The following is a 72,089-nucleotide window of genomic DNA, read 5'->3' on the forward strand; positions in this document are numbered from 1 at the left end:
AAACTTTTATAAGATGGTCGATTTTGAAACCTCCACAAGAGTAGGACTTTCTTACCTAGAAAGTTGAAAGACAGAAAGAGGAAGAGAATGGTGCAAAAATTAAAGGAAACGGTCGAGAAACGAGGAGGAAATCTCAGTTTATAGGTCGTTTAAGAATGGAGTTGTTCATGGCCACTGTTTGTTTTGTTGTTTGCTGGGTAATGTTTCGAAAAGAAAGAAAGGAAAAGGGAGGGGAAGGCTTGGATTGGCCGGTCCTATTTGTGAGTGTGAGAGTGTGTGTGACAAAAATTATTATTTTACTTAGGTGCAAAAAGTGAGTGATGTGTTGTCGGTAGGGGATAAGTCGGGATTAAACTAGTCTCACATGTGAAAATGTGATGGTCTATTGCTAGACGGAAATACGTCTTAAATCTACTATAATTTAAGACGGAATTTTATTATTATTATTATTATTATCATTATTATTCCTATCCGACTAAAACGTATATCTTTATATAAAATAAGCTTTAAAATATTACTTTTATGAGAATTATGTTTAAAAACAAAATTAACAAAATTAAATAATTTAAAAAATATTTTTGAAACTATTATACGAAAAGAACGGGTGTTATGAATTACACTTAATGAATGAATCCTTAGAAATTATATATATCCTCAAAAGATGAACACCATGATTCCTTATAATCATCTTCAACATGTTGTTTTCCTAAGTCAACGCTAGAACGCCACGACTATCCTTGTCTCTTAAATCAATCCTTTAAAAGGCACGATTAGTAAGTTGTTAGGTTTATATATCTATTATTAGACTCTTCTAATAGTGAACAAATTAACATTTTAATTTCTAATTCTTTAGATCTAGTGCATGCATAACAAAATAAGAGATTTATAAGAAAACAGCGTCCCTTACATTGTTAATTTCGGTTTTGTGGGCACAAGTAAGGTCTCCTACCTTCACTTGTTCTTGAGCTATGATGAGTATTAGGATGACCCTCCAAAGACTTCAAGTATAGAAGCCACTCCTTTTGATTGCACCCAAGATTATCCATTATCTCTACTAAATAATATGTGCTAGATATTTGTATAGTAGTTTACCTTAAAATTGATTACTAATACTCATAAATTACACTAATAATATTAGTAATATTTATGAACAATTTAGATTGAATCTTCTCATATTTTTAGAGGAAGATTAAAGAGTAGAGAGAATAATGCATAAACTTTTGCATGTGATAAATGAATGAGTATGTAAGAGGAATAATTAAAGAAAAAAAGCCTCCAAAAGAAGGAGTGTCACACGGTTGGAGCAAGCAAAAAATGTCAAGGATGGCATCTTACTTTATGCTTTTGTTCTTATCAAAACCTTAGGCATGTAAGGCTAGGTAAGTAGTGTTATGATGATGTTTGTTTTAGCTTATTAAAATAAATCACCACCATCCACTAAACCCTCTATATTTCGGTCCACTTCTATAAAATGGACTACCATTTTATTTTGTCAATTTGTCACTTGTCACACAATATGTCACATGTAGTATGTTACATGTTATTAATTAACTTAATGCATATTTATCGCATAAATATCATTTTATAAATTAATTAAATTACATACAACAAATTGACTAGTGATACTTAATCACATAAATAAAATGGGTCATATAATTATAATTCACAACATCTTGTAATTATAATTAACCATTCATTCTCATCTCTATTGTTTCACAAACAATAAACAATTTTAGTAATAAAGTATTCAATTACTAAAATAAATTTTAATAACCTAAATTTTATATACCCGTTTTAATGTTTTAGCTTTATTAAGACTTTTAAGAAATAATTTTATGCATAAAAAATATTTATGTTGGTTGTTTGTGGTTAAGTCAGTTCCCTTTATTTCCTAGTTACCTATAACTCTAATCACATTGAAATCCTAATATATATATATATATATATATATATATATATATATATATATATATATATATATATATATAGATATATATAGTCAAAATGTCAAACTATTGTTTCGGTGAATCTGTACGAACTTAATGGGAGCCATTAGATTGAGTCAAATAAAAGGCCCACAACTGCACAATAAATTCCCAATCCCAACCCCTTGTTTCCTAAATCTACCCTGTATTATATCCTCCCTCCACCCACCTCACTCACACACCTACCTTAACTGCTGCCGACACCGGCGATCGTTGCCGACCACACACCGACGACTGAAATTCTAATATCGTCAACCACATAACCGGCATAATCGACCCATTTATGGAGATAAAGGTGAAGAATGACGGCAAGGAGAAATATTTTGGGGCGAGATATAAGAGAAAAAGTGAGATGAGGAGCCGGAAAAGTCAACGGCGTTGTCCACGGTTGTCGGCGTTGTCATCAGCGAGGGTGGTGTTAGGGTGTGGTCCTTATTTAGCTGGATTGGTATCATGATGGTGGTGTTGCTTCTGTCGGCGCTGTGGTCTTGTCGAGTTACTCGGGTCAATTACGCCTACGGATTATATAGTGGTTTGCTCTGGTAGTGGGTGATCATGGTAGCGAGGCAGGCATGTCTTGAGCTGCTGGATTGTGGTGTGGTGGATTTAGAGTTTGTTGTGCTGCTAGTGCTCGTCTTTCAGTTGAGTGACATTGCTCTTGTGGCTGGTCAACAGAGTTGGTCGAATTGCGCATCGAAATCGAGTGGTCGGGTGTGATGGAGGAGAAGCAGTAGTGAATGTAAGATGGTCACTTATTTGATGCGTTGACTTGCTCATTCAAATTTTGGAATTAGAGTATAATTCATCATCGTCGACGGCGCAATATTGATTTTAACATAAAGAAAGAGGTAATCTATGAATTCAGTTGTTTAGTATTGAAGAAATGGGCTTAACAACTAATTTCTAGAGTGATGAAGAAATTTGTTTCTAAGCCTTTGAATTCAGTACTTTTTTTTTGTTTTATCGGGCACAAAAGGCTGCCACAATGCAGTAGCTCTTTTGTAAATGATCGGGCACATCCGCACAGGCAGCATATTAAGCAGGAATTGAAAATGGGTTAAACAGTAGGAATTGTTGGGAAAGAAGTGCGAAACATGATAGCATAGGGATGGAGCAAGCAGTATGATACAAATGTTACAGTTGAATGTTGTGAGTAAATTAATCACACATTTTACACGCCAAATTCAATAATTTAGGGAGCAATATGAGACAAATGAAACAATATCTGACCTTGGGTATACTATTTTCCGATCAATGACATACTTCCCAATTTGGACGTTGTTGTTTAATGGATTTTTGCTTTCTTGTGGAAATATGGCTCCTTTTGTGAGAGCATTTTTTTTTGGCATAATATCATGTTTTAGTTTTTCCGATGTCTATGTACTCTCTTATTTCAAATTATTTCTTTACCTTTAGATGATCCGCTAATTAAAAAGTGTATCTAGCTATCTAAATGCATGTATAAAGTAATTTAAAGATGTGTATCTAGCTAGCTAAGGGTATGTATCTATTTACGTAAAGAAGTGTATCTGTCCAACTAAAGGTATGTATCTAATAACTTAAATAAGTGTATCTAAGTGCGAGAGATATGTATCTAGCAATTTAAAGAGTGTATTTAGCACCTTAACGAAGTGTATCTAGCAGCTTAACGAAGTGTATCTAGCAGCTTAACGGAGTGTATCTGGGGTGCTAGAGACGTGTATCTAACAACTTACAGAAGTGTATCTAGCAGTTTAACGGAGTGCATCTAATAGCTTAACGGGGTGTATCTTGGGTGTCAAAGATGTGTATCTAACATCTTAAATAGTGTATCTAGTAAGCATTGGAAATTAGTGTCGTGTTCGTCAAAAGAACAATTTATAAATTTTAAAACTAGAAGTAAATAGAATAAGATATGTTACAACTAGTATACAAACTAGCATCCACCAAGAATTCCTACTTTCCTCGCCTTAACACCCTTGCATATAACGAGAATAACATGAATCAAAGTAGTAACTATACATTCTCGAAGCAGCTATATGTACATTGGTACATTCAAGGATTGCTTTCTCCACTTCCCGTCTTCTCCCTACCAAGGAGCTTGTGTAAGCGCTAAAACCCGAGATGACTAGTCTTTATCCACACATGGTATTACTGCTGGATACACTGATACACATGGTATTACTAGTGGATAAATGTGTATCCAGTAGTAATACCAAATGTATCTAGTATTAATACAAAGTGTATCTAGGGTGGTATTTTGATTATCCACCATCACCGTTGTCTCCACCACCTCCACCACTGCCGCCACCACCACCACCACTAGCCCCACCGCCGCCACCGTCACCGGACCCAAAATCCACCACACACAAGCAGAACTCGACCTATTACAGGGGAGAACAACCACAGTATGGCAAAAATTGACCCCACATAAACTATCCAAAACACAATCAGATAGAACCGGAAATTGAAACAAACTGTTAACCTGCACTTCTAAATAGAAAAATAGGCCAAGCAAGTAAAATTTATTGCAAAGAATGTTGCGGTGAAAATATGGTTACATATTGCTATGTTTCGTACCTCCATAGATCAATTTCTATCATTCAAACCACCGCACAAGCACAAACAGCCACATTCACCCTCAATTTCACACCATCGAGCCACCATGACCAGATTGACGCACCTCAACGAGCACAGTGACCACCGAGATTTACACATTTTTCATATTTTTTTTAAATCTAAATCATAGATTTAAATAAATGAAGAATAATTTCAAAAATATTGTTTGAAATAAGTAACTCGCCAGAGAAGGAGACGCGCAGGAAAGACGGAATTAGACGGCGGGAGTAGAATGATGTGAGTCGCCTAAGAAAGGAAGTGGTGGTCGGAGGAATGGTGTTTGGGGAAGTGGAAAGACAAGGTATTCAGTCAAAGGAATGATCGACGTCGGAGAAATAACGACGTAAGGTGGTTGCGTCGTGCATTGGCGGCGACGCCAGTGTCGGAGCAGCGGCATCGTGGCCAATGAGGGTGAAGTGGAAGTAGATGTGACGATGGTGCTTGAATGTGAGGGGTAGAGAAAAGGTTGAGTGGAAAGGGATTAGATCTCAAAAAATGACGGGAGTGTATTATTAGTTTTAGTTTTTTGGTCAGTTCGTAAGTTCGCACCGAAAGATAGGTTCGTACGAGATCCTATTTCTATATATATATATATATATATATATATATACATATATACATCACTGTCGCTTTATTTTACGTACAATACCTTTCCCATATCAAACCCTAATAATATATAAAGAGCTTAAAAATCTACCCTATGACATGCATTCACAGCTTCTCGGTGCATTATAATTTCTTTCAAGTTCATCTACCAAACTCGAAAAGCTACACTTAATCACAACCATCTTATCTTGTTATTAATGAATCAAAACCATCTTCGTCTTTTACTAAGATCAAATACTGGTGGTGTTATTGAGTTCTACTTTGTCATGTCGTCTTATGCGCCTCTATTGCTACCACTCATGAATTAATTATTCACGGATTAATTTCTTTGTAAAGGTAACACGATTCTACCGATCCTAATAATTTTATTATTGTTTGGGGTTATATGTTATATTTTCCATGAATTTGTTGGAGTTTATCTGCTGAAATTTTATTGAGATACATCGTTTATGTTTTCTGTATTCTATATTACAAGTATTATTCTATATTTAATTTTTGCTTAGTTTGTTGTTGGTGAGATGGGATTGTTAAAGTTTGTATGGGGGCTAAAGTGGAGTTGATTAATTGTAAGATAAGACTAAGAGCTTGGTTGAGGAGCATAATTATGCGGGTGATAAATTTCATTGGAAAAGTAGAAGGCGTGTCCAGAGTATAAGGCAAGTAATGGTTTGGTTTGAGACTTTGCAAATATATGGGGATGTAGTGCGATTATTATTTAGCCTTGGATATGTGATTTTGAAGAATTAGACTTTATTATTGACGATGATACATGAAATTGTTGTCGAGTTTGTATATGTTACTATCAGTGAGATTAGTTTCTTCGTATTGCATTTTAATTGTCGTATTCTTTGATCTTGACTCGTGGGTGAATAGCTTAGAGGTATACTCTAAGTGTTGAGCAGTTCCTTTAATGGAATATTTGACGATATTGATATTGAAATTGAGATGGATATTGGTTACTGGTATTGAGTTATAAGGCCGTTGTGCCGAGTTATGTTTACGGTCCAGTGTGGCCATGGTTGGTTATTGAGTTAGTTATATTGTTGAAATCGATATTGAGATGGAAATATTGTTTAGCGGCTTTTATCCGCCAGTTCACTCACCCCTTGTCCTTGGCTCAGGTTCGACGATGAGAATACGATACATGGTTAGGAGTATTTGAGTGAGACATAGTAATTAGACGAAACTTGGTTAATTATTTGGAGAAGAGAGTGTATTATATTATGGAGTAGGTTTGAGTATGAGATGAGTTAACGGGGAGTGTTTTTATTATTCTCTCTGTTTATTTTTATTTTTACATGTCTCTATTTCCACGCCATGACCAAAAACTATTCTGCTTATATTGAGGTATTATCTGTTACTCAGCTTTTCGGCTGACGTGTTTTTTCCCTTCTGGGCTACTCGTCTTGGGGGTAGTTCTTTTTTGTCTTCTGGTTTTTTTATTTCAGGTTACTTCCGCTGCAGTTCAAAAGGATTTTTATTTCAAGAGAAGATTTTTATTAAAGCTTTGTAAAATTTTGATTTCATTTGTATTATTTTATATTTAAAAGAGTTTTGTATTAAGAGACTTTGTATATTAATTATAATATCCTTGTATTTCGGCCAGTTTTGTATGTAAAAGTAAGTTTTAATTTAGCAGAAAATCAGGGGTGTAACAAATCTTATTTAATCCCATTACATTAAGATATCAATACTCTCTCTCAAATTGAATTGTTCAATTTTAAGGAATTGATTAACTTGTATCGTCATACAACTAATCAATTTTACAAATAAGGGCATCATCCTTTAGGTGTGACCTTAAGGGATCATCTGACCACCACCGTCCCACGATAGTAACGTCAAACTCTAGCAAGCCAATCGTTACCGATTAATGTTGGTCAGTTGACTATATAAATGAATCATCCCTTACGTCTTCTTTATATGAGATTTAATTATGATATTAAATCATGTGATCGCACTATTGTTGAGGACACATTTTCCAACAATCTCCCACTTGTCCGAGACAAGTGTGCGTCACCAATTATCTTGTCTTATTACAATCTCCCACTCAATGCAAGGTGTCTTGCAGGTCGTACTTACACTTGATCATATCTCGAGTGGTTTTCTCGATCTGGAGAGTAAACTGTCTGACCGGAATTATCTACCATAGATACCTTCCGAGCGTGGCCACGCATTTCCAGTTAACTACTCCTTGAGTGGCCTTGAGATTTCTAACAAACCTGACAAGGGGTGGACAATTCATATCGCACTATTCCCTTTGTTCAGCCACAGTTCATCATAACCCAAAATATACCTAGTTTGACCTCATTTACGAGATCGTAGAGTATAAATCAAAGCTAATCAGAAATTTGTGCCAACTTGGGCGAATAGTCTTTAGTCAAAAGAATTGACTCATAAGAATACTACAGTAGCTCTTGCCACGACCAGGCTTTATGAATTACCAGAACTCTATAAGCGATCACTGCCCGACGGCGTGTCCCATACAGTCTGCCTATGTGATCGACTAGTCATCCCATATGACTCTATGGCACTTGAACTTGCCAGCAATCGCATCACACTCTAGTCAGTACGAGACGTCACCTCATATAAGTAACTAGGGGCGAATACCATGTCAATCCAGTTCACTTTAATGGGGTTCAATTTATCTCTACAACCCATTCGGATACGACAAGGTAACGGGTGAGTTTGATGAAACTCAAACGATAAATGCGATTATCACATATGAATAGTCAATACACTATTACTACATCATATCTTATAATCTTTAGTGTATTATTAACACTAGTTAAAATGCAATAAAAGCTTGGCAAGTGGATACACCCTATATCCATATATTCCAACTTTTTCAATTGCTATTTCCTTCTATTCAATGTTATTTCTAATAACTTGAATTTATTTCTAAGTATTTGTCTAGTCTTCTTGCTAGACTTGGGTTCTTTAACTTGAAAGATGCAACCACTGTTATCGCATAACTTGTGATAAAGTCATTTATAGAGGGATTCACCCTTAATCCCTACGTTGACCATTATATCACAATTTACTTAGATTCCTTTTGTAGTATTTGCAATTTGCGAAACTAAAACACTTTTCTTAGTCTCTTACTCCTAAGTCAATAAGATATCCTAGGATTTCAACAAATCCCTTTTAGTTTGGAAACTAAAGTTTGTTTAACCCTTCAACACCTAACTTAGTTTATCATCCCAACATATGAACAAGTCTTCAATTGTTCTTTAAGGCTTTCTCAAGCCATATCATGGGAATTATCTTGTTATTGACTCATCATGCCCTAGGCATATATCACATCATGACATGTGTGTCTGTTGGCATACATGATCATTCTAATGGCGGAAACATTAGCAAACGATTTCATGTAGTCAACAACTTAATAGGTTCAGTGAACGACTATGGCTCCATCATAGTAATTCCACTTTCAACATCATGAATAACCCATTCAACCTTGTTGATGTACAACATATACGAGAGATCTTATCATCATAAGACTCTTAACCCCATGCCAATATTCTCTCTCATAGATTCAAAAATCTAGAATATTTTGCATCCATTTCCAAGTCTCCCAATCACTCTTGACAGAAGAGAGCATTGGTACATTATTCTCAATAATTAATATGTTATCAACATATAAGACATGGAAAAACAATTCTAACTCCCACTTAACTTCATGTATAATCATGATTCTTCAATCATGTGAATGAAACCATTCACTATTATCACATGAACGAGAAGTATAATCCTTTAATGCTAGCTTAATACCATCTTGTGATCACTTAAGATAGCTACGCATAATATGTTAGGATTCTTAGATCTTCATCTAAGGTTTTGTGTTTCAAACACTTCATTTGAATTTTTATTTGCCATTCTTCATCAAATGAAATGCGGCAATTCCTAACATAATTAATCTTGATCAACATCTTCATGTTAATCTATGCTTTTAAGCACTCTAAAGCTCTATTTACTTTAAGGAGACCCACGCCTTTATGTAAATATACTCTTGAGTGACTATTTTTGGATTGTAATGCTATGGCTCGTATGTAACAAAGTCGATTTAGGACAATACCATTACTTTCGCAAAGCAATATTTTAACAATAAGACATGTGTGCTAAACTCCCACTGAGCTATACTCCCACTCTATCTTTATAGATTATAGTTCCATTACTTTCACAAAGTAACACATTTACTATAAGACATGTTTGTGACGATCTCATCTACTCCCACTCTATCTCTTAAAAATAACTCTATCTTCTAAAGAGATAGCTTTGTGAGACACAAACATATATATAGTGGAGTACTAGGAGTTCCTCTAGACGGACGAATTAGCTCATAAAAGACCAGCTCTTTTACGGCAGACATTATATACGAGTCTTATCCATGTCAACTGTTAAATAGACTCTCTATTCTAGGTATCTCTAGGTTGACCTTCCAGATTTATATAAAAGCCCCTGATAAGTGCATTTTCTATACATTTTAACCCCTTATATTAGTTTGATTTTACATATCATTTTAGCACTTATCAAAGTGTTTTTAAGCTAATATTGTGTTTCTAGTGCAATTGTGTGTTCAAGTGTGTTTTGTAGAAAAATGAGCTAAATGAGCTAAATTACTATAAAATATGCTAACACTAGAAGCAAGGCTAAGTATGAGAGCAAGATTGGACTAAGTGTTGGAAGTGCATGGATTTTACATGAAGAAAGTGTTGGATCAAAATGAAAATGCAAGCAAAGTAAATGTGCAAGTCAAAGCCCAAGAATTCAAGTCCAAAATGTGGTGGAAAATTTGGATGCTAAAGAAGAGCTTAGGATGCCAAAATACTTAAGTTGCCCTCCTTAATGCTCTTAACCACACTCATAGACAAGGCATTAAAGCACCAACTTTGGATACCTTGAGCATTAAACCAAGAATTGAAGAGAAAATTAAGAGTGTGCTTAGGATGCCACTTTGGATTCCTCTACAAACTTTGCTCTCTTATTTCCTATATAAGGGGTGCTAATCACACACCTTTACACACCCACCATTCACATATATTTTTATTCCAAAATTCTCTCTAAATATTAGTAGTTTAGTTTAGTTTAGTTTACCTTGTATTAGTTTGTTACAACATTTATATTATCAAGTTCAAGATTTATTCCAAGTTATTTCCATTTGCAATTGTTCTTCTATTTCCATTCAAGGTAATTTTATCTTTATTTTAATTATGTTATTTATCATTTCATTTAACATTAGTTTAGTTTATATTTTCACAATGTTAGAGTAATTTACCTTTGTCTAGGGAATAAAGGAAGCCATGCATGATTAAGTAATTTGTAAATGTCAAAATAAGGATAAGTTAATATTGCATAATTGTTTCTATCACATGTTTGCACCATAATGTTTAATCTATGTTTAAAGGCTTTATTCATCGATTAAGTTTGTTCATTCGTTCTAAAGTCGAGAGACACGGAATTGAATTAGACTAAGCATGTGTAGTAGGACGACCTAGTCATGGACGAGAGTTTCTCTAGGACCCGGTCTATGGTTGATACTAATGCCGTAAGGTGGGTATCTCTAAGCCTAAACATTTACCGCAAAATCAACTTCTTAACTTGACATAAACATTTACGTAATTAGCATGTGTGACCCGACCTCCCTAGACAATTTCTTTTTATTGTTGTTTTCATTTTATTTGCATAATCAACCAATCAATCAATCAACCGCATCGACTCAAGATAAACTTCGCTCCATAACAATTAATTAATAACTCCCGTCTCCTTTGGGTTCGACCCCTAAGTACTACATTAATTTGTTACCTAGGGTATAAATATTGATTTTGCATAGGTGTGCGATAGCCTATCATCCCCAAAAGTGAGTTCAACAACTCCATCTGACTCATATTAGAATGATCTTATGGGTAGTGACACAAGGTCATAATCCATCTTTAATAAATCAAATTTATTACTTAGATCTTTGCAATTACGATCGGATCGTAATGCATTAGTACTTTTTTCAATTGGTTCTCTACATCATTTAGAAATTTCTCAAATCTCTCAAATGCTTCACTTTATATTTGATTAAGTAAATATACCCTTATCTACTTAAATCATCGGGAAAAGTGATGAAGTAGTCATAACCTCTCCTTGCGGTGATGTTCGTATGACCACATACATCGGCATGTGTTAGTCCCAACAAATCACTTGGTCATGTCCCTTTACCACTAAAGGAAGTACAAATCATATTGCAAAGGATACGAGATTCGCATATTCCATATGATTGAAAATCAAATGGTTCATTAAATCTAGTCAACACTAGCCTTTAATGCGTTTCTTATTTATGTAACCTAATTGAAAAATCAAATGTACAAATCATTTATATTATGAGTCTTTTGGATCGTATTATGTAGATATCTTTGCTTGAGTTGGAAGTGTCTAAAAGATGAATATCATTAAGATAAGTGACATGGCTCACAGCCATGTCTATTTTCAACAAAATACAATTGTCTTTGATGGCAAAATACAAATCCTTTCATGTCTCACATAGAAATGGAAATAATGTTTTAGACTAAGTGGGTACATAATAACAATTATGTAAATTACAACACAATGTTATTAGCTAAAACAAGTATAACTCCCTCTTGAAGTGGCGGCTACCCTAGCTCCATTTCCTTGTCGGAGATTCATATCACTCTTGTTTAGCTTTTCCACATTTCCAAGTCCCACTTGGAGTGATAAGTCCAACTTTGATATCTTCCAAATACTTGGGGCAATTTCGCTTCCAATGGCCCATGACATTACAATAATGACATTTTTCATTAGATTGGGCACCCTTCTTGGTCTTGGTTGTGGTAGTCTCACTATCAACTTCCAATTCACAATCGGATTTAGGTTTCTCACCCATCTTTGCCTTCTCTTTAATAATACAAATACTCCTTTCATTTGCAAGGACACTCTTGCTAGAACTCCCACTTAATATGATATTTCTCCTTGTTTCATCAAACAAGGATATCTTGGAATTTGTGAGATTCCCCTCATATGATCCTCTTACCTAAGAGGTGGGCATGAGTATGGGAGTGGGAGGTGTAGAAGTAGTAAAAAGACAAAGATTCCCATCTTTACCAATGCTAAAGCGTAGTACTCTAATCGGGTCGTCGATATACGAGAAGCATTTTTCATTGAATAATTGGAGCCATGAATGAATGGTGATCGGTGTATGATTATTAGATGAATTTGGAGTTGCCATTGCAATTGTAAAAACGATTTTAACTACAAAAATAGGAAGTGAAGGAATTAATAAACATATATCGTTTTAATAATACTTGTAAACAAGTATTGCATTTATATAGTGACCTCCACCCAACTAATATAAATGATTCCGAGATCCAAATTCATATTAATACGGGTACGATAAGCCGAGTCATCCCTTATTAATATAACTCGGTGTATTAACCTCTTAATCGATTCTACTTTTAGAACTCTCGGTCGATAAAAATTACTCTGACTTTCATCTTTAGCTCGGAACACATGCGACTACGGTCACGAATACTTCCGTTGAGCTCAATCCAAATTTCGATGTAATAACATTTTACTACCCCACTTCGCCAATGTAACAAGGTTTGTATTACGGTAAAGCCGGCTCAACTCCCTTATGAAATTGGTACTTCATGGGTTCTACTATTTGGTAAGGCCATATCTCAATTATTATATGTGAGAGGTCTTGTCAATTTATTATCTATCACATTTTAAGTGAACTAAAGCAGTGAACTACGATAATTATAATTGACACGGTCGATGACTCGATATGATATGCATGTTGTTGTTATGGCGATTTGGGAATGCATGTAAATATTAAGAGAAATGCAAAGCAATAAATAAAATTCCTAGTATGGCCTTCCTAAAAATAGAAAATCAAATAATCTATTACATATTGGGAAACCAACTCCTTTGGTCCCTTGAATCTTCAAGTGGCATGCCTCCCTAGAACTCTGACTTCGTCGGATCACCTTTCCGTATGGCACGGTCTTGAAGATGCTCCATAATTACAAATAATAATAAAAATACAAAGTTATTCCTATTATACATTTGTAAAATGGAAAAATTAATAAAATAAAATAAAAGTGATACGAGATCACATTAAATTACAACGAATCAATATTCCCTTTCATTACGGGTAATATTTATTAAAACTAAGGCCATACTAAGATAAAATTACATAATTCAAAATTATATAACTAAAAACATTCAAAAATTGAAATATGCAGCATTATAATATGTACCTATCATGCCAAATCATGTGCCAAATCGCCCTATTTAACTTATGTCGTATATACAAGGCTTGGATTGGCCGGTCCTATTTGTGAGTGAGAGAGTGTGAGTGACAAAAATTATTATTTTACTTAGGTGCAAAAAGTGAGTGATGTGTTGTCGGTAGGGGATAGGTCGGGATTAAACTAGTCTTGTTATAAATTATTAATCTCATATTTCGACATATTCATATATGTGACAATTAATTTAGTCATAAAATTAAATTTAGATCTTATGCATGCAAACATGAATAAGAATAAAGAAGAAATCGTTTTCCTTACTTTGAGTTTTCGGATATATGGGCACAAATGAGTTCTCCTACTCACTTGTTCTTGAGCTTTCATTTCAAATGGAAGAACAAGGATTCAAAGGTAGAATCCCTCCCAAAGATATATACCCAAGATAACCTCTTAAAGACTAATATTATTTGAACTAGAAGAATATTAATCTTACTAAAATTGACCCCAAAATTATTTTGGTCTCTTGCTTTTTCGGTCAAGAGAGGAGGAAAGAAGTAGTAATTTTTTCTCTCTAAAATTTCTTTAAGTTTTAGATGTTATGAATGAATGAATAACCACACACATTTGTTGTAGTGTATATTAGGAAAAATATAGAGCAAAAACCCTTGGCCTTGCTCTAGGAAAACCGGGTATCGGGGTGGTAATGGCCAATGCATGACCAAGATGCTCTTCACAAAAGCAACTAGGTGTGCATGGCTAGAATGTGTAGTAATCATTTTGTTTCCACTTAAATAATTAACACAAATTAAACATTAAACTCCCTCCATTTTATTTTCGGCACTTATATATAATGGGAAGTCCATTTTATATTTTGTCATTTGTCAATTGTCACATGTCACAAGTTCCATGACATTATGTGTATAAAATATATTTTTAACAATTAAAAATCAACATATTAATAAAATATGTCACTTATAAAATTAACCTAGTAATTCATAATTACTTGTACCAAAAAGTGTTTCCGAATTATAAACTACAATATTCTGTATTTATAATAATTTATTCATTCCGTTTTAATCGTTTCCCTAAACAATAATTTCATCCAAGTAATAATACAATTCGATTACTTAGACCGTATCTTATCTAATCAAATTACAATGAGACACGTAAATATTACTTCCAAAATCGTCCGTCAATTTTAAGTAATTTAATTATCCCGTATCGTCATACGATCAATTAAATAATCAATTAAGAGTGTTACCCTTTAGGTATGACCTAAGGGGATCAACTGATCACCACCGTCGCACGACAGTAATGTCAAACTCTAGTCAGCCAATCATTACCGATATGTGTGAACCAGTTGACTGTAAAATATTACTTCCCACATGTATTCTTAAAATGAGACTTAAACATGTGATCATCATGATCGACAGTTGTGATCGCATTATTGTCGGAGGACACATATTCCAACAATATCCCACTTGTCCTCGACATGTGTGCGTCACCAATTCTCTTGTCCTATTACTATCTCCCACTCAATGGAAGGTGTCTTTCAGGTCGTACTTGCAAGTGATCATATCGAGAGTGGTTTTCTCGATCTGGAGAATAACTGATTGACCGGAATTATCTACCATAGATACCTTCCGAGCGTGGCCACGCATTTCTAGTTCATTACTCCTCGAGTGGCCCTGAGATTTTCTTATAACCCTGACAAGGGGTGGACAATTCCTATCGCACTTATTCCCTTCGAATAGCCACATAACCCAAAATATGCCCATTTGACCCCATTTACAAAGGTCGCAGTAACATAAATCAAAGTTAATCTGTAATTGTACCACCTTAGGCGAATAGTCTTTAGTCAAAAGAATAGACTCATTAGAATACTATAGTAGCTCTCGCCACGACCAGGCTATATAAATTTGCCAGAACTCTATAAGCGGTCATTAGCCCGACAAAGTGATCCTAACAGTCTGCCTATGTGATTGACTAGTCATCTCACATGACTCCATGGCACTTGAACTTGCCATCAATCGCATCATACTCTAGTCACTTCGAGACGTCACCTCATGTAAGTGACTATGGGCGAATACAATGCAAATCCGTGTTCACTTTAACGGGGTTCAATGTCTCTACAACCCGTTTGGATGTAACAAAGTATAAGGTGAGTTAATAATAACTCAAACGACGAATGTCGACATCACATTCGGGTTGTCAATACCATATTACCACCTTGTGATGTATATCGTAAGTATGTAAACACTAGTCGATTGCAATAGAAGTTTAACATACCATGTGTACATGTGTTCATACTTCTTGTATTGCACTATCCTTTATATTCATGTTATCTCTCATAGCATGAACCTTACCAAGTACATATCTAGGTTCCCAACCTAGATATAGATTCTTTATCTTGAAAGAACTTACTTGTTGTTTATCACAGAACCAACGAATTGTGGTGGATGATATAACTTGCACCGGTCAAGTGTTCTACCAACTCGCAATGCACTAGGTATACGTTTTGTAGGGTCTTGCAACAATTTTCAAGATGATTAGCCTAGCACTTCTCATAAGTCCTAGCATATTAGAAAATATTAGTTTTGAGTAACTTCTTACTAAAACAAGTATCTTTTCAAATTTCTTATTTCTCTTTTTAGCTTTAATGGCTTAGGGTTTTCATAAATCCTTACGTGTTTCTCGAATTTCAATATGTGCAACTTCTTGTCACATAACAGAGTGTTCTGTCAAACACTAGAATAGCTCATTAGTTCTCCTCGAGAGTTCATGACGATTCTTCTATGGCTTGCCAATGACTCATCATGCTCTTAAGCATATGATTCATTATTGGACATGTGCATGATTATTCTAATGGCAGAAACATTAGTAATTTTAATCATGTAATCAACCGTTTTTTTAGGTTCAATGAATGACCATGATTGCTTATGGTAATTCCATTTTCATCGATATGAATAACCTACATTTCTCGTTGATTTGATGTGTATATCTCAATACCTATCCAACATCCCATGATGTAATTGGATTCATCATAGTCCATTTTCATCCAGAATTGAAAACTCAAACATATCTTTGTGAAAGATAGTACTAGCTCGTCATTCTCAATGAGTAATGAGTTATAAATTTTACAAGATGATTGCTCCCACTAAATTTCATGTCTTCACATGATAATTTCAAACTCCCACTCAATTCCACATGTTTCGCAATAGACTACTCAATCGAAACATTTCAAGAATTGAAATACATTTTGCTTTGCCAAGTTATTAAGATTAAAACCATATATGTTCCTAGCATATCCTTTCAAAATACCTATTTTTAAAAGGTTTCAGTCTTAAACTTATGGAAAGAGATTTTGATCTCTAACTCATTCATTTTATAATGATGCGTAGCAATGTCATTATTTAAATGTGAATTTCATTTAATACACGTCCTTCTCAAAATACCCTTTTCCGGAAGGAGGTTTAACCATTTCATTTTCATAATGAGGTTAAGTAATGACACCAGCGTGGTTAACAATTAACTTAGCTCTTTTAGATATCGGCATATCTTTCTCTGCAACTTTTAGTCATAAATCTCATTTATTTTCAAGGATGCAACTTTGTTTCATTTAGGCTCTTAAGTAAATATCAATATTGAAACTCTTGGTCAAATGTTGTTCATAAACTAGCCAAATCTCTTGTTAAGACTTTTCATTAGTCATTTTCTTCCAAACTTTCTTTTGGTCTCCTCGTGTAGTTATCTTAACAACATATTCTTTTGATTACTTCACTTGGTCTCTTTTGTCATGTAGATTTCATCTATTCGAGACCATATATCTCATCTATCCGTGTACACTATATATATAGGTATACAAATCATTCTTTCTTTCGTAGATCTCATTTACTCAAGTATACAAATTTGCTTTGTGTTCTTTGTGTTCATTTTTATCCCACTCTATCTTTAGAATAAATACACTAGAGATTCAAAGATAGCTTATGAGACACAAATAATGATTTTGAAGTATAAGGAGGACTATCTCATAGATTGACTAATAGTTTTAGATTTGATGAGTGTACTCGGTAATTTACATTCCTTTAGGAGAGTTCATCAACTCAACATCACTTTATAATTGATCATACACAAGCCTTAAGCTTGTGGACATATAATGAATCCCATCATTATAGTTGTTTATTGGATCACTTTAAGTGGATGATCATATGTTTCTATGTGCAAGCATATAAAGACGAATTTTTAGAACAAGGAGATGCGATAAAAGGGGGTGACTTGGGTTGCAAACCAAGCCACCAAAATCCAAAATACAACCATTGTTTAGAAAGGATCAACCATTTCCATGTCGAATACGGAAATCAAAATAGTTCTAAAATTCATAACATTAAAATAAAGACAATAATAAAAGCGAAACTTCATCGGTAGCTACTCCTAGCTCCTTCATGATTTCTCAAGCTTGCTTTTCTTTTCCCTTGTCTTTGCTTGGAGGAGGCCCTATTTACAATAAAAAGGGGATACATTATCACAACTTTGTATCAAAATACCATAGTTGAATTAGAAACATAAAAGAAAGGATAGTCATTTACCTACTGGAGTGATCTTTCCAGCTTTTATGTCACCAAGGTACTTGGAACAATTCCTCTTCCAATGTCCAACACCATTACAATAATGGCATTTGTCAAGAGGACCTTTCTTGGTCTTGGAAGTGCTAGCTTCAAAAGTCTTAGCCTTGGTGGACATGGGAGCTTGCCTCTTACCCTTTTTCCTATTCTTCTTGAACTTCCCCTTGCTCTTGGTGCTTATGTTAAGCACATCCTTAAGTGGGTTAACATTTAACCCCATGTCTCTTTCGTCTTGTATAAGTAACTTGTGCAATTCTTCAAGTGACACGTCCTTGTCTTGCATTTTAAAATTCACCCGGAATTGAACATACGCTTTGACTTTGGATAAGGAGTGTAGAATCCTATCTACAATGAGTTCTTTGGGGATTTCAACTTTTTGAATCTTCAAAGTCCCGACAAGCTCTATGATCGGTCCGTTTCGTGTTCACAATTTAAGGTGTGGTCGTTGGGTCACGTCCGAATCAAAACACAATTTATAGCTTCACAAACAACTCTACAATTAGTAAAGAGGCAAGTAAAGGTCGGATCCCAAGGGACGGGTATTGAAATGAGATTTCTATTGAAACTAGTGGTGTCTTAGGGGTGTCACAAATTGGGTTGATGTAGAAGGTCACTAAACTAAAATATCAATGGAAATAAACAAGCAAGATGAATTAAAGGGTTGTAAACAATTGATTAAAAAGCACTAGGGTGTCATGGGGTCATAGGGGAATCATGGGAATTGATCATACAAACATGTTCTCAAATTATAAGCAAGCAATTATTGTTGTGATGGATTGAGTTGGGTTATATCTTACAATCCTAGGAAAGTTTGGGTCCCAGAGCCGAATCGATTAGATTGTACAACACCTACAAGTCGACTTAGTCTTCCCTACTCAACAACATGCATGGTTTAATGAGACTCGAGTTGGGTTATGTCTTACAAGTCTCATTGAAAAGATAGGAGATGGTGGTAAATGCAAGGATTCATAGGCTTAGCATTTCATCAAATAAAACATGTGCATGAGTGGAGATCAAAACAAGGAAGCAAATAAAACATGAAAGCATATTAATTTAAGCATGAATCATTCCCCATGTTGGTTTCCCCTAATCACCCATTAACCCTTGCTAAGAGACTACTCACTCATTATCATGTTGATCATGCTAGCAAGGTTGTCAATCATACCAACAAAAGGAAACGTGATGAATAAATGAAAGTAATTAACAATAATTAAAGAGGGATTAAGAGAATTATACCTACTAATGATTCCAATAATAAAGCAAAGATAAAAGAAGTACTTGATGCTTGATTGAGAGGTTGTCAATCTCCCAATAATAACCCAAATAATCTTCAATTACCCAAAATAAAGGATGAACAAAAGAGAGATTAAGGAAATAAAACTTGTATTAGAACTTGATTAATTGTTGATTACAAAATTAAAGAGAGATTTGATTTGTATTAACTACTCTAATTATTGATAAGAAGAACATCTTTGTTCTAATTAGACTAATGGGGTATTTATAGTGGAAATTAGGGGATGCATTAGGGTTAACTAAGGGCTAAACTAGTAATTACACTTTTTAGATTGAGCGGGGAGGAGCCGGTATTTTTCGAAGGAAGGGCTTCTTTCTTTGTAGCTTGGAGAAGACGAAATTGCAGTAGAGAGGAATCCGAGCGGATTAGTGTCGAGACGGGCGGATTACGGCGGTGGAACTCGAGCGGATTGGGAGGAATCCGGGCGGATTGTGGCAGTGCTAATCCGAGCGTCTTGGGATGAATCCGCACGGATTGTGCAGGTGGAGGACGGCCGGATTGGGGTTAATCCGCACGGATTGTTCTTCAGCAAGATTTCTTCTTCTTTTCTTCCCTTTTCTTCATAAATTCCTTGGGGATTTCCTTGGGGACTCAAGGATCCTTTCTCAACATTACTCATCTACTATAATATGTACAAAGGCCTTCTAATATTGTCTCTCCTTGATGCTTGGTCATTGGATTCGATCAATTTAGTCTCGGTTTGCCATGAAAATGCAAGATTCTTACTCCTTTCCTACCAAGGGATCAAAATCTCAAAGAATATGCAAAACAAAGAACTAAAGATAAGAAATGACCCAAATATGCACTAAAAAGCATGGGAACAAGGCTAATTCGGGGGCTAAATATGCGCTAATTATGGTCACATCAAATATCCCCAAACCGAACCTTTGCTCGTCCCGAGTAAAGAGGTGACAAAGACTAGGACCATTATTTAAACTAACCTAATAACATAGCCGATATGAGACAATTAGCGGGTCTCACTCCGCCCCTTCAACTCACAACAAGACAACCATGAGCTAGGATGCCTTCTTGCAAGGCAAGGTGGGTCTTGCCAAAATGGCGACACATCCAAACATTAAGCACACAAAATCACATAATGGATGCATCTACAAAAGAATAGCCACTTCCTCATCAAGCGGCGGAGGCACTAAAGAGGAATAAATTTAAGAGCATGTAATCCTTCACAAATACTAGTTCAACAAATTACTAAGGCTAAGAGGATGGCACTAAATCACCTCCAAATGGTGTTAAACTAGACTACTTTCGTCCTCAATTTCCAAATGCTTTCGTCAAGAGCGATCGGTTGGTGGTGGAATGATGATCCCTATGATGCTAGTAGCATATGACATGACAAGTCTCGAATTCTCTACAAAAGTAAAGGTCATGGATCGTCCCAAGCTCGACAAAGTGGCTTGACAAAAAGGCTTTTTGGGAATGAAATGCTCAAATCTTTATGCACAACGAGTGGATATGACTAGTATTCAAAATTGTCCTCATTTCACTTTCACATTTCAAAGATTTAAGATGGGGTTTATCCCTTCCGGGCTAGTGTCCTTTGTTTTCGCCAATCGCTTATTAGGCAACCGGTTAACCTCTAGACAATAGCTTTTCGGGGTGATAGTCACTCTGTCTCTGGGCGGCCGAATTCACAACCGTGTGGGGGCCCAATTCAATGGATCCCGCACCAAAGCACATCGAAGTGGTACGCCTCCATCAAAACAAATTAAATTTCTTAACTTTCAACAATTCATAACATTTGAGGTTTCCTTGGCATTAAATTACTTCCACATGACAAAATTCTTTAAAATGAGCACTTCAAGCTTATTGATAGAAAAGTATTTTTGGGTTGCCTTACCACAAGGTCAATCAAGGTCACCTAGACAAGTTAACCAAGTCCACATCGCATCACGGGGTTGGATAGGTGACTCACATGCAAACCCTTGACTAGGCTTTGGGTCATGGGTCAAAAGACACTAGTATGACACTATCTAGGGTGTTTTACAACCATTCTAGTAGGCAAAGTCTTAAGTTGAAAAAGTATTTGTAATGGCTTAGTTGCTCTTGTCAAAATTCCTAATTAGGCATTTTTCAAAACTTTTATCTAAATGCGACTATATGCTATGATGCAACTAATATAAACATCCTAATGCAAGTGATTCTATCAACTAATATGACATATAAACTAAATGCAAGTCCTAAGTTCACATTGTTATACCGCATCAAACAAAATAAAGCCACATAGTCATTAACATAAAGAGGAAAAAGGAGATTGGAAAGATCATACCATGCGGTCTTCATGATCCTCATGTCTCGGATGTGGCGTAGTCAATCAATGTGAACAAGGATAGAACAAACACAATATATACAATAATATATATAAGACTACACTACAAAAGGAAATAAACATGTTTTTGGCATTTTAATTTTCAAATTTTTATGATTTTCAAAATTTTTCAATTTTTATCATTTTGGAATATAAAGTTAAGTTAGAATTCCCCATCCCCACACTAATATGGGCATTGTCCTCAATGGCCAAAATGATGGGAAATTATGCAAAGATGATGCATGGTTTCTATACTAAATGCAATCTACACTAGTCTACACTACATGATGCATGGTTTTTGTTATGACGGAGAGGATAATTTAGATTACCTCCCATTGTGTATGCATTAACTTCCCCAAACCGAGTTAGACACTATTGCTAATGTCCAAGGATGGGTGTAGTTCATGCACACACTATGCAATGCATGAAACTAATTTGTCATTTTGGATTTTGAAAGTGGGAACAATAAAATGAGAACACCTCAATGGTACCGAGGTGTGAGTCCTCTATGGTGCTAGGACTACTCCAACAATGATCAAGAAAATAATTAAAACAAAGAGATAAATAGACAAACCATGAGAGGGTAGGAGCCTCCAAGGCTTGCTAATCTTCCATCATATCATCACCATTATCACTTTCCTCATTAGAAGTGGTCTCATTGCCACTTCTCTCTTCATTTGCTTCTTCACTTTCTTCTTCACCTTGCTCATCATCTTGCTCACCATCCTCTTCTCCTTCTTCACTTGCTTCCTCATCAATGTTATCATCAACCTCTTCATTACCGACAACCTCATTGTCACCCGAAACGACCCTAGATGCACCCGGAAATAGGACTTCTCTATCCGCCCAACTAGGAAAAGGACATGATGGATCAAGTAATCCTTGCCTAGGTAAGTGTAGGAGGGGTGGATATTGAGCCAAGTAAGCATTTTTCCGATCCTCAAAGGCTTGCTTGTGCATTGCTTGCATGAGAAGAGTCAAATAATCATTTCTTGCTTCAACACCTTCCGGCTTGAACTCTTGGTACTCAAAAGGGTAAGGTTGTGTGACAATGAAAGAGGAGGGCATTTCAAGTTCACCCTTTTGTTGTCGGATAATATACTCGGCCTCTTTTGAAAGGGGAAGTAGATAATTGGTCCGGTGGACGCTTAGACGACAAATCTTTGAAGGCAAAGTAAACGATCTAGCCTCACTAGTGAGCCATCTATACTCGGTGTCAAGAGGATTATGGGCAACCCACTTGTACTTGTGTATCATAGTATGCATATCAACAAGATGACCACCCTCCTTTGCTTTATACTTGTTATTCTTGTTGAAGTTAGGATCAAAGTATTTAGCTAGGATAGTGACTAGGCCGCCATTGACAATAACGGTAGTGCCATTCTTCCCACAATCAATGTTGAGCCATCTATCTACCAAAAGCCTTAAAGAGTTGAAAGGCTTGGTGTGTACTCTTCCAATGTTCAAAGCCGATTCAAGAAGAATAAAATCAAGTTTGGTGAAATGGTTGGTATCTTTCCTTGCAATAATGGTGTTTCCTATGACCTTGTGCCATACCCTTATGCCTGGATGGTGGACTAAAAGAGCACGACTCGCATGAAAATCCTCAAATTTCCTTCCGGAAATTGCCTTCCAAAGAGGGTCGGGGTCATACTTTCCATAATTCTTAAAATAACTCGGTTCATCACTAAGACCCAAAATATCACCCAATTCCCTAAAGGAAATGCGTCTACTAACATTAGCTAGACGAAACTCGAGGTTCTCCCTAGTCTCAACTTTGGTGACTTTCAAAGAACTCAAAAACTTCAAGGTAAGGGAGGGGTATGTCAATTCTTTTGATTCAAACAATTTCTCCAACCCCATTGCTTTGAAAAAGGCTCTAGTTTGCTCAAGAACACTCAATTTTTCTAAGGTATCTTCACAAATAAACTTGGTGGATTGAAATGATTTCCTAGCAAACTTGGCAAAAGTATCTCTATGGGTTTCGGAAATAAAAGTTACCTCCGGATAATGCAAAAGTTGATCAATTTCCGGAGTTGTAGATGTTGTTGCTCCCATAGAAGGTTGTTGTTGTTGTTGCACTTCCAAGTTTGGGGTTGCTACCACCATAGCCAATGCTTTCTTTGCTTGAAGAGCCTTTTACCTTTGTGAAAGTGTCTTAGCCTTTGGTGCCTTTGTTGCCTTTGTTGCTCCCTTAGTCCTTGCCATTGATGAATTAACCAAGAAAAGAATGAAAAATCTTCAATTTGTAGTGTACCCAAATCGATTTAAAGGTGAAAGGCTTTGCCTTTATGAATTAAAAAATCGACTCAAAGGTTGAAGATTTTGTGCTTGGTTTTGATTTTTATTGAAAAAGGAGTGATTGATTTGTTGTTAAAAGGATGATTTGATTTGATTTTGGTGAATGTAGTTGAGGAATTTTGTTTTTGTGATGGAGAGGATGAGGGTTTTGATGTTTTGAAGTAGTGTTATGAGTGAATGAATGAATGAATGAAGGTGGGACGGGTTTTATAAAGCCCGAAAAAATTCGAACTGCAGGGGCAATCCCTGCGGTTTCTGCTCAAGACGGGCGGATTCTGCACTTTCTGGGTTGGGAAAAACTCGCCTAAAGACGGGCGTCTTTAAGAGAAGACGCTCGGATTCGCTGACACGGGATGGGCGAATTCTTCAGAAGACGGACGGATTTCAGTCCAGGAATTTTTCTTGTTTTCCTCAGTAGAGACGACGGGCGTCTTCCTCACAAGACGGGCGGATTTTCAAGGACGAGTGGATTGCTATTCAGGACGCCCGGATTCTCTTACAGTAAAAAATCTTTCAAAAATTCTGCTCATAGGGACGTGCGTCTTCTACCCAATACGCTCGGATTGTCTATAGACGGGCGGATTCTCCTGAATCCGCTCGGGTTCGGCCCCTTTGTACCCGGATTCAGTTCCATCCGTGTACAATGCATATCCCTTGTCATTCTTCGATTCTTCTTCATATCTTGTGTTCTTCATTGTGGGGGCACTACTAAGGCATGGATAGCCTAGGCAATTGCCATCCCCACACTAAGCTAAAGCACTACACATCAATTGAAATTATTAGTCCCTCCCTAACTTCTCTCAAGCATGACAATTATCTTGATCAAAGTAAATAAAAATCTAAAGATGACAAAAAATGCAATACAAGAATTGAAATGCGAGTTAGGGGGTTAGAAATATTTACAAACGGTGGTTTAGGGAGGACTCCACCAAACTCTCATTCTTGATGAGATGTCAAGGGGGCATGTCCAAGGTGTTGTTGATGTTGCTCAACACCTTGAAAAAGTAATCAAAAGCTTGTTCATTATCATGGTAGAGGTCTTCAATAGACCTTGGCCCTTGTTATCGGTCTTGATCGATGGCATTACCAATGTAGGGATTAAAAATCCCTTCAAATTCGTCGTCCCAAAGACCACAAACTTCATTAAGTTGATCATTGAAAATCTCTTGATTTGATGGAGACAACTCTCCCAAATTCTTCTCTTGGCCAATGAGGCCATCTTCTTCTTCTTTGATTGATTTTGATGATCTTTGCAAGCTCTCCTTGTCACAATTCACTTGCTCTTTGAATGGAGCATCTTCAATTTTCTTCTTCCATTGGAGTTCCGATTTCTTCCTCTCATCCTTTCGGCTATAATGATCAATCATGAAACACGGTTCATGCAAACGAGGAGCTCTCATAGTCTTGTCAAGATTAAAGGTTATGCTTTCATCTCCCACTTCTAGAGTGAGCTCACCATGTTTCACATCAATCACCGCACCCGCGGTGTGTAGGAAAGGTCTTCCTAGAATGATTGGAATGTTGGAATCTTCCTCCATATCAACAATGACAAAGTCCACCGGGATGAAAAACTTCCCAATTCGCACGGGGACATCATCCCATATCCCTAATGGTGTCTTCGTCGATCTATTGGCCATTTGGAGTGTGATGTTTGTGCATTTAAGCTCTCCCATCCCCAACCTCTTACTCACCGAGTACGGCATAACACTCACACTAGCCCCTAGATCACATAGGGCTTTGTTGATCATTGTGTCGCCAATGGTACACGGTATTGAGAAGCTTCCCGGATCCTTTAGTTTTGGAGGTTAACTCCCTTGAAGTATTGCACTACTCACCTTAGTGAAGGCGATAGTCTCAAGTTTCCGGATTGACTTCTTCTTTGTGAGGATATCTTTCATGTATTTCGCATAGGCCGGCACGTGATTTATTAATTCCGTGAAAGGAATTGAGACTTCCAAATTCTTCACAATTTCCATGAACTTTCCAAGTTGGTCATCAAATTTGGGCTTGGCTTGACGACTTGGAAAAGGAAGTCTAATCACAATGGGCTCCTTCTCCTTGACCTTGTCTTCATTTTTCTTTACTTTCTTCTTTTGATGATTCTCCATCTTTGGAGTTTTGCACAATTTCTTCCTTATCACTAGCTTCCACAACTTCATCCTCAACTTGCTTCTTCGGTGCTTCATACCTTGTACCACTTCTCAAGTGAATGGCACTAACCGTTTTATGTCTTGGGGGATTACTTTGAGGTGGTAATTGCCCCTTTTGTCTTTGTGAGATTGAAGATGCTAGTTGAGTCAATTGTGTTTCCAACATCTTGGTGTGAGCTAGAATGTTGTTGATGGTGGTTTCCTTTGCTTGACTATCTTTTTGCATTTGAGTGAAAAATTCTTGTTGATTCTTTTGCATTTGGAGGACCGCTTTTTGGACATCAAAACCTTGGTCATTTTGGTGATTGTATGGATTTTGATTTTGGTAACCTTGGTTTTGATTGTAAAAGGGTCTTTGATTTTGGTTTCTCATGGGTGGTGGAGTGTATGTTGTCTGAGGGTTTTGAACATTTTGGCTTTTGTATGAGAGATTTGGGTGAAACTTGGTGTTTTCATTGTAATAGTTGGAATAAGGGGTACCACTCTTGTATGCTTGGAAAGCATTCACTTGTTCATTTGTTCCCCTACATTCACTTTGGTCATGTCCCAAAGTTCCACAATTCTCACATATCCCACTTGGGATTGATGAGGATGCTGTCATGGCATTAACATGATGCTTTGGTGATTTTGAGACTTCTTCAAGTCTAGCCATAGCTTTTTCAAACTTCAAATTGATTGTGTCAATATGAGCACTAAGTTGAGCACCCAATTGAGTAACGGAGTCCACTTCATGCTTTCCTCCTCTAGTAGCCTTGCGAGGTCTACTATATTGTGAGTTATGGACCGCCATTTCCTCAATTTTGTTTCATGTTTGATTGTCATCAACTTCGGTGAACATTCCATTTGATCCCATGTTGAGAATGTTCCTTGAATCATCATATAAACCGTTCCAAAAATGTTGTACCAAGAACCATTCGCTAAGTCCATGGTGAAGACATGAGCAACAAATTCCCTTGAACAGCTCCCAAGCTTCATACAAAGATTCTTCATCCCTTTGCTTAAAACCCGTAATTTGAGCTCTTAGCATGTTAGTCTTTTCCGGTGGGTAGAATTTTTTGTAGAAAGCTAGAGCCAACTTCTTCCAAGAATCTATTCCGAGAGTGGCCTTGTCAAGGCCCTTCAACCATTGTTTCGTGGTGCCGATTAGAGAAAAAGGAAATAAGACCCATCGAATTTGGTCTTGAGTCACACCGGTTTGAGAGATCGCATCACAATAGTCGCAAAAGGTTTCCATATGAGAATGAGGGTCTTCACTAGGCATCCCCCCAAATTGGCTCCTTTCGACTAATTGGATAAAGGCAGATTTGGCAATAAAATTTCCGGTTAGATGTTGTGGTGTAGGAGTACCATTGGGTAGGTTCTCCTCGGTGGGTACGGAATGTAATGAGAATTTAGGCATTGTAGGTTGATTTTGTGGGGTATTGTGTAATGGGTTCTCCTCTCCTTCTCTTGCGAAAGGGTTTGTGAACTCAATAGTTGGTTGAACAACCTCACTAATAGCTCTCAAATTCCTCCTAGCAAATCTCCTATTGTTCGTCAAGGTTCTTTCAATTTCACGGTCAAAAGGTAACAAATCACCTTGTGACCTTCTAGACATGCAAAATATCAAACAACTCGAAAACAATTAGAACAAACCTTGAGGATTTTTACTTCCCAAGGCGAAGAAAGACACAACTAATAACAATAAAAGGAAATCTAAATCAAGTAAACACCGTCTCCGGCAACGGCGCTGATACTGTCGTTTCGTACCAAAAATAAATACCTAAGTACAACTAACAGAAGTCAGCGGTAAGTAGGGTCGATCTCCACAGGGAGGCGGTGTACTATCTATTTGTCCGTTTATCTGTCTAAATGTCACAATGCTGGGGTTTGATTGATTTAACTAAACTAGAGATTAATGCAAAGGAAAATGAATAAGAGAATTAACAGTAAGAGAAGGGAAGTATGCTAAGAGTCGGTCCACCGTGGCAGCTTTCAGATCTTATACTATCGGGAATACTAAGGCGATTAGACTATTGATAAGAAGAGCTATGGTCGTCACCTTTCGGTCCTTAAACCGTCCTAGAGCGTAAACAGCTTAACTTTCGCCCTCACTGCAATACCCTATTGTAATTAAGCAAGCCTTCCCTTCCAATCTTTCGATCCAGGTCGGGGTTAACTAAATTTATGGTCTCCTGCATGCATTCATTCGACCGGATAACAATTAAGTTGCCCAATACAATTCCTATCGCAAGACTAATCTATATAAGTCAGTTAAAACATTGCTACCACGGCTTCCCTAATCCTAACATACTACGGGAAATTAGCTACTCATAATAAAATAAGCAATGACAATAATTAAAGAAGAAATAAGCATTAAAAGAGAATAAGGGAAGAAATTACTGAATTAAGTGATCCGGAAAAGAAAGAGCAAAGTAACAGTGTAAAAGTGACAGAGTATTAAGAGTAATTAGAGAGGAGAAGCCCCCTAATTATATCGACCTCCTATCCTATTTATAAGAAAAATAGGATTATTAACCTAATTGCGGAAAATAAAGCTTAAAAGCCCAGCCCGTCAAGGATTGTTGCTCGATCGAGCACTTAAGGCTCTCGATCGAGTAATATTCCTTAGCATTCCTCTCGATCGAAGACTACTTTCCCTTTAATCACTCGATCGAGAAGAAGTAGCTCTCGATCGAGCAAATGGGCTCTCGATCGAATAAAAATAGTTCTCGATCGAGCACTTCTCAGCGCGTAATTCCTACTTCGCGCACTGAACTTCAAACGGCTGCCATTCCTTCGTTACTTGGACAAATAGGGCGTGGTCGGTGGCGTTGGAAAGCTAAGAGGATAAGCTTTCACCTCCAACTAGAATCACCTTAATAGCTGTTGTAGAACTCTAGATATGGCTCTTACAAGCAGGAACTAGCAAATTGAAGCACTCTCTTGGCTCGCCTAACTTCCTTACTCCAATGCTCATCTCAAAATAGCTTCATTCCCGCTCCAAATTCACTCTTCCTCCAAATGCATGCTAAAAGGATGGTAAAAGGCTTGATTTCACTACTTTTGGGTTCATTCCTGCAAATAAGACAAAACAAACCAAAGTAGCATATTCGGGGCATTTCGTAGCATAAAACCACGATAAAAGCATAGAAATACGTGCATAAAGTAGGCTAATAAGACTATATAAAATGCACGTATCAAATCTCCCCAAACCAAACCTTTACTCGTCCCCGAGTAAACTAAAATGCAACTAAAGGAACGGAAAAAGATAACTCAGAGCTAGCTACAAATGCCCACTTAAGCCAATTTAATGCAAGCAAACTAACACCTATAGCAAATAGTCAAATGCAAACGAGTTATAAGATGTTTATAATAAAGCTGAACCGTCGACCTTGCAAGACCTTTAATGATGGACTCTCACGGGTCACTCTTCTCTCATGAAGCAAAGGGTAAGCATATGAATGTAAGGGAGAAAAGAAGTATAGTCGCTCACCTAGACTACGACCCACATGAACATGCATGCAACTAATATGATAGACAATTCTAGCTACCGTTCACACATTCTAACCAAACAAGGTCCTGTCACAGCCGAGGGCTTACAAAAATATGGTAAAGTGAGGCAATGGGTAAGAAAAGGCAAAACATGTTATGGGAATGTGGAGGTATAGGTGATCAAGCTAGTACCTAAACAGAACCATATGAGACATATCCATTTCCAACTCAATTATGAATTAAGCACATGCCCCTTCATTTGGCATAAAACTCACCAAACCAAACTGAAAATACTCCTCAAATGATATAAGATAGAACATAGGAGCAGAAACCGTCTACTAATCAAACAACATCTTTTTTTTTTCATTTCTTATTTTTCTTTTTTTTTTTCTTTCTTTTTCTTTTTCCTTTCGGTTTTTTTTTTTGACTTCCTTTTTTTTTTTTTCGTTTTCTTTTCTCATCAACCTCCTTTTCTTCATAAATTACCAACTCCAAATCAATATGATATGAGCCAAACTTGATACAAAAGACAATATACCGCAAACACTCTAAACTAGCTTGACAAAAGCTAAATTTGGAATGTAGTTAAGGGTCAACAGGCAAATTTGGCTAATGTGGAGTTAAATGGGTAAAAGTGAAAGAAAGGGAAATTGTAAGCACCTCCCTGCATGTGACACCAACCACTAACCCGAATGTATGTAGGCAAAAAGCAATTGAATTTCATATATGTGCAAATTGATGAACATGCTAGGCAAGGAGTATACTACTCACAATCCTACATGAAACTGGTCACAAATGACACCAGTTTATAAGGCTCTAAATCTTAGAAATTATAAGTAGCTTGCCAAAATTTCAGGTCAAGTCTATTCGTTCAGCTAAATTAAACATTAACTCGTAGACATGCAAAAAGACGAAGCTAATAAGATTAATAGTTCAATGCAAGGCTTAAGCAAAAAGACAGATATAGTGCAATTTCATCATTGAAATCCACCGTTCCGACTCAACCTATATGCTAAAATAAACGTGAAATTTTTGAATTTTTTTTAACAATTTTCTGATTTTTATGGATTTTTAAACTTTTATGAAATAAATAACAATGCAAACAGAAAAATTAAACGTGATAACTTAAATGCAATAAAAAACAATATGCAGACACAGATATGGATGCATAACCTCCCCAAACCAAACCGTACAATGCCCCCATTGTACCAAAACATGGAAAGGAAATGCAAACTGAAGGAGAAGGAGAGTAAATACGGAGGACTCACAAGATACGCGAAATAAGGGACCTCCCCAAACCGACCATGAAATGGGAGGTTGCTAAGGCCCGGAAAACCGTCTCAGGAAGCCAATCCAAGTTAATAACACTCGATCAAGAAGAATAGCAGCTAATCGAGTAGAGTGGGCGTCTAAAACTGCTCGATCGACTGGAATAGTTGTCGATCGAGTGGTTCTCTCTTCTGCAGGTGATCGATCGAGTAAATATTTCACTCGATCGAGTGAATATAGCAGCAAAAGTTCTCGATCGAGTACAAAAAGTACTCGATCGAGTAATCCCCAGTGCATACCTGCAAAAACGCAATAAAAACAGCCCGCAGACTAACAAGACAAGCATACTGAGAAAGTTTATGGTATAAAACCATTTATTACAACTGAAATTAAATAAAATGCAAAATAAAATCTCCGGGTTGCCTCCCGGGTAGCGCTAGCTTCAGTCAGGTCCCAGCTCGACCTTCTTTTTCTTCGAGCCACTATAATCAGCTACAATCAAAACAGCTCAAAGCGCGCAACAACCTGTAAAATAGCTGCGCATGTGCTACAAAAAAGCATAAGTAGCACCAAAGTGGAATACAGAAATAGGAAATAAAATTATACAGCCGTGTAAGCCTAACAAATTTCCTATGCGAGCTCCTAAATTTATCCACAAAATATAGGAGCGCGGGAGCAATAGACGATAAAGTGGGGCTCCATTTCAGATTGACAAAATTGAGACGACAAGGATGGTGAATAATTGCTAATCTATTCGTCCACATGGGAGGGGGTAAAACATTAAAAGGAAAAGCATGAATCAGACGAGGTAGTATACAAACAATAATAAAATTACCGTTTACTACCTCAGGTTGGCTGCTCTCAACGGCGGAATCACTGACAAAGGAATGTAATACCTCATCCGTGCTAGGAGCAAATACCGACTCAGCTGTCCTTTCGTCGCCCTCAGTGGAATTCGTCCCGTAAATCTCGGCCTCAAGCGCATCATTTCGGCTTTGAATAAGGGGGACTCACCGTATCCGTTATTATCATCAAAATTATCGTCTAAAACGACCCCAAGTAACGCATCAATGCTCCCAATGGCCAAGTCAGTCGATCGAGTAGGATAGTCACTCAATCGACCAACTTCCTCCTGAATTCCACTCGATCGAGCAGCAATTTCTCTCGATCGAGCTGTTTCTCCTGGAAAATCACTCTATCGACTAGTATTAGTCACTCGATCGAGTGATTCCTCCTGTACAAGGCTGAAATCTTCGCGTGGGACAGTGAAATAAGATAGGCACTCGTCATCCGAGTCATAGAGGTCATCCTCAGCATTGGGCAACACGGTTTTCTCAGGGGAGAAACCGCTCTCGAAGGTATACCTCTTCTTCTTGCATCTCACCGTGCTAATCGAGCAACTACGGACTCGAGCTCACGGAATCGAGCGTCCATATTTTTACTTCTCTCTTGCATTTGTGATACAAGCGTCACCACTGAATATGTCCACTCCACGATCTCTTCTAGCTCCATCTCGGCTATCCGAGCAACTACGGACTCGAGCTCAAGGAATTGAGCGTGGAATTGTCTATTAAAATCTTGCTGAGCTTGCACTTGAGATGCAAGTGTCTCCAAATAAGATTTCAGCTCCGCAATTTCTTCTTCTTGTATATCTGGAGGGTCTTGTTGCGGTGGCCATTGATAGGGTGGATGTGGCGGCACAACTACCGCTGCATTGTGCTCGGCGGACCACATCTCCGCATGAGCAGATCACCCATTCCATATAATGGGACATCGGTGATGGGTCAAAGGTACTCAAGCCTTCCCTTTGATCGTCTTTCTTTCACCTAGAACTGTCTAGGTAGTACTGTAAGGCCTATCAAAACAAAGACTCAAGGAAAAAGATCGGAACGGCCTCAAGGAAAAAATCCCCGAGGCTAAAAACAGATAAAAATTTAAACAAATAAATAAATAGATTGCCTCCCCAACAACGGGCCAAAATTTGATACTGTCGTTTCGTACCAAAAATAAATACCTAAGTACAACTAACAGAAGTCAGCGGTAAGTAGGGTCGATCTCCACAGGGAGGCGGTGTACTATCTATTTGTCCGTTTATCTGTCTAAATGTCACAATGCTGGGGTTTGATTGATTTAACTAAACTAGAGATTAATGCAAAGGAAAATGAATAAGAGAATTAACAGTAAGAGAAGGGAAGTATGCTAAGAGTCGGTCCACCGTGGCAGCTTTCAGATCTTATACTATCGGGAATACTAAGGCGATTAGACTATTGATAAGAAGAGCTATGGTCGTCACCTTTCGGTCCTTAAACCGTCCTAGAGCGTAAACAGCTTAACTTTCGCCCTCACTGCAATACCCTATTGTAATTAAGCAAGCCTTCCCTTCCAATCTTTCGATCCAGGTCGGGGTTAACTAAATTTATGGTCTCCTGCATGCATTCATTCGACCGGATAACAATTAAGTTGCCCAATACAATTCCTATCGCAAGACTAATCTATATAAGTTAGTTAAAACATTGCTACCACGGCTTCCCTAATCCTAACATACTACGGGGAATTAGCTACTCATAATAAAATAAGCAATGACAATAATTAAAGAAGAAATAAGCATTAAAAGAGAATAAGGGAAGAAATTACTGAATTAAGTGATCCGGAAAAGAAAGAGCAAAGTAACAGTGTAAAAGTGACAGAGTATTAAGAGTAATTAGAGAGGAGAAGCCCCCTAATTATGTCGACCTCCTATCCTATTTATAAGAAAAATAGGATTATTAACCTAATTGCGGAAAATAAAGCTTAAAAGCCCAGCCCGTCAAGGATTGTTGCTCGATCGAGCACTTAAGGCTCTCGATCGAGTAATATTCCTTAGCATTCCTCTCGATCGAAGACTTCTTTCCCTTTAATCACTCGATCGAGAAGAAGTAGCTCTCGATCGAGCAAATGGGCTCTCGATCGAATAAAAATAGTTCTCGATCGAGCACTTCTCAGCGCGTAATTCCTACTTCGCGCACTGAACTTCAAACGGCTGCCATTCCTTCGTTACTTGGACAAATAGGGCGTGGTCGGTGGCGTTGGAAAGCTAAGAGGATAAGCTTTCACCTACAACTAGAATCACCTTAATAGCTGTTGTAGAACTCGAGATATGGCTCTTACAAGCAGGAACTAGCAAATTGAAGCACTCTCTTGGCTCGCCTAACTTCCTTACTCCAATGCTCATCTCAAAATAGCTTCATTCCCGCTCCAAATTCACTCTTCCTCCAAATGCATGCTAAAAGGATGGTAAAAGGCTTGATTTCACTACTTTTGGGTTCATTCCTGCAAATAAGACAAAACAAACCAAAGTAGCATATTCGGGGCATTTCGTAGCATAAAACCACGATAAAAGCATAGAAATACGTGCATAAAGTAGGCTAATAAGACTATATAAAATGCACGTATCAGGCGCCATTTTTGATCGGTCCGTTTCGTGTTCACAATTTAAGGTGTGGTCGTTGGGTCACGTCCGAATCAAAACACAATTTATAGCTTCACAAACAACTCTACAATTAGTAAAGAGGCAAGTAAAGGTCGGATCCCAAGGGACGGGTATTGAAATGAGATTTCTATTGAAACTAGTGGTGTCTTAGGGGTGTCACAAATTGGGTTGATGTAGAAGGTCACTAAACTAAAATATCAATGGAAATAAACAAGCAAGATGAATTAAAGGGTTGTAAACAATTGATTAAAAAGCACTAGGGTATCATGGGGTCATAGGGGAATCATGGGAATTGATCATACAAACATGTTCTCAAATTATAAGCAAGCAATTATTGTTGTGATGGATTGAGTTGGGTTATATCTTACAATCCTAGGAAAGTTTGGGTCCCGGAGCCGAATCAATTAGATTGTACAACACCTACAAGTCAACTTAGTCTTCCCTACTCAACAACATGCATGGTCTAATGAGACTCGAGTTGGGTTATGTCTTACAAGTCTCATTGAAAAGATAGGAGATGGTGGTAAATGCAAGGATTCATAGGCTTAGCATTTCATCAAATATAACATATGCATGAGTTGAGATCAAAACAAGCAAGCAAATAAAACATGAAAGCATATTAATTTAAGCATGAATCATTCCCCATGTTGGTTTCCCCTAATCACCCATTAACCCTAGCTAAGAGATTACTCACTCATTATCATGTTGATCATGCTAGCAAGGTTGTCAATCATACCAACAAAAGGAAACATGATGAATAAATGAAAGTAATTAACAATAATTAAAGAGGGATTAAGAGAATTATACCTACTAATGATTCCAATAATAAAGCAAAGATAAAAGAAGTACTTGATGCTTGATTGAGAGGTTGTCAATCTCCCAATAATAACCCAAATAATCTTCAATTACCCAAAATAAAGGATGAACAAAAGAGAGATTAAGGAAATAAAACTTGTATTAGAACTTGATTAATTGTTGATTACAAAATTAAAGAGAGATTTGATTTGTATTAACTACTCTAATTATTGATAAGAAGAACATGCTCTTCTAATTAGACTAATGGGGTATTTATAGTGGAAATTAGGGGGATGCATTAGGGTTAACTAAGGGCTAAACTAGTAATTACACTTTTTAGATTGAGCAGGGAGGAGCCGGTATTTTTCGAAGGAAGGGCTTCTTTCTTTGTAGCTTGGAGAAGACGAAATTGCGCTGTAGAGGAATCCGAGCGGATTAGTGTCAGGACGGGCGGATTCTGGCGGTGGAACTCGAGCGGATTGGGAGGAATCCGGGCGGATTGTGGCAGTGCTAATCCGAGCGTCTTGGGATGAATCCGCACGGATTGTGCAGGTGGGGACGGCCGGATTGGGGTTAATCCGCACGGATTGTTCTTCAGCAAGATTTCTTCTTCTTTTCTTCCCTTTTCTTCATAAATTCCTTGGGGATTTCCTTGGGGACTCAAGGATCCTTTCTCAACGTTGCTCATCTACTATAATATGTACAAAGGCCTTCTAATATTGTATCTCCTTGATGCTTGGTCATTGGATTCGATCAATTTAGTCTCGTTTTGCCATGAAAATGCAAGATTCTTACTCCTTTCCTACCAATGGATCAAAATCTCAAATAATATGCAAAACAAAGAACTAAAGATAAGAAATGACCCAAATATGCACTAAAAAGCATGGGAACAAGGCTAATTCGGGGGCTAAATATGCGCTAATTATGGTCACATCACTCTAACAATTTGAGCACGTGAGGGCTAACCTTTTGGCCCTCTTTGAAATCGAGATCAAAGAATGCCGAGGCCGCCTCATATTGGACGATCCTCAGAGTTTGTGAAAACATTATCGCAAGTTTGGAATAAATTTCATTAGCAGTGCCCATTTTAAAGGCTCTCCTTTGGAGATTCGCCTCCATCGCAAAAATCAACACATTTTTCATTGTGGCGGACTCTTTGTGGTAAGCCTCATATGCTTCCCTAGTGGCGGCACTTGACCTAGCATTAGGTTCGGGTGGAGAGGCCTCGGTGACGTAACGAAGCTTGTCGTCACCTTGGGCGGCTAATTTGAGTTGGGCATCCCAATCGGAGAAATTTGACCCATTCTTTTCAAGTTTACAACGATCCATGAAGGATCGGAGCCATGAAGTATTAGTGAGAGGTGTGGCGTTGGTGTTTGGAGCGGCCATTTGTTATGAGAAATAAAAGTGGTCTACAAAACGAAAATAGAAGGAATAAAACATTTGTCGTTTTCTCAATAATAATAACACTTTTAAATTTAATTTAAACAAGTTTTATTGCATTTATCTAGTGACCTCTACCCAACTTTGATAAATGATTCCAAGACCCAAATTCATATTAACTTAGGCATCGGTAAAGCCGAATACAACCCTTATCAATATAACTCGGTGGATTAAATTTTTAATTGATTCTACTTTTAGAACTCTTGGTCGATAAATTTACATTAAAATTTATCTTTAGCCCGAGACACATCCGGCAACTGTCGAGAATACTTTCGTTGAGTTCAACCCAAATTTCGAATAAATGTGTCCATGATCCAAATTTACATCAACTTGGGCATCGGTAAAGCCGAAAACAACCCTCATCTTTATAAATTCGGTGGGTAGACATTTATCACCCACTTCCCCTACGTAACAAAGTTTGTACCCTGGTAAAGCCGAGTGCACTCCCTCACGAACTAGGTTTTCATGGTTTCTACTTTTTGGGTAAGGCTAAGCCTCAATTGTTTATTTTTAGCGAGAGGTCATGTCAATTTATTATCTATCACGTTTTAAGTGAACTAAAGCAGTGAACTACGACAATTGTAATTGACACGGTCGATAAACTCGATTAAAAGATAATGCATGTTTTAGTTATGGCGATTTAGCGATGCATGCAACATATAAATAAAATGCAAAGCATAAAAAATAAAATCCTAGTATGTCCTTCCTAGAATAGAAAATCTAATAAACTATTACAAATTCGGAAACCAACTCCTTCGGTCCCTTGAACTTCGGTCTTGGCACGCATGTCAAGGCAACAAATTTCTTTAATGGATCGCCTTCTCGAGTGGCATCGTCTTCAAGGAACTCCGGAATAAATAAATTACATAACAAATTACATAATTTCCTATTATACATTTGTAATTAAAATAAAATAAATCTATTAAATTACAAAACGGTGATACGAGATCACAATAAATTACAACCGAATCGATATTCCCATACATTTCGGGTAATATCAACTAAAACTAAGGCCATACTAAGTAAAATTACATAATTCAAAATTACATAAAAATAAAATTATGACAATCATAAATAAAATGCATCATTATAATATGTATGAACATGCCCAATTTTTATGCTAAATCGCCTTTAAGGAGCCAATATCGTATATTAATCGGTTTTTACGGATTTGCGTGATTTAACCTTTTATAATCACAATAATTACATAAATTCATATTTATGTTCAAGTTAATTACCCTAACCAACTTAGGACTCAAAATTAGTCTCCAATAACATATTGACAATAATGAACTTATATTTATTAAAATTGTTCATAAATGGACTCAAAATTACAATATTATGTCATAAACTTCAAATAAATCATAAAAATTTCAAATAATTTCAAAATTTGAAATTTAAACTCATGAACATTCTGGAAAAAATACCGTGACACTCATAATGTTCAAAAACTTAGGTTAAAAATTTCGAAATTTATCGAGAAAAACAATGTTGCGGTTTATCGGATTTATCAATTATTTCCATAAAAATATGAGAAAAATTATTTTTATTAACTTTTCATTTTTATATCTTAAATATAAGATAAAATGCAACATGTGACGTTTTTCTTTAGTCATGAAGTATGTTTTAGCAATTTTTACTAATTAAAGTCACTATTTATGTGATTTTTCATCAAAAATTCATAAATCATGCATAAAGACTTCATTATAGCCAATTATTTTACACACATCTTGTAAAATTTCATATGACAACATACTAAATTTCTATGACCATATTCGAAATATAACTCATATCAACCTATTTTACCACTTAAATACGATTTTAACTTGAAAAATCCATATTTCGAGCATAACAACTCATTTTATTATGAAAATTTGCAGGTCATCAGCAGATAATATATTTGAAAACATATCCAAAAACCACAGGAAAAATCGAAGTTTAGCTATTTTTAGTCCAAAAATGACATTTTAATCATAAAAATCACATTTTTAATGCCATTATTAATAAAAATGAACAATAAAATCCATAAATAAACCAAAATATCCTATGAATATTTTAGTACCAGAAACTTTAACATGCATAATAAATTTAGTGATATATCATAATAAACACAAATTTATAAGTTTTATTTGTTAATCGTATAACTCGGAAAAACAATAACCGATTTGCAAGCAAACAACCTAAGGCACATGATACCGCTTGTTATAAATTATTAATCTCATATTTCGACATATTCATATATGTGACAATTAATTTAGTCATAAAATTAAATTTAGATCTTATGCATGCAAACATGAATAAGAATAAAGAAGAAATCGTTTTCCTTACTTTGAGTTTTCGGATATATGGGCACAAATGAGTTCTCCTACTCACTTGTTCTTGAGCTTTCCTTTCAAATGGAAGAACAAGGATTCAAAGGTAGAATCCCTCCCAAAGATATATACCCAAGATAACCTCTTAAAGACTAATATTATTTGAACTAGAAGAATATTAATCTTACTAAAATTGACCCCAAAATTATTTTGGTCTCTTGCTTTTTCGGTCAAGAGAGGAGGAAAGAAGGAGTAATTTTTTCTCTCTAAATTTTCTTTAAGTTTTAGATGTTATGAATGAATGAATAACCACACACATTTGTTGTAGTGTATATTAGGAAAAATATAGAGCAAAAACCCTTGGCCTTGCTCTAGGAAAACCGGGTATGGGGGGGGGGGGGGGGTAATGGCCAATGCATGACCAAGATGCTCTTCACAAAAGCAACTAGGTGTGCATGGCTAGAATGTGTAGTAATCATTTTGTTTCCACTTAAATAATTAACACAAATTAAACATTACACTCCCTCCATTTTATTTTCGGCACTTATATATAATGGGAAGTCCATTTTATATTTTGTCATTTGTCAATTGTCACATGTCACAAGTTCCATGACATTATGTGTATAAAATGTATTTTTAACAATTAAAAATCAACATATTAATAAAATATGTCACTTATAAAATTAACCTAGTAATTCATAATTACTTGTACCAAAAAGTGTTTCCGAATTATAAATTACAACATTCTGTATTTATAATAATTTATTCATTCCGTTTTAATTGTTTCCGTAAACAATAATTTCATCCAAGTAATAAAACAATTCGATTACTTAGACCGTATCTTATCTAATCAAATTTCAATGAGACACGTAAATATTACTTCCAAAATCGACCGTCAATTTTAAGTAATTTAATTAACCCGTATCGTCATACGATCAATTAAATAATCAATTAAGAGTGTTACCCTTTAGGTATGACCTAAGGGGATCAACTGATCACCACCGTCGCACGACAGTAATGTCAAACTCTAGTCTGCCAATCATTACCGATATGTGTGGACCAGTTGACTGTAAAATATTACTTCCCACATGTATTCTTAAAATGAGACTAAAACATGTGATCATCATGATCAACAGTTGTGATCGCATTATTGTCGGAGGACACATATTCCAACAAGTCTCACATGTGAAAAAGTGATGGTCTATTGCTAGACAGAAATATGTCTTAAATCTACTATAATTTAAGACGGAATTTTATTATTATTATTATTATTATTATTATTATCATTATTATTCCTATCTGACTAAAACGTATATCTTTATATAAAATAAGCTTTAAAATATTACTTTTATGAGAATTATGTTTAAAAACAAAATTAATTAAATTAAATAATTTAAAAATTATTTTTAAAATTATTATACGAAAAGAACGGGTGTTACAAATTACACTTAATGAATGAATCCTTAGAAATTCTATATATCCTCAAAAGATGAACACCATGATTCCTTATAATCATCTTCAACATGTTGTTTTCCTAAGTCAACGCTAGAACGCCACGACTATCCTTGTCTCTTAAATCAATCCTTTAAAAAGCACGATCAGTAAGTTGTTAGGTTTATATACCTATTATTAGACTCTTCTAATAGTGAACAAATTAGCATTTTAATTTCTAATTCTTTAGATCTAGTGCATGCATAACAAAATAAGAGATTTATAAGAAAATAATGTCCCTTACATTGTTAATTTCGGTTTTGTGGGCACAAGTAAGGTCTCCTACCTTCACTTATTCTTGAGCTATGATGAGTATTAGGATGATCCTCCAAAGACTTCAAGTATAGAAGCCACTCCTCTTGATTTCACCCAAGATTATCCCTTATCTCTACTAAATAATATGTGCTAGATATTTGTTTAGTAGTTTACCTTAAAATTGATTACTAATACTCATATATTACACTAATAATATTAGTAATCTTTATGAACAATTTAGATTGAATCTTCTCATATTTTTAGAGGAAGATTAAAGAGTAGAGAGAATAATGCATAAACTTTTGCATGTGATAAATGAATGAGTATGTAAGAGGAATAATTAAAGAACAAAAGCCTCCAAAAGAAGGAGTGTCTCACGGTTGGAGCAAGCAAAAAATACCAAGGATGGCATCTTACTTTATGCTTTTGTTCTTATCAAAACCTTAGGCATGTAAGGCTAGGTGATTAGTGTTATTATGATGTTTGTTTTAGCTTATTAAAATAAATCACCACCATCCACTAAACCCTCTATATTTCGGTCCACTTCTATAAAATGGACTACCATTTTATTTTGTCAATTTGTCACTTGTCACACAATATGTCACATGTAGTATGTTACATGTTATTAATTAATTTAATGCATATTTATCACATAAATATCATTTTATAAATTAATTAAATTACATACAACAAATTGACTAGTGATACTTGATCACATAAATAAAATGGGTCATATAATTATAATTCACAACATCTTGTAATTATAATTAACCATTCATTCTCATCTCTATTGTTTCACAAACAATAAACAATTTTAGTAATAAAGTATTTCAATTACTAAAATAAATCTTATTTAATTCCATTACAATAAGATATCAATACTCTCTCTCAAATTGAATTGTTCAGTTTTAAGGAATTGATTAACTTGTATCGTCATACAACTAATCAATTTTACAGATAAGGGCATCATCCTTTAGGTGTGACCCTAAGGGATCAACTGACCACCACCGTCCCACGACAGTAACGTCAAACTCTAGCAAGCCAATCGTTACCGATTAATGTTGGTCAGTTGACTATATAAATGAATCATCCCTTACGTATTCTTTATACGAGATTTAATTATGATATTAAATCATGTGATCGCACTATTGTTGAGGACACATTTTCCAACATAAGTAACTCCCCAATGGATAAATCATAAAATCTTTCATAATTCACTAATTGTCAATAACGATTCTTACTTCTCAAATATGGTATTCCAATTAAAGACGAGCATAGTCTCCAAAATTTCCCAAGGAGCTCAATCTAAACTCCATAATGACATTCAATCATTTTCAGCATTTTATTCTCGATCCATAAATAACTCGCATAACTTTTCTATTAACAAAAGACAAAATTCAATAATTCTAACCATTAAGAGCATAAGCCACAATATTCCCAAATGATATCATAAAATAAATCTACTCATTATGAAAGTATGAAACCACAATCATACATCTTATACCCAATATCATGACCCTTTATCATCAATAAAGATTTCCTCAAGCACATAAAAGAACTTAACAAGCACTTGTCTCAAATGAGACTTCATCTTAACAACTACTATTCCCAAAGTAAACTTCTTCATTACCAAACTGATAATAATAAACGCTCTTTCCTTTCATACTTGAACATCTATAACAACACTCAAACATAACTTCTTTCCTCAAGGCCCAAACCATAAGAGGATCAACTTCAAAATTACCTCATACAGGGACGACATCGCCAAATGATCCAAAAGGATAAAGTACGATAAGAGTAATGCGCAGGTTATCAAGGATTAAAAGTTTTGACCAACATATAACCAAAATGGGCGACATGTAACATGCAGAAAACATTTTTAAAATTGACCGTCTTTAAAATCGACAAAGCATGCTCAAAAAAGTCATACATGAATAACAAATTTTATACAATTAATAGCGATAAACATTAAGACATAAACAAACAAATACATGAACTAAATATTTAATATAATTAATACAATACGAAACATTAAGGCATAAACAAGTAAGTACATGAACAATAGATGTAATACAATTAATAACGATATAAAACATTGAGGCATAAACAAACAAGTCCTTAAGTGTTTTTACTCCATTTACTCTCACTCATTTACTAAGTCATTTCGTGTTAGTTATTAACTACGCGAGAGTTGGGAGCGTGTTCGCTGTGATACCAACTGTAACAACCCGGATTATATAACAAAAGAAACAACTTAAATAAAGTAGATAATAATAATAATAATAATAATAATAATAATAATAATAATAACGTCAGCCATTACTACCACCCAAACCATCATCACCGTGACTGCCGCCTCTCGCCGGCCTTTCTGGACGTCGGCCTTGGGGTCATCGGTGGTTGTCGTTTTAGGGTTGGCGGGTAGTTTCTTGTCAGGGGTTTGGAGTTTAGGGCATCGTGTTTTCTTCCTGCCGTTGTAGGTTTCCAACCACCACTCAAAGCAGTCCTTTACGCCGGTCAGGGTGGTGCTTTTTGGTGGTTCCTACGGCTGCCGTCGCTGCCAGGGGTGTTTGTGGGGAGAGTTTGTCATTGTCGGGGTTTTCCTGTCGTTTTTGCGCCGGTTCTCCCCTCCGCCACCACCGTTAGGCTACCAGACCTCACGTCGCCGGCCTAAAGGGGTGGTTTTGACAACTTTGCCCGACAACCTGTTGGTTGGTAAGTGTTTGTCGTTCCTTTGTTTGCCGTTCCTTTTTGTTTTTCGGTTACGGTTTTTTTTCTCCTTCCTTCATCTCGTGCTGCTGGTTGTGTTGCTCTTTGTTCTCCGTTGTCCGGCCACCTCTGCCATCTCTGTTGGGCTGGTTGTGTGGGTAATACGGGCAGCGGCTGCTGTGGAGTTGGGTTTCCTTTCCGGCCTGCCTTTGTGGCCGTGTTGGTTTTCTAGGTTGATTATTGATCACCACCGGAGTGGGTGGTGCATTGGTGGTCAGCTGGGCTGCCCTTTTGGTTGCTAGTAGCGGGTACATTTTGAGCTTTTAGCTGCTTGTGCGTGGTGGTTTCCGCTCAGGTGGTGTTTGTTGGTGGCTCTATAGTTTTCTGTGCAGGTTGGTGGTGTGTTCCTTCATGCCCGAGCTTGTGCGGTACCATTGTCCTTTTTCGAGTCTTCATGGGTGTCGGGATGGTTTCGGTAAGGGCCTTACTAAGGCGCTTGGAAGAAACATTTGCGGGACCGACATTGTCATGACGGGCGTTGGACCTTACGCGCGACTCTTTACGATAGTTTGACTGTTTATTCCAATGCCGAAAGTTCTTTGAGACGGATGGGGCTCTGGTTGTGTGGGGTGTGTTTTATGACCCATACTCTTGGTGCTAGATGTCGGCATAATCGGGGTGATATTGTGGAGCATCCGGGGTGTGTTGATGGCATTTACACCTTCCATATTCATGGTATTCCGATACCTTTGGCTCCTTCTACTTCGGTTTCTTCTGATGATAGTGTGGAGCTCGTTCAGTGGTCTATATCTTCGCTGGATCGTTTGCTGTCTTTGGGCCTTCGCACTGTGAAATCTATTCCTCCTAAGTGTCGTCTTGGGTTTGCTCGGGCTTTGAAAGGGGCCTTGGATGCGGTGTTTGATACCCCTAGTGATCTCTCCCGCTGGGTTCGTTTGCTTGCTTTACCTCTTTGTTTGCTCAGGACCTTCGCTCCTCGGAGTAATCATGAGTGTCGGACTGCTATTTGGCGTCAGCATCAGGAGGAGAGCATTGCCAGGGCTATTCTTGCTTGGGGGACACCTGGGGGAGGTTTGCAGTTGTTACAGGAGTGCTTTGATGAGGGTCCTTCTTCTTTTTCTATGGATGAGGATCTCGATTTGAGTGACCTTAACCTCCGCCAATGCCGGCGGAAGATATCGGATGGCCATTATACTGCTGCTGTACGAGTGCTTTCTTCCTCTGGGGTCGCCCCCTACTCCGATGCCACTCTCGTGGCCCTGCGTGAGAAGCATCCTGTCGCCCCACCTCCTTCATTGCCTCCTCTGTCTGGGGATCATCATCCTCTGGTTGCCTCTTCCGCGGTGGTCTTGGATATGATTCGGAGCTTCCCTCGTGGTACTTCTTGTGGGAGGGATGGTTTTCGTGCTCGACACCTTATGGATTTGTTTGAGTGGCGCTGTTGTGGCTATCTCCGATGATTTGATCACTTCTATTACTAGGGTGGTTAATCTTTTTCTTGAGGGTCGGTGCCCTCTTCCTCTGGGTGAGTACATTGCCAGCGCTCCTCTCACACCACTCGTTAAACCGGGTGGTGGAGTTCGTCCTATTCTTTGTCGGTACGGTGCCGGAGACGGCTTGTCTCTAAGGTTGGTGCTTCTATGGTTGGCCCGTCTTTATCTTCTTATTTTGATGGGCTTCAATTCGGGGTGGGTGTGTCCGGTGGAGGAGAGGCTATCTTGCATGCCTTGAACCGGCTCATTGAGGCTCGGGGGAACAGTGGGGCTTTCCATGTTGTCTTTGGTTGATTTCAGAATGCGTTCAACCTTGTTGACCGTTCGACCATGCTTCAGGAGGTCCGCCGTCGTTGCCGGCTCTCTCCCGTTGGGTGGAGTTTTGTTATTCCAGCCCGCCCGCCTTTTTTATGGGGAGCACTTGCTTGTGGTCTTGTCGGGGTGTTCGACGCAGGTGATCCGTTGGGGCCTTTGCTTTTCGCGTTGGTTTTGCATCCCTTGGTTTGCAAGATCCGGGACACTTTTGACCTCACTTTGCAGGCATGGTACTTAGATGATGGCACCATTGTGGGAGATACTTTGGAGGTGGGGAAGGTGTTGGACTTGATTAGGTTGGATGGCCCTTGTTTTGGTTTACACCTAAATGTCTCCAAGACGGAGGTCTTTTGGCCTGTTGAGGATCCACGGAGCCGGCTTCCGGGGGTTTTCCCCACTTCTATTTCTCGGCCATTGCGCGGTGTTACAGTTTTGGGAGGACCTGTCAGTACTTGTCCTGGTTTTAGCAGTGAGATTGTGGCGACGAGAGTAACTAAGACCATTGAGCTGATGGACTTGGTTGCGAGGATTGAGGACCCGCAGTGTGAGTTGCTTCTTCTTCGAGCTTGTACTGGTATATCTAAGCTCTACTTCTCTCTTCGTACTTGCTCCCCTAGTGTTTTTGGGTCTGTCCTTCTCCCTTTTGATGCCGCTCTGCGTTCTAGCTTGGAACGTATTGTCACCGCGTCAGGGCCGGGTTTTGGGGATTGGCAGTGGCGCCTTGCTACATTCCCTTTTCATCTGGGTGGTCTTGGTGTTTATGCGGCCGGAGATGTTTTGTTCTATGCTTTTGTTGCGTCCCGCTTGCAGTCTGCTGGTTTGCAGGCTAAGCTCCTCGGCCCTTCTCGTGTTGTAGCTGCTGGCCCTGCTTTTGATGATGCCGCACAGGTGTTTACTGCGACTACGAGGTTCGATATATTAGGTCGCCCTAGTGAAATTGCGCCCCAAACTTATGAAGAAATTGGCGGATATTTATTTCACGACGGTTGCTCTTGCCTCGAGTCTTTTTTCTTTGACACCTCGCCGGATCGCTCTATGGCGGTCTCGGCGGGGTTCTCACTCCTCGATTGGTTGCGTGCGGTTCCTATCTCGGGGTTGGGGCGGACTATGAACGGGAGGACTTACCGTAGTGTCTTTGGGGTATCGTCCGGGTGTTCCGTTATTCTCGGTATCTAGGCCCCGTCTGCTTGCTCTCGGGTTTTTGCGGGGATGTTTTTGGGGACCACGCTGTTTCTTGTCTTTTTGCATCGTGGGCGTTAAACATCGGCATAACCTTGTCCGGGACACTCTCTTCGACATCTGCTATAGATCTGGTATTTCTGCGGGGAAGGAGGTTGATATCGGTTTGGTTGATGGGCATGGTTGCTCTCTTCGTCCTGCGGATTTATTGCTTTATTCTTGGGACGGGCGTGATGTGTGCGTCGACCGACGGGTTCTTCACCTTTGACTCGGACTAGGTTGGCGATTTTGTGCTTAGGGCCGGGTTGTCGGCGATCTTTGCTCGGCGAAAGTGTGCTAAGTATGGGGATTTGTGCGCGGTAGCGGGTTATGGTTTCCTACCTTTCTCTTTCTCTTCCCTCGGGAGTTGAGTTCGGATCTTGTTGCCTTGCTCAAGCGGATCCGAAATTCTCGGTATCTCGGATCTTTGGGGCTCGGGTAGCCGCTTACATTTTTACTCGTATTAGCTTTACTATTGCTAAGGGTGTGGGAGCCCAGATTGTCTCTCGGCTCCCCACCAATTTCATGTAAACATTTTATTTTTATTATAATGAAAGCTGCGCGCATTTTATAATAATAATAATAATAATAATAATAATAATAATAATAATAATAATAATAATAATAATAATAATAATAATAATAATAATAATAATAATAATAATAATAATAATAATAATAATAATAATAATAATAATAATAATAATAATAGTAATAATAGTAATAATAGTAATAATAGTAATAATAGTAATAATAGTAATAATAGTAATAATAACAAGAACAACAACAACAACAACAACAACAACAACAACAACAACAACAACAACAACAACAACAACAACAACAACAACAACAACAACAATAATAATAATAATAATAATAATAGGGTCAAGGTGGCGGAAACACCTGACCAAATCCGGATTGAGACTAAATCCAAATCCAAAAGTCAATACATTATTAAAAAGGTTCTTAAAAACTGAAAAAAAAAATCATAGCTTATTATTCCTCTCGCCTCTCGATGCATCCCAAAGAAAATCATCCAAAAATCAATTAGCATTCAACCTGAACAACCCTTGAATGGGGGTCGACAATTAGTCGGGAGAAACTAGATGCTCTCCCAGTCATGTTTACAACAAGTGAATATAATCAACAATCAATAACAATTGAAATGCATAACCAGTAAACATGTGAGACCATCTATACTCATGAAAACTCGACATCAACATAACATAGTACATTGTTCTCAACACCAGACAATTGAAATCATGCGACCCTAGACCATATGCGACCACTAGACCATGAACAGTTGGACACTCACAAAACTAAGTAGCACACGATCCATAGCAACATAAGGCACAAAGCTAGCATCAAAGCATAGTGCATAGAGCGAACGCCCGTTAGAGCATATCGCCACTGCCTCTAACTTGTCAGAGTGTACCACCACTGCCTCTGACTGAAGGAGCGTATAACCACTGCCTCCATCGGTGTGGAGTGTATCATCACTGCCTCCACAGTACTATGTATAGCGTATCACCACTGCCTATGTGCGTAAAACCTGGCCAGGCCCCTCGATGAAATAACTGTACACCGAACGACACTCGGGACCCAGAGCATATAAATGAGGACTCTAGCCACCCCCGAACATCGACCAAATAAATCTCACATCAATGAGTGGCATTAGTTCATTCCGATAGTTTATAACTAATACCATCGTCATCTATTAAAACTAGCCAACAAACAAATGCACAATATAACTGACTGTACCAATATGCGTGAACAACATCACGATTCAACCAATAGGATATTATAACTGACTATCCTACAATTATATGAACATGAGTAGCCAAAGAGATATGTAAACATAGTGTCATATAGCAACCTTACACAACACAACATAACATGTGAGACAAATACTAACGATCAATGTTATAATAACCTTAACCATAACATGAACTCTAGATGTGAGGTTATACTAGCCTCGACTATAACTTCAACAAATACCTTTGAGGTTATACTAACCTCACCCATAACCTTGACACGAAACTCAAAGTTATACTAATTCCAACCATAACCTTGAGTCATAATCCCAGTATTACGTTAGTTTCAGCCATAACCTTAAGTCGTATCCTAAAGTTATAGTAGCTTCAACAATAATATTTTTAAGGTTATATCTGTTTCGGCCATAACTTGAGTCGTAACTTGAGATTGTACTAGCTTCAGCCATAACCTTGAATCATATTTTCAAGGTTATACCAAGTTCAGCTATAACCCTAAGTAACACTAATGGCCGCAAGTCTTGCCGCCTCTAGGGTTTACTCGTGAACCCTATTTGCGCACACGACACCCAAAACAACGCATAAGAAACACCACGATATACCATTAAAGCATTAAAGCATGTACTAACTTATGAAACATATTATTCATGACAATAAATTATCGACCATGTAATAATCCAACAAAGTAATCATTAAATCATATTGATTACATCAATTGGCATAAACACAATTAAAGGAGAAACACCTAGTTACCATTTTAGCAATTAATAATGCACAATAACGAAAACCGCCATGAAAAACACGATCAACAACGGTCGTCTCTCACACGTGTCAACGTCCTCAAAAATCGACTTTAAAGAATACCCGAATCTGAATCCATGAAAGCACCATAAAAGACTTTTCTTCTTCTTTATTCATTGAAATACGAGACCCAAAACGTAAGTCTAAAGGTCCATATAAATAATTCTCATAAAAATGTTTGGAGATGAATATGTTGAAAAGGTAAGAGCCAAGATGGTGAAAATATAATTTTCTTTTGAAGTGGGAAGAAGGAAAGATGTGCAACAATGGAGTCAAAGGAAGAAAAGAAGAACAAAAGAGAGGAAGGAGAGAGATACGCCACACGTTTCACGCAAGAAAACAAGGTGAGCAACCTACCAAGGGCCAACTAGCTTAGGGTTTTATATATATAAGAGGGTTAAAAAGTGGGTTTGGGTCCATTAGCTCATAAGTTGGATCATCTGATTACAAATCGGATTGGACTATTTTAAAACGCAAGGAGAACATATATTAGAAAAGTAATTATTAAATTAAAATAGTCAAATTATGCACGGACAATTTAACTCTTCAAAAAGTAGATCAAAACGGGGAATAATAAAATGGATAATGGAATAATTAATGCGATGTATATATTTAAAATATATTATTAAACTCGAAAAATAATTTATTAAATAAAGAACATTCCGAATAAAATATTATTATAAAATAAGGGGTATTACATGGGCCGTGGGCTTGACCTTGGTAAATATGAGGGTATAAAGTGGGCTAGCGATGCGAATATGGATCTAGTAACGTTGTGAGTATATGATGAACATGTGATGAAGACCAAACCTTTGGTAATGCTTGAATGAAATAATTTTGTTATGAGGTTAGGTGATGAACATGTTATTAAGACCAAAGCTTTGGTAATGCCTATTGATGGGGCATATTCTGCACCCGCTGACCAAGTCAACATATTGAGCAAGGTCAAAGATATCCACAGCAAGTCAACGACTTAGACAGCCTAACCGACGCAACCTGTCGGCCTGTCACCTATGTCCCGGCCACGGTGACTTGCCAGCCGGGGCACATATCCGCGTACTCATACCCAAGACCCCTCGGCGGCGAGTCAACAGGGCCCGCCGGCCTGCCATGGGTCCCTCGGCCGAGGGTAGATCAGTCTTTCCACCTGCTAGCCACTTGGCCACTTGGTCACTACGTGACAAAAGCTGAAAGTCTATAAATACTCCTCAACCCTTATTGAGGAAAGGATCCACAATTTAACCTAAACACCTCATAATCTGGTAATATCTTCCTTATCTCTCTACAATACATACTTCGCCAAGTAACACATAACTTAATCCCTTTAAGTTTACTGACTTGGGCGTCGGAGTGAGTACGCTCGGCCAAAGCCGAGCCCTCAGTTTGTTCATTGTTTCAGGAGAGACCGAGAGAAAGATTCGATCAAAGACGTCATTCTACAAGCCACGAGTGGTAACAAATAACTGCTTCGGAATTACACCCGGAACAATTGGCGCCGTCTGTGGGAAAACAGATACTAGAAGCTAGTCAAATCCCTTAAAAAAAAAACAAAAAAAACAAAACCCACCCAATAAGCTAAGAAGATGTCAAAGCAAATTAAGCATTGTGGTGACCGACGAAACCGATTCTCGCCAAGATGATACCGTCCACAATTCTGGGGTTGTGCAGCCCTCCACCGGCCGAGTAATTCAACCGGCGTACGGGATGCCAATAATACCAGATACGCCGCTGCCCGCCGACCAAGTCACCATCATGGGACATGTGGTTGATGCAGCTAAGCTGAAGCTACTCCTGGACCTAATGGGTGGCACGCCGACTCACACTGTCACAACGACAAGAGCGGCGGCACCCGCACAGGAGACCAGGGCCCAAAATGTGACTCCGAGAAACTTGAATGAAGCATTGGAGGAAGCTGACCCTGTCAAGATGCCGGGGGAGCCCAGAGCGCTAGTGGTAGACCTAAGTCCTTCTCGCACTCGCGGGAGGACAGCGTCGCCGCAGCACCGACGAGGCCTGCCCCAGAGGAGCGAAAGAAGTCCGACTCACCAGAGTCGGAGAAGAAGCCCGACTCACCAGAGTCGGAGAAGAAGCCCGACTCACCAGAGTCGGAGAAGAAGCCCTTCCCGCCACGGGGAGAGGAGCCGGACTAAGGATGTGAGGAGCCGATCGCCGCGTGTCATTCGACACGTGGTCAGACAGCCCCTCGATGCCTATGTCCTAGAGGTCCCGGTGCCGACCAAGCTAAAGTTGCCACCCATATCATACAAAGGAGAAGGCGACCCAACCGACCACGCCGAGGCTTTCGAGTCTTACATGTCGGTATGGGAGCAACCCGATGAGGTTTGGTGCCGAGTCTTCCCAACGACTCTGCATGGGATGGCACAAAGTTGGTACAAGGGGCTACCCGATGGGTCGGTATACTGTTATGCCGACCTAAGGGACACATTTTTGGCCCAGTATTCTTGCAACAAGAGGAGGGCCGTCGAGACATCGGACCTCCTGACTATCAGACAGGAGGGAGGCGAGTCTCTCCGGAGTTATGTGAAGAGGTTCGACGCCAAGGTTCAGCAGATTCGTGAGCTGAACAGCGAACTGGCGGCCTTCGCACTGATGAAAGGCCTCCCGAGAGGAGACTTAAAAAATGAGCTCATCAAGTGCGGCGGCCTGAACCTAGACTCCGCCAGGAAGATGGCCGACCAGGCCATAAAGGTGGAGGACTACCACAAAACCTGGGTAGGCCCTTGCGAGGCCGGGCACTCATAGAGAAAGAGCCGCCAGGAGGACAACCCGGATGAAGGACGCCGTGACAATAATAGGTCACGGTCTGACAAATCTGCCAGGAAACAGAACTCGGCGGGCGCCGGGGGGAGTTCAGGACCGTACTACCAAAAGCGGTTCAATGGCCACACCCCCTTGGTCGTATCTGCTGCCGAGGTCTTCGCCCTGAGCAAGAACGAGGGTCAGAAGTGGGAAAGGCCTCCCAAGGCGAGGGGGGACGGTGACACGAGCCAGTACTGTGAGTACCATGGCCACACCGGTCACTTAACTGACAACTGCCGGCATCTGAAGAATGCCATAGAAGAGCTGATCCGGAAGGGGAGCCTCGGCAAATATGTTGCCAAAGGCCAAAAGACTGATGCCGGCGGCTCAAATAAGAAATCCGTCTTTGAACGGATAGGAGTAATCCATGTTGTCATCGGGGGCAACGAGAACGGTGGAGTCGCTCTGGGCACAAACGGCACTGAACGAACTATATCGGGCCATCAACTTTGTGCCCAAAACAGCGATCCCCGCTTCCAACATCCCCGACATAACTATTGGGAAGAAGGACTACGAAGGAGTCATCGCCCCGCACAAATGACCCACTAGTAGTCCACATGAACATATCCAACCACCTGGTCAAGAGGTGCCCGATTGACACGGCGCCTACACGAACATTATGTTCGGGAGTGCTTTCTCAACCTCGGTCGAAGGTTGAGGACTTGAGCCCCCCGCCAATCCGTTGTCTGATTTTTCCGGGCCGGCCTGGTACCCACGGGTCAATCAGTGCCCGGTGATGTTCGGCGAGGGGAATGCGGCTAAGAACGTCCCGTCGAGTTCGTGGTCATTGACGGCTCGTCCGCCTACAACGTTCTCATAGGCCGAGTCACTCGAGCGAGGCCGATGCGAAATGTCCATCCGGGGCCCCGACACACGATGTATGTCTCGGGCCGGGGAAGTGCATAAACTCGTCTCAAAGGATGAGAAAGACGAAGTGGTCAACATCCAGATATCTGCCAGAGGGTGCAACATGCAATCCCTCAAAGCGGCGAAGAAGTCAGAGAAGGGGAAGAGCCCATCCTTACAACAGGAGGGCGACCTCATGGATGCAACCGTCGGCATGGTCGAAGGAGCCGAGACCGAAGAAGTGGAAATTGACCCAGGGCGCACCGTGAATCGCTTCGGTGTCAACCGGAGCCAAAATTCGAGCCGCTCTCCTGGACACTGATGAGGAAGAACAAAGACGTCTTCGCTTACTCAGCAGCCGAGATGCCAGGCGTGAGCCGGGAGGTAATTGTTCACAAACTGAATGTACTCTCCACCGCTCGCCTTGTCAAGCAGAAGATGAGGAACTCCTCAGCCGATAAAGATGAAGCCATCAAAGCCGAGGTAGATAAATTACTAGCGGCGGGCTTTATCATGCCTTGTACTTATCCTGCGTGGTTAGCTAACGTTGTAATGGTGAAGAAATCATCGGGGGCGTGGAGGATGTGTGTAGATTTTACCAATCTTAATAAAGCGTGCCCCAAAGATTGCTATCCCTTGCCTCGAATAGATAGTTTAATAGACGCCACGGCGAGCTACACTATCTTGAGCTGCTTTGGACGCCTTCTCGGTATCATCGGTATTCATGGCAAAGAAGACATGCCTAAATGTGCATTCATCACCGTAACTTGCAGCACATATATGTATAAAATAATGCCGTTCGGTTTGAAAAACGCCGGCGCAACTTACACAAGACTGGTGGACAAAGTGTTCCAAAATCAAAAAGGGCGAAACATTGAGGCTTACGTCGATGATGCTATTGTAAAAAGCAAGTCTGACAGCGAGCACCTAGCCGATTTACACGAGACATTTTGTTCACCGAGGAAATACAAGATGAAACTTAACCCAATGAAATGCAACTTCGGTGTCCGGGCGGGTAAGTTCCTCGGCGTGCTTGTCGGCGCCGGAGGAATTGATGCCAATCCGAGAGAAAGTCCAAGCAATCCTGGACTGCGGAGCCGAGGAATCGAAAGGAGGTTATGATGTTGACCGGGAGGATGGCGGCTCTTGCCCGTTTTATCTCTCGGTCAGCCGACAAGAGCACCCCATTCTTCAAAGTGTTAAAGGGAAATAAGGACTTGGTGGGGAGGAACGAGCACGGCTTTCAAGCAATCGAAAGCTCATCTTCAAACTCTCCCAACCCCGTCCGTGCCGATCTTTGGGGAGACGCTATATCTATACATAGCGATTACCTCGGCCACGGTTAGTGCCGTGATCATCGTGAGAAGAAGACAAACAAAGAACACCCAATCTACTTTGTCACCATACATTGTTGCCCGCCGAAAGGAATTACCCACCGATTGAAAAAGCGCCTTTGCTTTGTCATCGTTGCCGCAAGGAAATCAAGCCTTACTTCTACGCACATCCCGTGACGGTCCTAACCGACCAACCGTTGGAGAAAGCATTGGAAAAATTTGAGCAATCCGCGGCTCATCAAATGGGCGAGAGAGCTATCCGGCTTCGGCATTCAATACAAGCCGAGGCCCTCGATAAAGGGACAGGCACTTGCAGATTTCCTGGCCGAGTGCACATATCAAGAAGAGCAAAACCCCGGAGTATGGGAAGTATACACCGACGGGTCCTCCACGGCAAACAGCTCGGAGCCATGATACTTATCATCGGTCAAACGGGACGAGTTTGAGTACGCCTTGAAATTTACCTTCCCGGCCTCAAACAACGAGTCCGAGTACGAGGCGGTGATAACTGGAGTCGAGTTAGCTAGAGCTGCCGGCGCAGAACACATCATTTTGAAAACAGATTCACTTTTAGTGGCTAATCAAATCAGAGGAGAGTACGAGACTCGAGACGACGGAATGGTAAGATACCTGGAAAGGGTAAAAGGCGACACTTCAAAATTGAAATCTTTTCGGATACAATGCATTCCCAGTGTCGAGAACAACCGAGCCGACGCTCTCTCAAAGCTTGCCAGTTCAACCATCAAGAATGTCAGTCGAACCGTGCTGGTGGACATCAGGAATACCAAAAGCATCACTGAGACCGTCGGCATGGTAGGCGACATAGAGGCTGAGACGACGTGGATGACTCCGATAATGAAATACAAACTGATGAATGAATTACCGGAGGACCGCAGTCTCTCACAGAAGATAAAGAGGATCGCAGCAAGGTACTTGGTGTTTGAAGGAGAGTTATACAGGAGGTCCGTGATAAGACCACTCTTGAAATGTGTCGGCCCGGTAACGCGAGCTATCTTGTGAAAATTCACGAAGGCATCTGTGGTCATCACATGGGGGCAAGAACACTAGCCCACAAAGCTCTCCGCGCCGGCTACTTCGGCCCACCATGCTTGAGGATTCCAGAACCAAAACCAAAAAATGCAACAACTGTCAAATGCATGCTCCGGTGATACATGCACCTTCCCGAGACCTGCAGCCGGTACTTAGTCCCCTTCCTTTTGCACAGTGGGGGATGGATCTACTTGGGCCATTTCCAACGGCATCCGGAGGAAGAAAGTACTTGATTGTCGCCGTTGACTACTTCACCAAATGGGTTGAAGCTGTAGCGGTACCTCCCAAGACCACGGCGGCCGTAAGAAAGGTAATCTGGGAAAATGTCATAACTCGTTTTGGGTTACCCCAAGTCATGGTATTTGACCACGGCCGAGAATTTTGGAGTGACACAATAATGAACTGGTTGGAGGAACTTGGTATCAAATTTGCATACTCCTCCGTCTGCCACCCACAGAGCAACGGACAGGCAGAGGCGGCCAATAAAACAATCCTCAACGGTTTGAAGAAGACAGTTGAAGACCTAAAGGGAAGATGGGCCGATGAACTACCCGGGGTCCTGTGGTCCCTGCAAACCACGGAGAAAGAAGCAACGGGGTACAGTCCATTCCACTTAGTCTACGGGTCCGAAGCAGTCCTGCCAATTGAAGCAACGGTGCCGACATTCAGAACGGCCACCTTCAACTCGGTTGAAAATGAGGAAGGTCTGAAAGCCTCCCTAGACCTGGTCGAAGAAAGCCGAGATGCAGCACGCCTCAACTTGGCAGTATACCAAAACCGAATAAGAAGAGCCTACAACCGAAGAGTCCACAAAAGGGACTTAAAAGTAGGGGACCTAGTCCTAAGAAAGTCGGCCGCCACCAACAAAGGAAACATTCATGGTAAATTGACGGCTAACTGGGAGGGTCCCTACAAAGTGGTTGAAGAAATGAGGCCGGGTACATACCGGCTGACAGACATGGAGGGTGTGCCTTTGATGAGCCATTGGAACACTGACAACCTCAGGAAATACTTTGTATAGCGGCGGAGGTGTCCAAAACAATTGTTGGCACCCCGGCGCGTGTTTATGCCTAATAAAGGATCATCCAAGTTTTCCATCAAAGTGTTTATCCCCTCCGTAGTCATATCGAGGTAGACGCCACGACCCAAGCCGCGCAGTCACCCCAAGAAGTAGACGCCACGGCAGTCACAACCAGCGCAGTTGATCCTCGTGAAAGCGACCAACATGCCTTAGGAACGTATAAGTACAGTTGAGACGCAATTCTAGCCGCCTCGGCCAACCGAAGGCCTGGCAGAGGAAGCGATCAATATGTCTACAGATACGAACGCTGTCGAGCCGTAACCTCTAGCCGCCTCGGCCAACCGAAGGCCTGGCAGGGGACACAACGGTCGATACGCTAACATGTTTACAACGGCGGTTAGAAACGCAAATCGGACGCCTCGGCCAGACCGAGAGTGAAAGAGGAAGCGACCAACATGCTAACATGTTTAAAGAAAAAGACGTTAAACACAGTTGAGATACGCATTCTAGCTGCCTCGGCCAGGCCGAAGGTAAAAACGAAAAAGCGCTCGATTAATAACGCAAGAAGACAAGTGAAGGATTGTGATCAAAACCCGCCGGGAGCCAATAAACAAGCTTTATTAAAAAATGATTACAAGTAAGGAGAATACAGACGACGGCCGTCCCCACAGGGATAAGCCAAAACACAACCTACCAAAGTTTTACAAAATACAAGGAAAAGAAAAGGAAAAGGTTACAGACATATCATTTGAAGCGCCAAAAGATGGCAGGGAGGAAAGGCTTAATAATTGGCCCCCGAACAGCTGAAGCTATCCGAGATGCCGGGTGAGCCTGGTGACGACCGCCCGTCTCCCTATGCATGTTGCTGCTTGCCATCAGCAACGTTAGCAGCATCGTCTTTGGTGGGCGACCCAGAAACTGTCTTGGCAGCCTCAGCTTTCTTGGCAGCCTCAGCCTCAGCAGCCTCAGCTGCCTTCATCCTCTCAGCTTCCTCCTTGGCCGCCTTAGCCTTCTCAGCAAGGGCTGCCTTCTCCGCGGCCACCTCTTCCTCCTTCTTCACCCTTGCCTCCTCCTTGGCCTTCTCCTCCGCGGCCTTCTCCTTAGCTTCAAGCTTGTCATCAAGCATCTCGTCAAATTTTGGCCACGAAAAGGAGCCATCAAGAGGAAATAGCTCCCCAATCACTTCCCGGCGGCTTCCTCGGCCAGTCCCTTGTTGGGCGCACATGTTAGGAAGAATCTCGCGTTGGAGCATCTCAATGGCCTCCTCCCTTTGGGCGATGATAGCATCCTTATTCCGAACCACCTTCCCCTGGGCCTGAAACCTGGACCTCCATTCCTCCCTCTACTTAGCATTAAAGTCGGCGACTTTCTCAAGGTGGTCACGCCCCTCCAGCGCTTAGCGACTTGAGCCGCCGACCTCGCCTTTGCTCTCTCGGCGGATCGCACTGCTCAGCGTCCTCCCTAAGTTTTCTCTCGACGGACGCCTCTTGACCTTAGCCTTGGCCCTCTCGACTTCCTTGTTCGCAGACATGGAGTTCAAGCCTGAGCCGCTCGAGTGTGGAGCGGCTTCAACAATGGTCTTCTCTTGCTCCACAATAAGAGCACCGGCCGTATCGCCCACTTCAACATCCTGGCCAAACTTAGGCCCTCCGACCTAACTGGATGGGGGTAGGCCGAGGAATGAGGTGACAACGGTGGCATCTTGACCACTTGCTGCGCAGTTTTCTTCTCGGCAGACGCCGTTCAACGGCGTGCCCGGTGAGACGACGGTTGATCTACAAAAATTCAATTAAAGCATCCGTGTCAACATACATGGACATACCAGAGAGCTTTGTCATCGAGAACGCCTAATGAACCGGCTAAGTCCGAGCCACGGGATAGATCCGTGCCATGCTTGGCCTTCTTGGTCGGAGGTCGCATTTCTTTGCCGGCGCGATGGCAATGAAGCATCGGCGGCGTGAGGGCTCTTTCCTCTTACGGAAGAGAGGGGTTTCCACCGCCAAGGTGACCACCTCCTCGGCGGTAATATCAACGACCTCCACCGTCTCCTTTTTCGATTGAAGGGAGTGGAGGTGGAATCGATCTTGACGCCGTCGCCGCCGAAGACTTTGTCTTCCGCGTTCGGCGCGGTATGTTACCAACAACCTTCGCCACGGGGCCGCCGTCGTATTTAAGCCCTTCACCGCTCTTTGATCCATGAGATCATTCGGCGGCGTTCGCGATCACGGTCCGAGCCTTAGGGTGCAAATTAATAACTGTCTTGTCCTTGGCAAGTCCCATTCTCCTAAGGATATCTTCAGACAGGTCCGAACCGAAATGGTCTGCAAAGGAAACGAAGCAACAGTCAAGTGAAAGAAATAAATCAAAGTTCAAATAACAGAAACATTAAAAGCGAGAGATGGGCCTCACACCGACCCCACTCACCCCGTTCGAAGGCGGTATGAGGCCGACGTGTGCGAAGCGACTCATCCTGAAGAATGATCTCGTCGGGGAATCCATCCCTTCGGCATCCCATTCTTCTCCGCCTCAAACAGCCTCATCGCCCGCTTCTCATCCGCAGTAAGAAGGACCTTGCAAGGCGTCCATCTTAAGCTTACTCCGGGAGACCCATTTGTCATGCTCCGCCTTAGTCTCGCACCGCAAATTGACTTGGTGCTGGAAGGACCGGGGCAGTGGATAATCCTCCGGAACCTCAACGTACACCCACCGATCTTTCTAGTCCTTGCAGGAAGAAAGCTAATCAACGGAGACGTAACCTGGCTCCGTCTGCACGCCTGTATCTTGCGACCAGGGGCCGACGGCCGAAGGTGATGAATCCGGCGAATAAGTTCACCGTCGGGACCTCCCCTTGAAAAGCGAGCCACACAAAGCCGACTATAGTCCTAATGGCCAACGGGTGCAGTTGGGCCACGACGACGTTCATGGCTTTAATTATGGCCATAACGTGTTCATTCAGAGGAAACCGGAGTCCATACTCCAGGTGTCTGATGTATACGCCGATGCAACCCGGAGGAGGGCAACAGACCGCCTGACCTTCCTCAGGAATTACGATACTAAACTCCCTGCCGAAGGAGAAGTGACGTTCGAAAACGTCAAGACCAGAACAACTGGCAAACTTGTGGGTCCAAGCACGGTCAGGGCAGACCTTATAGGCGTTGCCGTAATCCATGATGTACGGCCTCTCCTCATTAGGATGAGCCCTTTCCTCATCATCACCGTCATCATCAACATCATCATCATCCTCCCAATCCTCCAAAGCTTTTGGATCAACTTCGGGAGAAGGAGACCTAGGGCCCCCAGACCTTATCGGGATGGCGTCTAGTATCTCCTCCTCATCAAGACGCGACGGGGAACCCCCCGGCGCACGGTTACTAGGACCGGCATCAGCAGAAGACATGTTCACAACAAAAAACTTAACAATTAAAAGTTGAAAATTTGTTTGTTTACCTTGAAGAAAAAGTGCTACGCGAATGAGTAACGCTCAAGACTAGAGAGAAGTTTCGTCAAAGAAAGTTAAGCAAGAAGAAAATTTTTTAAGAAAATGAATTTGGAAGGCCAAATTCAGGGGCTAACTCTCCTATTTATAGGGCAAAGCCCACTCAATCCGACCAATCAGGGCAAAGCCCATGAAGCGTCAACCAATCAACAACGAGACACATGTCAAGCATGCAGCCATGGAAGGTCAATCGACAAACAGTTACAAAACTTCTTCAACACGCTCCTTGACAGAATGCCAATCGACGTATCTTCTTCAACACACCCCTTGGTATCTACTTGCCAAACGGCCCGATTCAACCAAGCTTGGCGACCTACTGGGTGAGGGCAATCAAAAGCACACGACACTCACAACCTCGGTCTCGGCCAGCGCCACTTTCTTTTCCACATCTGATGTCCATTACACATCCATGTGGAGGGGGGATATGGTACGGCCTAAGCAGAACCAAGCCGAGGTAGAAGAAGCCGGGGCAGAAAATTTTTTACTTGCGCAGAATACGCTCAACACTCATCGAAGGTCCATACCACGGCATAGACTACGCTGGGGGCAAATTGTTGGGGCATATTCTGCACCCGCTGACCAAGTCAACATATTGAGCAAGGTCAAAGATATCCACAGCAAGTCAACGACTTAGACAGCCTAACCGACGCAACCTGTCGGCCTGTCACCTATGTCCCGGCCACGGTGACTTGCCAGCCGGGCCACATATCCGCGTACTCATACCCAAGACCCCTCGGCGGCGAGTCAACAGGGCCCGCCGGCCTGTCATGGGTCCCTCGGCCGAGGGTAGATCAGTCTTTCCACCTGCTAGCCACTTGGTCACTACGTGACAAAAGCTGAAAGTCTATAAATACTCCTCAACCCTTATTGAGGAAATGATCCACAATTTAACCTAAACACCTCATAATCTGGTAATATCTTCCTTATCTCTCTACAATACATACTTCGCCAAGTAACACATAACTTAATCCCTTTAAGTTTACTGACTTGAGCGTCGGAGTGAGTACGCTCGGCCAAAGCCGAGCCCTCAGTTTGTTCATTGTTTCAGGAGAGACCGAGAGAAGGATTCGATCAAAGACGTCATTCTACAAGCCACGAGTGGTAACAAATAACTGCTTCGGAATTACACCCGGAGCACCTATGAAGATGAAGAATGTCTGGGGTTAAAAATGAACAATGAAGAACTAATTAAATTTGAGATTACGGGGTTGAAGATGAAGTTTGAAGAATTATCATGGAATTAATGAAATAAAAGGAGAGTGAAAAATAGCGTAGTAAATGAAATAAATGAAGGTTGAAAAATGAAGTAATGAATAGAATAAATGGAGGTTGAAGAAATAGAGGGAAACAATGAAAAAAAAGGGGGGGGGGGGGGGGGAAGTGTAAATGAAAAAAAAATTAAAAATCAAAGCCATGTTAGCACTTAATGGCAAAAGTTGACGGTTTATAGTGTTTAGGTCACGTTTGGGAACAATTAATGAAGCTTAGGGGTGTAATTAATATTTTGTCAAATGTAAGGGTATAACTTCGAAAAGTGAAAATTGAAGACGGACAAGAGACAAAAAAAAAAAAAAAAAAAGGACAACGTTGTTGTCTATGCATAGCTCCGAAAGATTGGGGGAAAAATTGACGGGAATAATCCCACCTTTATATCATCCTCTTAAAATAATCTCACCTTTTAATAATTCAAAAATAAACCCCCCATTTAACCCTATCTTCTTTAAACAATCCTTTTTACCAATTACCTGCTTAAACGGTTTTATGTCTCTTAAAAGTCAAACTTTTACTTTATGTCACCTGTAAATTGTTTATTTGCCTGAGTAAAGGTTAAAAATACTCCTTCCATTAATTTGTTTTCATTAATCTCTTTCACCTCCCACCATATCATCTCTGACTTTCATACAACTTCACGTACAACAATTATCAAGACAAAAAATATCTCTCTTTAATTTTCCATTCATTTAGTTTAGATATCGTACTTGGTAATTTAAATCAATTTATGCAACATTATTGTAGATTAATTGAAACTTTGTCATTGTGCATGAAAAAACTTCTGGGAAAAATTGGGACAAATAGGTGGAAATAAATTGATGCACTCATAATGAATGAAAACCATGACTGACCATTTCTATTGCCCAGAAATGTAGTGTTTAGCCACTAAGAGTAACTTTAATGACACATCAACTAATGTCACTAACCAAGTGACCAATGACCATGGATTAAACTGAGAGTTTTGTGCACAAGCTTCGTTTGACGCACGGAAACTGAGCTATAGTGCTCTCGTGTAGAGGAGATGACAAGCCCATTCTTGTGGGCTTGTGCGCTTCACACGACCCTTTCATAGTAATTTCGTGCAAAGTACATGACACTGCAATGGTAGTCTCGTGCGTTCTACACGACCAATATATGGCGATTTTGTGTACAGTCACGACATGATTACGGTGGTCTCAGGCATTGGACGTGAATGGCCTCCTCTTCATCCCCTTCCTTCAACCATGGCCTACGAACATTCGTCCTTTGAACACATAGTAGTGATTATAAATCAAGTGGTCTTGTAACCGAGATAAAAGGAGATGAAGATAGATTTAAAGAGGGAGAAAAGGGTTGGTAATAAACTAAAAGAATTAAAAGAGAAATTCATAGTGTCACTCATATACCTACTATAACAAGTCATTTTTTTGAGGGGTTTGTTTAAAGAAGATGACTAGATGAGGGTATAAGGTGGAATTATTTTTGGATTATAAAAAGGTGGGACTATTCTTAGAAAATGAGCTAAAGGTGGAATTATTCCCGTCAATTTTTCCAAGATTGGTGCATTGCATGTTACTCCCTCCCATCCAAACCAAAGGTAACATGGGAGGGAGCACAAGTTTTAAGAAAATAGAGAAAAAGTAAGGGTAATATTGGAATTAAAGTAGGACCACTTGTAGCTTAATTAAAGGAGGGCCACAAATATGATGGCATTTTCTGTAAATAATAAGGGTGTATAAGGGGTCTTTAGTCATGTCTTTTACCAAATAAGGAATGGGTAGTTTGGTTTGGATGGTCCGAATAAGGTAAGTGTTACCTTTGGTTTGGATGGGAGGGAGTATTATGTTAATGGTACGATAATGACATGGTATGATATGTGCCAGATGGCACCATAAAAAGTAAGTTTGAGCCGCCAATTGACTTTAACAAGTCAAGTCTAACGCTCCCTCCGTCTACCCAAATCTCTTCCTTAAACCCTTCACTTTGGGGATGGATCATCTCCATTAAGGAAAGTATTACACTAATATATCATGAGGTATTGAGGGGGCGTTTGGTTCAAACATTAGATATGAAATGGAATGGATTCTAATTCCAAGGAGGTATGAAGTTAGAACCTCATACATGTTTAAAGTTGTTTGGTTCAATCCGGATATGAGAATAATAATGTGTTTGGTGGAATGGAGTTGGAAATTTGGGGAGAGAGATGAGTATGGGATTCCAATGGGTTGGAATGGAGTTAGAATCCATCAGGTATCTAACTTCATTCCAAAATGCTCCAACCAAACATTGGAATGTCCTGAATCCATTCCAAAAGCTCCAACCAAACACCCCCTAAATTATAAACTCATAATTACCACAGTTAGAGAATTATTGGTGTAATACTTTCTTTAATTGACTCCTTACCATGTACTCATTAGGCACATAATAGAAAAACCGTTATTTTATTTATTTCTTTTTCCTATCACCAAACCCCATCTTTTACTCCTATTTTATTATTCCCCAACCCCATCTTTTTCTCCTATTTTATTTCTCCCCTTAATATTTGTAGCACACAAAATTCATTATTTAAATTCTAGTTATACATCCTTCTTTACTATTACCAAACTCTTCCTCTCCTTAATACTTGTATCGACAAATAAAGAGAGTATTTTATAACAATCATCACCGTATTTGCCATACTAGTATATTGCGGTTCAATTTTTCTAGGGTTTTAACGATTTGAAATTGACCGACCCGATGTTGGGGTAACCTTTGACGCCCCCAAGTACCTCGATCTCTTTCTCTTCCTTTCTCTTGATTTTACGACTTCTTGCGATTTTAACGGCGAAATTCGAGTAGCAAAAGAAATTGGAATGGATATTTTTGTGCCAATTGTTGCGATTTCGTATGATTGCTGAGCCGCAAAGGTAATTCCTCTTGTGATTTCTATCAATCTAAGTTAATTTTGTTTGATTTTTACCTTTTTAGGATTTATGTTGAAGTATTCTCATTTATCAAAGTACGAAATACCAGAGAAAACGATGAATAACAAGAATCTTATCTATAGGATATTCTTTCTCATAAGGAAATAAAGGATATTAGAGAATAAGATAAAGGTACTATAAGAATAAAATGTACCGTTATCATTATTGGGTGACCGTAGATCCATGCGTTTAATTAGAGCTAGGGTTCGTTCTACATTATGAGTAATGTAAACATGAACTGTGTTGTTATCATTTAATCACAACATTGAGTAGTACAACTATTTTTATGAGAATTACTCTCTTATGAAATCTATCATGGTAGAAACAATGACATCCACCGGTGGGATTTACCATTTAACATAAGAAGCTAATTTTTCGAGATTTAGTTCAAGAAAATTATCACCCAAAACTTAAATAAACTAATATTGACCCGATCGGATCCGAATGGGACTCGAAATAACATAAATCGATTAAAACTGCTAACTCAAATGAACCCGTTCAAAATCGAACAAACAAAATCGAAACTAAGGTTAACTAGATTTAAATCGAACTGATTTCACCCAATCCGAAACCGAAGGAAATGACCCGTTAACCAAGTCTACCCATTGTATGGTTTATCACAAATTGTTCTATAAGACGTCTCTTATTATGAGACCAGCCCATTTACTAAATGGCCCAAAAAAATCAAAGACTAAAATAAAAAATACAAAACTCAGTTTTCTTAAAACTGATTTCTAAGATAAATTGTTATCTTCTCAACTTCTCAAAAAAAAAGAACCAACGACTACCTATTGCTTCTCTACGAACAGAAAAATCATCGTGTCTTAACCAAACTAAAGTTACTACTAGTTTTAAACCCGTGCAAAATTGCACGGGTTTGTATTTAGGACGATATGAATGTTTTTTTATGAATGTTTTATTTTTAAATTTCTATTGTAATTATCTAATAGTTTAATATCAGTGATCTACATGTTAATGTAGATCGGTGATCTAACTGGAAATGAACATTCTCCACGTAAATAAGATGCGTTAAAACCACAACTATTGGGTGAATGTTCATTTCCAGTTACAGACGGATTAACATCAGTAAGAGTTTCACTATATTCGGCACATAGATCTCACACTAAGCGCTCAACAACATCGTACTATCTAGTTTTAAAAATTATTTAAGTTATTTAATTTATTCGCATTGTTTGTAATAATTAATTTCATTAATTTCTGTAATATATTCCCATTATATGTAATTTATTCCCGTAATTAAATGTAATTCATTCTCGTAATTATGTAATTTTATTATTAATTATGTAATTCGTTCCGATTAAATGTAATTTATTTCATTTATTCCGATTTGTAATTCATTCTGATTATATGCAATTAATTTCATTTATTCCGATTGTATGTAATTATTTCATAAATATTTTTAAGACATAAATTGTCGCATGGTTGTATTGCGACGATTTTAAGAAATAAATTATGTGCACACTAACGGGACCCAACATAACCCGAATTTAAAAAAAAAAAAAGTTGTGCAAATGACGTGGCACATTCTCCATTCAAAGATTGTCTTCGAATTAATAAAGATAAGATTAGTCTCACTATAGACGGATATAGTCAGTTTCTAAAGTGAAAGACGGGTCAAATATGCTTAAAGTATTGATATTTTTGGGCCCTACCATGCAAGTTATTGCTTGTTTTAAGCTTAAAGTGGGTGGATATTTGGTCCGTCTATAACTATAGACGTATGTCTCCCGTCTATAATGAGAATTTGTGATATAAAATATGTGTAAAATATTATGATTAAGTTTAGAAAATCATATTTAAGACACAAATTCTCATTGAAGACGGACACTATCCCGTCACAAGTGAAGACGGATAGTGTCTCTCTCACAAAATGTAAATGGATAGTGCAAGAGGGGGGAAATGAATACCTCCACTTGCCTACCACTTGCATTTTGTGAGAGGGTTACTATCCGTCTTCATCTTGTGACGAATAGTGGCCATCTTCAATAAAACGGACTGTATTTAAGATCTAATAGTTGAACTAAATATCACATTTGCAATTAAGAGATTTAATATGACTGGCCTAAGCGATCATTTTGACAAAGCAATTCATACCCTTCCAAAACGATTGTTGTAAAATCATTGTTACGTAAAGAACAAATAATAACGAATACGATAATTTTGTAAATGTGTTACTCGATCCATGTAAATGTGTTACTAAACCCGCGTCTATTGTAACCCGTATAAATTTGACCTGTATTTTCTAAACTTGAAACACACCTGCCCCGTAGTATTTGAATACAATGCTACTCCGATCGTGTAGCCCGCTCAACTGACCCGACTGAAATTTATACATGCTAACAACTAATTTCACTCTAACATTTCGAGCTACTCGTATTCACTTAACTCTTCAATACTCGTCAAAATATATAAGTCAATATGATAAAATGTATATTAGTATGAAATCACTTTTACATGTTGAGACAATCAGTTTTACTTAAGACGGAGTATCCGTCTTAAATCTTAAAACGGGTCAAATATTATCACATGGTAGTAATAAAGACAAAAATTTTGGCATTTCCTACGTAATTTATCATGTAATTTGGTATACAATATGATCCTTAATATGGATAGTATCCAGTGAGAATTCGAAAAGACCGACAATTTGGACTGCTCTAATAGAAAAACGTGTAAATCAATAACAAAATTGCCCACATATTCTGTATAATCTAAGGCCTAAGCCCATAAAACTACCCTTTACAAATCCAAATTAATAGAGAGTAAGTTTTACTTTAAACAAAAGAAAAAAATAAGAAGATAACTAAACCCTACCCACTACTAAAATTTACTTCTTTCTCGCCGCCTATGCACACCAAACAGGCAAATACCAAGCTCTTCTTTTTTTCCCTAAAATTTACGTCTTTTTTCCCTAGTAATAAATAATAAATACTTCTAAGTGAAACATTCATTGTATTTCCTCTTCCAATTCATCTTATATTCTACACTTATATATCAAATCTTTATCATTGGACTTACTCCGACCATCATCGTCCGCCTTACTCCGACCATCATCGTCCGCCGTTTTCGCCCATATGCTACTTCTCTGCTGCCGTAAACTCTCTTGATTTTTATTATCAATATTATTTTTTATTATTTTATAGATCTGTCAATTTTGGTTTTTATATTATTATTATTTTTAATTTTCATTTTTATTAAAATCTAAACTTGTTAGTAATTTAATCTTTAAAGAAATACGGCTGATATTATCTTTAAAACTTACGGAGTATTTGCTAGTATTTCTTTAAATAAATACTGAAACATTTAATCTTTAAAGAAATACGGCTGATATTATTTTTAGTTTTCTTTAAACATTTTTGTTTAAAGTAAAATTTACCCCCCTAACTTAATAACAAACCAAGTCGGATATTATTTTTAATTTTCTTTTTTAATTCGAAGATCTGTCATTTTTTTGTTGTTTTTTAATTATATTATATTTTTTTTTAAAGAAATCTAAGCCTGTTTTTATTTTGTAAACTTTTGTAATTTCTAATTTCTGAGATTGTTATTTTTGTTTTATTATTATTATTCATGTTTTTATTTTGTAAGATGACTTTATATAATTTGTTGCGAGACGGATTTAAGCGCATGCTTTGAAAGACGGATATCTCAGAAATTAAATACGTTGCATACACATGGGTCCCACCATAATCTCGATTTTTGAAAAAAAAAAAAGAAGATGTATTAATGACGTGGCGCGTTCTCTGATGAGTATTGTATTTTGCTTTTATAAAGATAAGATTACTATTATCTAAACTTTGAAAACACTATATTGTCAAGCTAAAGTTACTGATTATCATACTAACCTCTTATTTTAGAAAAAATAGGTAAAGTTCTATGTTTACAATGAAAACATGAAGGTTTAATTTTCATGAGAGTCTAAAAAAGTTATAAATTAAAATAATAAGTTTTAAAGTTAAAACTTCTAATTATTAAATTAAAGTATGAAAATAGAGTGACTGGATTTAAAACCCATAATTTTTGGATTAAAAACCCCAATACTCAAATTAAAAACGTGACTATTCAACTTAAAACAATTAGTAATGACAAATTAGAAGTATGATTTTCATCATCAAAACTAACCCTTCTATGTTCAAAATCCAAACATGGTTGTTGGAGATCGGCGTCACCGACTCATCGTGGATGCCGACGTCATCTACTTTTTTGCGTTAGTTGATTGGTGAAAGGGGAAATCAGTGAGCGAAAGTAGTGGGCGAGTGAGCGGAGTTGATGGTTGGGTCGGTGGTTGTGGTGGTGGTGGCCGGTAGTAGCGGGATTGCAGAGGCAGCGGGAGGAAAGCAGTTTTGGTCGTGATTCGTCAACATGGGGAACGATCTTCAAGAGTTCTCGACTTCTCATGGATTGATTATAATTCATCTTAGTGGGCTAATTTACATTATTGGTAGTCACTATCTTTATGGGACGGTCACCTATAAGAAAAAGAATGATTATTTATCTAGTCGTAAGATGCATGGTGAAAGTGTTAAATTCAAGAAGTAGAAATGTGTTTTTTTAAAAACATTGGATAATTAGGTGAAAAAACACGAAATACATTAGTTATCATGGTTGCTTTTGGCGTGTTGGTAAAGATCGTTGAACAAACTTACACAACTTTGCACACTAAAAAATAACCTACATATCACCAACTTCTTCTCTATCAATAAACTCTCATACTAAATTATCTCAATTATAACACAATCTTTACATTATCGCCATAAATCCCAAAGAAAAATAATCCATCTACATTTCATCCGAAACTATAAGTACACAAATTTTCGCCATAAATCACAAAGAAAAATAATACATCAACATTTCATCCGAAACCTTTTAAGTACACAATTTTTCACCAACATACGACTTTTTTATATTCAACAAAAATGAGAGAAAATTCTACACCGACAAATATTTCTTCTTTTTCAAACATGGGAATATTAGTTATATGTTTGAGTATGGGCTTGACATGGGTTTTGGTTCATAGGTGGACCCAAAGAAGCAAGTTGGGCCCAAAGACATGGCCCATAATAGGTGCAGCACTTGAGCAACTAATGAACTATGATACGATGCATGATTGGCTTGTTGGATATTTCTCTAAGTCGAAAACGGTCGTTGTCCCAATGCCTTTCAAGACATACACGTATATTGCTGATCCTACTAATGTTGAACATGTTCTTAAGACTAACTTTGCTAATTATCCTAAGGTAACAACTTTTCTACGTGTTATCTCTTGTTCCACTTATTCTGTCTTATGATTGAATTTGTAAAAGGTTACTTGATTGATGTGTCAAAGTAATTTAGTATTTGGTTTAAGTTAATTTATTCCATTGCAAATAAAATGACATGATTGTTGCTGTTACCAAATTTTACCGAGAAATGAAAAGTTCGGATTCTTAGAAATATTAACATAATTTTAGTGAGAAATGTTTAAATATGCTAAAAAGTTCTCTAAGAAACTGTATCACACTTAGTTTCTTGAAAATTTGGGTCATATAACATATTAGGAGATAACTTATAGTGTAGATATACGGTAGAATCAAGGTCATCTACTGTAATTACGAGGCCACGTTCAAAGTATAAATTTGAGTCCACAAGAAAAAAAAAAGACTTTTCTTTAAAACATAATAATACACGGTATTTCGCAATCACATACTAAAATAAACTATACAACTAAAATTGTATATTTATATTTTTAAAAGATGCTGAAAACAAAATAAAAAAAATATATCAAAATGAGGTTCGGTGAAAACTTAATCGCAAATGTTGTTTATGTTGGATCGCTTTTACGTGAGCTTAGTTAATCTCTAAGTGCGATTTTTTTAAATGTCTAAATGCATATTTTAAATCTCCGGATTAGCCTTAGCCAGTTAATTTTGATCATGCATCTTTAATCTTTTATTATTGTAAAGCCTAATTACTTAAAATTTATGACGGACATGGACCATGGTTGAATCAAATAAAGGGTGTGACATATCAATCATACATGGAGGTTCTACTTGGAAATGGGATTTTCAATGCAGACGGTGAAAGTTGGAGAAAACAAAGAAAAACAGCAAGCTTTGAGTTTGCATCCAAGAATTTGAGAGACTTTAGCACTGTGGTTTTTCGAGATTATAGTTTGAAGCTCTCTACCATCTTAAGCGAGGCGTCTTTCGATTTTCGTTCAGTAGACATGCAGGTAAATCAAATTACTCAGGGTATGTATATGAAAGTAAACTTGGAAGATACGAATAACCGAAAAAGTTTGTGCAGGAATTGTTGATGAGGATGACATTGGATTCGATATGTAAGGTAGGATTTGGAGTGGAAATAGGAACATTGGCACCCAACCTACCTGATAACTCTTTTGCAAAGGCTTTTGACACAGCAAACATCATTGTTACACTAAGATTTATTGATCCGTTTTGGAAATTTAAGAAATTCTTTAACTTTGGATCAGAGGCTTTACTTAGTGAAAGCATAAGAATCATAGATGAGTTCACTTATTCTGTCATCCGAAAAAGAAAAGCTGAAATCGTAGAAACTAAAAGATATCGCAACGACATTAAGGTACACTTTATACATACTTGCAAATTTGTTTCCAGTATTTGTTATTTCAACATCAATTTTCATCTAGACTCCAGTATGAGACCTTTCGCTAAATTAGATTAACACCTTATAGTTTCTCGAGTATTAAATTTGACATATAAACATACTTGCAATAAATTAAGCATATGAATTTATTTGGCGAAAAATTTCAGATGAAAAATGACATATTGTCAAGGTTTATAGAGTTGGTAGAGGATGAAGAGAACAATATAACCGAGAAAAGCCTAAGAGATATAGTCCTAAATTTTGTGATAGCTGGGCGAGATACTACAGCAACAACCCTGTCATGGGCACTATACATGATCATGACTCATGAAAATGTGGCAGAGAAAGTTTACGTAGAGCTCAAGGCCCTTGAAGAAGAAAGAGCAATTGAAGAGAAGGTGACATTGGTTGAATGTAACACAGAAGACCCTGTTTCTTTTGGCCAAAAGGTTTCACAATTTGGAGGACTTTTGACCTATGATTCTTTGTCTAAACTCTATTATTTACATGCTGTTATCACTGAGACACTTAGACTATATCCTGCAGTTCCTCAGGTATGGATTTACACAAAAAACTTCTACGGATTGAGTATGAAACTTCCCTACATCTTAGAGTGTCTCATAAATTTGTAGGATCCTAAGGGAATTCTGGAGGATGATGTGTTGCCAGATGGAACAAAACTTAAAGCAGGAGGGATGGTGACTTATGTGCCATACTCGATGGGAAGAATGGAGTACAACTGGGGTTCAGATGCTGCTTGTTTTAAACCCGAGAGATGGCTCAAAGACGGTTTCTTCCAAAATGCCTCTCCTTTCAAATTTACTGCTTTTCAGGTTCGAATTATTCATCTACTGTATATATACGCTCTCTGTCCCGTTCATTTGTTCATCTGTTTTATTCTTCTTAACCGATATTTTAATGAAATTGTTCATGTTGCAGGCAGGGCCAAGGATATGTTTAGGAAAGGACTCGGCATATTTACAAATGAAGATGGCATTAGCTATTTTATGTAGATTCTACAACTTCAATTTGGTGCCAGGGCACCCTGTTAACTATAGGATGATGACTATTCTGTCAATGGCCCATGGACTCAAACTTACCGTTTCACGGCGTTCTTAATAACCATCAATCGCATTCTGCCTTTTCAATCTTCAAATGGAACATGTCTGTTTAGTCTATGTTAAACTTAGATGAAAAGATTGTTTTGGAAAGGTTGAATTTTATTCTTCCTTCATAATTCAATATAGAGTTTATATATAATGTATCTTAGAACTTTCTAGAATATCTCATAAATGCTAAACAGTACTCTTGGATCTACAGGCTGAATATTATTTATTTGTGGATCAGTACTCTTGTAATAATCGTCTCTGTTCTGTATTAGCCCAAGGTCTCATTCCCCATTTTTTACGAGTACGAGTAGTACTCCACCGAGTGAGTGGCACTCGGCTAAGTGGACTCTGCACTTGACCGAGTGCAGCTCGTCAGATGGCGATATAACCTATGTCGGGTTTCCTTTTCCACCTAACCCCAAATCATTTCCACCTCTCTCTCTAAACCTTCAAACCCTCTCCCTTATCTCTAAAACTCTCCCTAGCCCTCTCCCATGGCATGTGAGCTTGTATTTGAGGATGGTACCTCCACCTATTTCCCGATCTACCCTTGTAAGTCGGAATCTCACCTTTTTCTTTATCTTTCTTTGAACCCTAACTTCTGGGGCTT

General features: G+C 38.8%; 1 protein-coding gene and 1 non-coding gene across 2 annotated transcripts; both read left to right on the forward strand.

Moving 5' to 3' along the window:
• Window positions 1-27,048: 27,048 nt before the first annotated feature.
• LOC141634955 (small nucleolar RNA R71) lies at window positions 27,049-27,155 on the forward strand. The gene has a single exon (XR_012539669.1). It is a non-coding gene; the product is annotated as a small nucleolar RNA R71 (small nucleolar RNA).
• A 41,393-nt stretch (window positions 27,156-68,548) lies between these two features.
• On the forward strand, window positions 68,549-71,687 carry LOC141633433 (cytochrome P450 704B1). Its single transcript, XM_074445906.1, has 6 exons — window positions 68,549-69,001; window positions 69,760-69,975; window positions 70,050-70,346; window positions 70,538-70,924; window positions 71,003-71,203; window positions 71,310-71,687. Exons 1-6 carry the CDS (start codon window positions 68,681-68,683, stop codon window positions 71,487-71,489), a joined length of 1,602 nt encoding a protein of 533 aa, XP_074302007.1. The 5' UTR covers window positions 68,549-68,680; the 3' UTR covers window positions 71,490-71,687.
• The last annotated feature ends 402 nt before the right edge of the window (window positions 71,688-72,089 follow it).

The sequence above is a fragment of the Silene latifolia genome, chromosome Y (genome assembly GCF_048544455.1).
Source record: "Silene latifolia isolate original U9 population chromosome Y, ASM4854445v1, whole genome shotgun sequence".
NCBI lineage: Eukaryota > Viridiplantae > Streptophyta > Magnoliopsida > Caryophyllales > Caryophyllaceae > Silene > Silene latifolia.

Coding starts and splice junctions, on each gene's coding strand:
- LOC141633433 (XM_074445906.1), top strand. CDS start 68,681: ATGAGAGAAAATTCTACACCGACAAATATTTCTTCTTTTTCAAACATG. Junction 70,347..70,537: donor GATATCGCAACGACATTAAG/GTACACTTTATA, acceptor GAAAAATTTCAG/ATGAAAAATGACATATTGTC. Junction 71,204..71,309: donor TCAAATTTACTGCTTTTCAG/GTTCGAATTATT, acceptor TTCATGTTGCAG/GCAGGGCCAAGGATATGTTT.